Consider the following 72,089-nt stretch of genomic DNA (forward strand, 5'->3'; position numbering starts at 1 on the left):
ACTCCAACCGAAGTTTACCCAATCGGAAATGTGTGTTTGAGTTCATTTTAATAAGTTATTTTGATTTTCCCTCTAAAAGTAGGGAACATCTCTGTTTAATTTGTAGGCCAACCCCGGCTCCCTTATATACTTGATCTCCGCTCTCGGCTCCCAGAACTACCCTCCATTGCTTTGTTATTTTCACTGCGTAGTCCTTTGACCTTGGGTCTTAAAAATAATTCCCCAATGTCCTCAGAAACAATAACGTGCACAAGGATATAAAAGTATGAGTCAGGAGTATGTTCAGTTCTTCAATATCTGACACTGTCTACAGCTAGAATGAGTCCAGCACCGAAAATATGGCATTCATATTTACAATTCTATATGTAGTGCCGAATTTACGCGTCGGTGAATGCTTCATATGTAACACATATGTGTTACACAATCCTTAGTACAACCTTTGATTTTTTATCTTTGATTTTATTAGTTTCACAAGAGATAACTCACCCAGTGCTATAAGTAAGATATGGTAAAATTGAGCGCTCAAACTGCTATTTGTGGAGTGAGAAGTCAGGCATGAAATTTTTGAACGGTGACAATAAAAATTACTGGCACAGCGTCGGACCTTAGCATACCTCGTCCGCATGAATGATTCATTTCCTATATGCCCAATACAATCAGTTATAACGTATTAACTATGTAAACGTGTGGAACGAGGTTTTCACCAATGAAAGTTTATAAATTACATTGCTATCACCACAGCAGCACACCAGTTTGATTGCTCCTTTTCTCACATTTTTCCAACTTTTTCAATATTGTTTTCACTTTTGTTACTGAGATAAAATTTACAGAAATATGATAAAAATCATTTTTTAAATCTTAATTTGAAACCTTCACAAGTATTCTACACAGATTCAAATTAACTTTATACTCGTCTGTAACAGAATACTACACCGGATTCAACTAACAGAACAGCTAATTCTCCTCGATTGATGAATAATTCAGGGGAATATTTAGACCTGTTGTACAGCATAGCACAGGTGCAGCCGCCGCTAAACCGGATTATAATAATGGGTTCACGAGGGAACTCTCAAGTGCGGCTCTAATTTAGTCATGCACTGAACTTCATTACCTCAAGTTGGTGAATATCGGCGGTGATATTAATTGCTAAGAGAGAGAACTGTAACTAGGTTCACTAGTTACATTTTCTACTACTTTACTATCTTTAATTAAAAGCAAGGATTCTAAGATTTCTAAAAACTAAGATTCTGTTTTTATATATGCTACCTGCTTAACTCCGCCTCTTTAATAAAGGAATTTTTCATTAATTTCGTTTACTATATAAATAATTACATAACCAACACATTCCAAAATATTTTTGAAATCACATACAAATCAGTTTGGCTAATCTATTAAGGGCATTTTTTTAAATTACTTTAAGGACATTATTTATTTCTAGGTACTTAATAAATTGTATTATTAAGTGAAAGGAGCTACTCCACTTCTGACGCCAAAGGCATAAATTCGGAATTTGAACATTTTCAAAACGGAATGACTGAGGATACGCGTGATCTTAAAAACATCATATTGTAAAAATATATAAGTAGATAGCGTTACTTTAATTTTAATTATCCAAAATCGTACTCTAAAAGATCACAGTAATTTAATTTAATTAATTAATAAGCATGAACAAAGTGCAATACCTAGTAAATATTTATTTGATACTGACCTTTAAAAAATTTCCTCAAACAATATTTTTTAACGACTGTTATAAATTTACAGAAATAGAACACTTCATCCTATAATGAGGCCGCAGCACTTTTGCATGCATTGATTACTTTACAGATGTGTTTACCATTAGATGAAAATCTAACTATTTCCTTTCTGTTCCTCGAACTCCTCGAATCCCACAATCACGAATTTTTTCATAATACAGATACGTTTTTAATTAATTATCGTGTTTTTTTAATCATACAAAGACATGTTTTAATCATTTATATTTAAGTTATTAATAATCGAATAAAGATCAAAATTCGTTCGTAACTTCAGTTATTCCGTTTTTCATTGCGAGTTATTTGTTTTTGATATTTTTTCCAAAGTTATGCTTTGCCTATAAAACTCCAAATAAATCACTCGGGAACTATGTATACTACTAAATACTTGTAATCTGAACATTATTAAATTTTACCTTTGACTGTATTAGTTTACAGGAAATAAATCATTTCTGCGAAAATGGTGTGCTAAGGTCCGGGGGAGTTTTACTTAGTTTCTGAAGTCCGTCGCTGGGAGTGTGCCAAGTGACTTTGATTGTTACTGTTTTGATACCTGACCTCACTCCTCAGATAGCCGTCATAGCGCTCCTCTTGTCTTTCCTCAAATTTATAGCATTAGATGAGAATGTATCGTGTGCAACAATACAATTAAAGCGTTATAATTGATAAGCCCTTTAATTTCACTTTAAACTTATTTAATTACACTTCAATTTTTAAACTCTTTCATAATGCTGATGCTCAGGTTAGATGGTGTTGTTTGTAAATTATTTATTCTTCAAAGGTAAAACTAGAAGTATTAATAAATAATCTATGTTCAATACTAATAGATTCTTAATATTTATTATATATTTAAGTTTTCTTTTTGTTAAATTCTGTCCAAAAGCATCTAGCATCCTACATAAAAAGGTTAAAATATGCTGTAACGATCTGAGCCCAAAACTATACTGACGAATTATTACAAATCACATATCTAGTTTATGGGCACGCACTTATCATATCTCCCATAATTCTTGCTCTTATTTGTGATCGGGCAGCTTTGGGAGATGTCCCGTTTTTCAATATATAGTAAAATAGGCAAACAAAAGGTTATTACTTACTTATTATATTTGTTACATTTTCCGTTATTATGAAACAGTTTCTGTTTTTTTTTATACTAAATTTAAAAATGTGTATCATGTGACACACAAAAGAGTAAAGTGCGTTTGTATGCATTGCGTCTTCAAAATGAAACATCGCTTAAAATTCTACGTTTAAAAGTAGCGATGAAAATGGTGAGGTTTATTATAGTTCTTGTGGGGTATAACTCATAGTCGTTTCACCACAGCGACTTTTAAACTGTATATTGTTTATGTATATACCAAATAAATATTTTTTTTAACATGCCTTATATAGATGAGGCATATAATATTTCTAACAAGTTTAATCGGCTGTAAATTAAAAACATTTAATCAAAAGTGTAGATCTTCAAAATAGCGTCGAAGTAAGGCTACAAATCTAACCGAGAGGTCACGAATTCGATTGTTGTGGAAGTTAATAAAGAAGTTGTAAATTGAATTGATGACATTGACTCTGACTGATCGCGGAACCCGGTCCATTTGCTCAGTTGACACGATTTCCTAATCTCCTGATGGCATAGTTCACCTCAGAATCTGCAAAAGCGTTGATTTACTTCATTAGTTTTGCTGAAGTAAACTTCTGGATATTTCCTAGCGCTGAACTAAGATATTTTACTTCTGTCCTCTTTAATTTCTACAGTTCACCATTGTAACTGTTGTGTGAGTGATTAGTTGAAACTAAAATAAAATTTGTCAAGACAAAATTGGACATTATTTAAAATCTAGCGTAACTGATACCCTCATTGATGAATAGGCCTACAAAATGCATGCGTTTATGACCAAAAGCATGGGTAAAATTAATGAACTTTATGTGTACAATGATTGTTACAGTTTGGCAATATATCAGACAGGAGTGATTATTGTGGGTCTGTGAAAAGAAAAGAGAGCCTTGACAGTGTCAACATTTTATTTATGAGGTCTGAAATATGGTTTTATCTCACCGAAATATTTTAATTCCACCAAGATTCCAGAATTTAAAGTAAAGAATGCACCAGAACCATCTGTTGGAAATCTGACCCTCCTCTTCAGAGTCACGTTTTTAATTAGAACAGAACAAACTATAGGAGCCTTAGCACTTTCCGGACACGATCAATGTTTAGAACATTTCAAATTTGTTATATCGATAATAAATAAAAATATATTACATACTTTATTTACTATACGTTGTGAATAACATTCATAACTCGTAACAATCGTATATTATAAATAACGCTCACACATTATAATACAAAGACTTGGGAGCAAAATTTTTCAAGGTGACGTTTAAATAAGATGTGCAAAACTAAAGGCCGCCATACACGTACCGGCATGCCGGATAGTTCTGCCTGAACAGTCCGCCGGAGACCGGCGGACGGAGCGTGTATGGGCTCCGGCTGGCCTGTCAGTTTGGACTGTTCAGGCGGCCGGTGATCGAACGAAAAACTATTCGGCCATCCGGTCGGCCGGAAGACGATTCAGGCGAGCCGGTGCGTGTGTGCGGATTTTCGGCCGCCTGACTGCGAGCTAGCGTAGTTTACACAGTTCTTGTGGGTTGTTCAGACGTAGTCTCGAGGAATATTAGCGTTTATGGAAAATTAAATCATCGGAGTATCATGATAGGACGAAGAGAGAAGCGGCTTACGTACGGTGGAAACAGATAGATTTCAACTGTACAAAATCTACTGTTTGTAAAAAAATTAACAATTTGAGGAGCAGCTACAGAAAAGAACTAAAGAATGTGAGGGATTCTTCGAGGTCCGATTCTTCTTGAGACGATATAATGTACCAAGACAGCCACTGTTTACACCACAACTCGCGTTTTTTTGCGCCGCTTGCTATTACCATTTAAGACTACCAATAAGAGCCAAAATGGCATTTGCATCTTCATCACTGAAGGAAATTTCAATTACATAACACGCATTGCAAGTAATTCACTACACAAAAAACGCCGCTTGCCGGACTCGATTCAACTGAAGATGTATGGTACGATTAGTCCAACAGTCCGCCGGTCTCCGGTAAAGGTTAATCATAAAACAACGCAACGGTAGGACATCCCAGTAGTTTTTTATGCTCACAAAAGAAAATTAAATATGGATATTCCGTAATAAAAGTTAAAGTTCTATTTTTATAGATCGTATTCAAAAGACCAGTGCAGCCAGTTAATATATCTGAGGTATGCACTTTTTCCATAACCTGTCTATAGTTTTTTCTTACCTGGGGAAATCGTCTGAGAAACTGGATAACAAGCTGTATTTCCGTGTGCAATATTAGATATATAAATATATATATATATATATATTTATTTATTTATTTATTTATTTATGTATATGATATATATTTATATCAATATATCAACGAGGTACATCACTCCGTGTCCAAATGTTAAAACAATGAGTGTAGGTTTTATTTATTTTATATGTGATATCATATTATTTCATTTATTTTAAGTGAGATATTAAGCTAGTATTACCTTAGACAACAAAAATTGTACATTTGTAACTAATTATAGTTTTATAGTAATGTTCTGTTAATAGTTAATATAATCAATAAAATAGTAATAGGTAATACTTTTTTTAATATTGGTATTACCATTTTTAACATTTGTGGACAAATACGAGTTCAAATTCAATATTCACTTTCACTAAGAGACTTAAAATTATTAAATAACATTTTGACTAACTAAACAAATACTCCACTAATCGTCATCTGAGAAACTGCATAATAAGTTATCTTTCCGTGTGCAGTTCTAGAAATATATCTATTACTGTATCAGCGAGGTACATCACTCCGTGTCCAAAAGTTTAAAAATTGGGTGCACATTTTAAGTATTAAATAAATAGTGTCTACCCCAGTACTAGTTATTTGGTAGGACCGGGTCGTACATTTTAGAATATTAGTATTACCGCTAAAATATTTGTGGCAAAATACGACGTTCAAATGAATCATTATTCACTTTCACTAAGGGATTTAAAATTACAAATACATGTTTTTAATAATTGATTAGATAATCCATTGATCGTCGTCATCTATGTATCCGGTTCACACCGCTTTGCAACATTGCTTAGCAATCAAATTCTTGAAATACTCGAATTTCGGTCTTGGAGTGCAAAACCATCTTCAACCAGAAGAGTGGTTAACAATTACCACCTTATAGAGTTATACTATTCTGAAAACTTTTAGCATTGTCTTTATTAATTGATGTCAAAGTTAATAGTCATGTTGGATGATGACAGGCTGCCTCGCACGTCCCTTTAACTCAATGTTAATAATTATAGACGTCGGCAACGTCAATTTGCTTTCAGAATTGAGAGAGCACAATGGATCCAAGTGTGTATATAAAGGCCTCCCGTCAATAGAAACAATTACTTTTTTACACATGAGTTAGAACAGTCAATTAAAGGTACAGTATTAATAATAGTGTATTTACATTATCCTATTCATAGTATAAAGTAACTTACACTATTATGATGTAATAATAGGTTATATCAAAGTGAATATTGGTTAATACACATTCATATTTACATGCTTGAAAATATAAAAACAAATATTAAATTTATAAGGCGTGTGTGTTTACTTAAGAGACACAGTCTCCTTTTATATTAGCGGGGCTTATATATAGTTATCAACCGAGCGACGCTGATATAATGGTTTAGTTAGAGAAGTAAATGTTTTTAAATATAAATAAATATTCCAAATCTATAGGACGTGTGAGTTTACGTAGCAGACATAAAGTAAAAGTAAAAAGTAAGCTTTGTCTAGTTAATTACCAGAGCGACGCCGACGGTGAAATAGTGATTTAGTTAGAGAGGTATCAGATAGCAACATTTATTACAGATTACGTTACAAGGAGAGTTACAGGTCGTTCCTTCATCTGGCACTACACAAGTTTCCTTAACGTAAACTAATATTTTATTCAAACTAAATTTATTCATTTAAGAAACGTACTGAACATGTGTAGGATTACACATGTCGTAGTCATTTTTAAATATTAGCGATAGTAACTTCTCTAAATATTTTCTCATCTTACCTTGCCGTACCAGGCCTGAAAGTTTGGCTCGTAAACGGGAGGTAATTGGATGGGTATCCTAATCAGGATATCGTGTTTTTTACGCATGCCTCAAAAGGCATAACTAACCAGTACTTAATATTTATTGGCAGCTATAACCATATCTCAAGTCACGTAGCGTTTTTCTACTAGAATCTAAAACACAAAGTTTTATAAAGAATGTCATTTGCTCCTAAGTGCTTGAATTCCTGTTTGAGGTGTCAAAAATATTTGAGTAAAACCAGTTTGCATAATTTTATTTTGTTCAACCTTGTTGCAGTTACTAATACATTAAGTGTAATTACATAAAATTTCATTAAGAAAGACGGCTCTGGGTGCTCTTTATCTGAATAAAACAGTTGTCTATTTTTCGTTAAGTCAACGCTTACTTTCATGTTTTCGGGTATGCATATTTAAGAGTAATTCACGAATGTACTCAGGAGGCTTAATTGAGATTATATTTTAATTAACGTTTCAACGCATTAAGCGGTATTTCTAAACTAAGTCTATTAGTTTGGCGTGAGTCACCGCTAACATGTGGCTGACAAATAGTACTAATCTTGTTTATTTGTACTTGCTTCACCTTATTTAAATATTACATTTTTGACACCCAAAGAAGAAGATTGGTCCCAGACCTTGAACCGTAGTGTTCTATTAAAATAATCTCGTTAACATTACATTTTTACAACAAAAATATTTGGTGTAAATATTTTACCTCATTGAATTCGTACTTCAAATCTCTTAACATAATAATTCCCATCATAATACTATATGTTGTATATCCAAAGTAAAAAATCTATGTAACTAAGAGACTCTGCGCCCGCACTCCACCTTCCGTTATGGAGGGCGCCACCATGGAAAGGATCGTCACATCTCTGTTTCCGAACCACCCGCTACGCTCACAAGTCGCTTTTGGACGGGTAGAGGACTTTCCGCTCTTCAGCAATGAGGAGTTGGAAATGGCCGTTCGCTCCCTGAAGAGCACCAAAGCTCCCGGCCCCGATGTAATTCCTAGTGAGGCCCTCAAAAAGGTATTCCACATCAATCCCGGGCTCCTGCTAAATATGTATAACGCCTGTCTGACCAACGGGATTTTTCCTTCTCATTGGAAAATTGCCAGCCTAGTATTGATTAGCAAGGGGAAAGGTGATCCCTATACGCCGTCGTCCTACAGGCCTCTTTGTATGTTGGACACGGCAGGTAAACTTTTCGAGAAGTTGATTCGTGCCCGGCTGAGTTCCGCCGTGGAAGCTGCCGGTGACTTGTCCCCGCGTCAGTACGGCTTCAGGAAGGGACGATCAACAATCGACGTAATCGGAGAGGTGCAGCAAGCGGTGAACAGAGCCGAGAGCTGTAACAGTTTCTCTCGCAGAGTAGTGCTTCTTTTTACGCTTGATGTCAAGAACGCCTTTAACTCGGCAAGATGGGTTGATACGCTGGACGCGATGCATAACACCTTTCGCATCCCGGCATATCTGCGGAGGCTAATAGAAGACTACCTCCAATGCAGAACTCTCATTTACAAGACGAAAGACGGACCGCGAACGGTGGATGTCACTTCCGGTGCCGCACAAGGTTCCATCTTAGGCCCGGATCTCTGGAACGTCGCTTACGACAGCCTCCTTAGGTCCGTGATGCCGAAGGAAACGGTTTTAGATGGGTACGCCGACGACGTCGCAGCCCCAATTGCTGCACGCAACGTGGAAATAGCCCAGCTTAAACTGAACCAGGTCATGCGAGTCGTTAACAGATGGATGGAAAATCACGGCCTGTCGCTCGCTTTGAGCAAAACAGAGATCGTGATTTTGACTAAGAAATGAATCGACACCGTCGTCCCATTAAGAGTGGGAGATGTAATGGTCCAGATCACGCGAGCCGCAAAATACCTTGGCGCTTTGTTGGACAATAAGCTGACTTGGAGGGACCAGATTTTTCGTACAGTGGACTCAATGTACAGGCCTCTAAGATGGTAACTCATCTTAGCAGGCTCATGGCCAACGTCGGCGGTCCCAAGTACAGCAGTAGAAGACTGTTAATGTCTACAGTCCAGTCCGTGCTCCTTTACGGGGCTGAGGTGTGGGCAGACGCACTAAATATTGAATTTTATCGGATACGGATCGCCCGGGTACAGCGTCAAGCTTTAGGCAGGGGAGAGGAATGAAATTTATCAGCGAAAAGGCGAAATCTGCAAGGACACGGCAAGGACTGAGGAGCGCTCTCGTACGTACCAGCAATGGCAAAACAGCTGGCAACAAGACACCCGTGGGCGTTGGACTGCCAGACTTATCAAACAAGTCCAACCGTGGGTAGAACGGCGGCATGGCGAGGTGGATAACTACCTCACAATGTTTTTGAGTGGTCACCTGACACATAATGTTGAAGTAACAATATACACTATTGTGTGTTTGTCTCATCCCATTAGATCGCGATTGTGTCTTCTTGTTGCACGGATCGTGTGTATCCTCGTCTATAACAGCGGTTCTCAACCTTTCATGTATTGTTCCTACCTTAGTAAACTGACATTTTGTCACGCCTCCCCTCTACCATCATTATCTTACGTGATCAACACAAGTATTAAAATTTCAATTTGTAGGTTAACATATAAGTTGGATTTTTATGTTTCTAAATTAAACATCTTATATATATATATATAAAATATATATATATATATATATATATATATATTAATTACTGAACGATTCATATTACTTCAGGCACCTTTCTAAACATATAGGCTTTTTCTTACCGCCAATTAATTTCTGTAATAAACCAATGCACGTGAACATCAATAAATCACAGTATTATAATTGTTTTATTAAATCTACAAAAAGTTAGTTAATGACACTATGATATCAATCGTTTTGAAACTTGGTGACAATGTTTGAACTGTTTGTGTAGTAAAATTTGTTTTGTATTTTATTTTAACTGTGACAAAGCGCATCGCAGTTAACTTTCGATATTTTGAATTTAAATTATCAAATTTTGAAAATCCAAATTCACAGAGATATTTGTATGTGGATAAAAATCGCATTAAAATCTTTGCAGCTTTCAAAGCAACTTGCTGGTAAAAAAGAAGATAACTCAACCAAAAATCTTCAACATCTATGTTTTAAAATTCCTTCATGTTTAAGAATTACATTTTATGTCGATTGCCTATTTCTGAATTGTGGTCAGGAAGTACACCCAAATTTATTTAAAACGTATATCTCATCAACTTAAATTAACCACTTCTCTGTCCTAATTATGTCGAAAATACTAACCAATTTAATTTATAAGATACACCAAATGCCGTAATATAAGGTCTTGAATTACGTTAGTTAATTCCAGCAGCATATGTATCTTCAACACCATTCTCATTTGAAAACTTCCAGTAGAGTAGGGTCTCACACATCTAGGCCGCATGGCATATTTACTCTAAAACATCATTGAAAATAACGCACTGAGGTAAATAAAAACAGCTTATGTCAATGAAAATTAACCTATAATATGATCATCACTATACATTATTTTCTTTTACAGTGATTTGACCATTTATGAGCTACTACAACATTCAACTTAGATTGGTTCAACACACTGCAGCACACTACTAACAAATCATGCAAGCGTCAAGAATTACACAATAAACAATGATCCATAAGCATTAAGAGAACTGCTTGAAAGCCGTGTTCCAGATCACTTTCTGTTATTCTAATACACTGACGCCTCCCTTGAAAATCGTATACAACCCTGGCCTGTCTTACAGAGTTGTATAAAAAGCGTTGCAGATACTTTAGTCAATTACAGTTTACCTCAAGAGAATTGTATTGTTAAAAGCTCTTTCGCGTCCCAAGAATGCTTACAATTAAATATCATGCATATTTGATTTAAATCTACCAAAACTCTAATCTCTGTAAGTAATTTTAAAATATAAAAAAGCAAATCCAACTTTGTTAAAGATTTGGGTTAATTTGTCATAAATAATTTATTTAAATAACGAAGTAATGTTATTAACTTAAATGGCGAGACACTACTGAGTATTTTGTGAGTAAATTATGATCATTAGGTGTAATCTCTACCCTCACACTCCAACTGGCATCTCCACATTGACCAGAAAAATCAAAAATTCCACCAGAGTCTTCATCGGAAATTCTCAGTTGGACAAGATTTGTAATAAGCATCTTAGTGTAAATGGTATATGATACTCACTAAGCTAAGAGATGAGCTGTATTAATCTTTCTGTTAAGGCTGCAGATGGACTGGCTGGTAGTACTCTCTGAAACAACGGACGACTAGAGTCTAGAATAGGAGTTTTTTAACAATTTATTATTGCTATTTCCAAGAGATTAGCACAGTAAAAAGATCAGTAAGGTGGAGTAAATTTCAGTAGTTAATGAGCATTCAAGAACGAGGTCGTTAGTGTTCAAATGATCTGGAGTCAAAGATGAAAATCTTATATTATTGAACATATTAAATGGATATATTGGTAAACTTCAAGGCAGTTTAGTTTAGTACAACTCTTAAATTGTCTGTGAGTTGAACAAGTTTTAGATATCAATAGATGGTTACCTGCAGACTTCTATTTTTATAATGCAAAATGTTTTAAAGAAAATCAAAAGATACTCAAATGCAAAGTTACAAAACTAAACAAGAAACCAGCTCAAGTAATAATAATAAAAATATTATTTGCGTATAAATCGATAAGGAGATTTTTTGGTATGCGTATTTACTCATATAATTTACTCCTTATAATATTCCTAATAATAATAATAATAATAGTAATAATATATAACTGATTTAGAGCAGACTTACTTTGACAAGACATTGCCCACATTGAGAGCTACCGTTTATTCAATTTTTGTATTGTTGGTTATTCGCTGAGAACTTTTTGTATTCGCTGAGAAGCCTAAAGTAGAGTTTGGATGAATCTAACAGACAACAATTTCAACAGCTCAAAGATTTCATGTGGTTAGTAAAATATCACTTATAATTTGCTACTGTATACATAGGAATAAATTTAATTATCAATGAGACTCTTATGAACGAAAACGTATTTAATCAAATTTCATGATTCATCAGAAAAAATACATATATTGTTCTTCTCTTTACAATGTGCGACTATTGCTTCATTAAATTAATTGTGTAACTAATTTTTAACTAATGACTAACTTACTGGCAGAGAGAACACAAGAAAAGGTGGACAGGTGATTTCGTGGTCTCCGTGGTTTGTGGTTATATCACTGTTTTCATACTTGACGAATCTAAAACTATCTTAGATTACTAGTCTAGTTGTTTAATTATAATAAATGACAAGGAGAATTCAAATATGTAGATTACATTAAACTTCATTATGAATCATGCGTCAAATTTAAGTTCATAAGATTTTAAATCTCTTAGATGACATCGTAAAACAGGTTTACGGACATTTTCCACTGTTAATGTTACAAAAAACATAACAGTACGTCTCAAATATCGATCGTCGTTTACTATTAGTTTTTGGTCAGTTCTCTGTAGTTGGTGGTGAGCATACCTGTTGTAACCTGTATTCATTAGTTCAGTTTTAATAACTACTGTTTCGTTTTTATTAAGTGTGTATTTCAGTGAGTGTTTGGATGAAGTTGACACACGACATGGTCGTGATTCCTGACATGCGTGTCACAAACTCTGGTATAATTTGTTTATTTTAACAAATATTTTAGCTATATGTTAGGTTAGTTATTCACCTGAGCAATATATCAAATTGCAGATCTCGAGCGCAGTGTTAATGTTTTTTTGTAATACTGAACGATGGCAAAAATAAGAAAAGAATCCGGTTTCCTTTACAATCCTTTTATCGTCAAAAACAAACTTCAAGCAAAGAATGGTAAAAATTTTGTTCAACAAAAATGTCTTATGACACATAATTTTATTTACAAACTCGGCTTACCTTCGTTTATAACAGAATAGGAAAAAAACAACCACTGCAATCTCTTTGATGAAAAAAAACTGTTAAATAGTGAATAGTAGATATAATATTTAATATATTATATAGTAATAATTAATCTATTAATATATGTTATTAACTATTAATATAAGCAAAGTTTCCTTTTTTTCTTCCAGTAGGTATGAAATAAATTCATTCATAAACATCAGTTATTAACTTAGAGCAGATACATATACACTATATGTGTACCCCAAATTCTATGCCAACTGCTCTTTCAAAAGACGATAAAAATCGTCAAGTTTTCATAGTCTTTTCTTCGATTTTTAGGATCGGCTTAGCTCAGGGCCAGTTGAAATAAACAGTAAAAATAATCTAAGCTTGTAAAAGAATAAAAAGGTTATATCCAAATTTAGATTGTTAAATGTTTAAGTACCAATTAAATATCAATATAAACAACGTTTCAGGAATGAGTATCTGCTTTCTCGTCCAGGAAGTATTATAAAGTAAGATTAAACATAATGTAATTATAGAAGACAAGCGTAATAAAATAAAAGTAATGCACAGTTTCACTATTAATTTATTTATAGTATTATTCCCTTCGCGATTTATAGCACAAATGTCAAGAAAATATCAGGTAAAGGTTCACGAAACGTTGAAATGAGATTTTTCTCATAAATAACGGCAGCAAGTATCCACTGTCATTCCATCCTGTCTAACTATCGATAATCGATAACGAAACAAATTACTGATTAGTTTTTTTTATTACTAGATTAATATATTTGTTAGGATTGCTGGCCACTAAATGCAATAAAACATCGAGAAAGTTTGGAATTGTAATCTCTTGTAGCAACGTGATTACGGATATCTCTTAGTAATCCTGAAATTTTGATCGTGTCTGATCAAAGCCAGTATCAGCCAGATTGTAGCAGCATCACACCTGACACTGACATAGAGCTACCAATCTGTTAGAAACAACCACTTTTCTGTCACTGTTTTGTTCTGTTAGATACTTCTGTGCAGACTTAATTATGTGCCAAGTTGTATAATATTTGTTGAATATTCCTAAATTAACTTATATACATATTATTATTATTAGCGCTATATACAATATTATTTCCCATCATAAAACAGGACAATATTGAACTTCTTTTGTTTTACCCTATTCAGTTTTAAAAGTCTTTGCCATAAAAAAAATACTATACCTGAGTACAGGTATGTGGCTTGTATTTGGCGCAATTTGTAGGTTCGTTTTGCCAAAAAATATTTAAATTAGTTGTACTTTGCACATCAATAGTTATAAATATAGAAAATGCAATACATTTAACACGTTTACACTGGATACGAAGTACAATTCTTAATTGAATTAAAGCAATCAGTTATAAGTTATCCACTATTACTCGTTGAATACTTTTAACTTCGAAGGAGCGATCCGTTTTATCATATCCATCTCTTTAAGATAAAACCTAAAAACTCTAATACGTGTAAGAGTATTATTTTAAAAATGCCATTGGAACTAAGGCGCTTACTTTTCTCCTGAAAACTCAGCATATTACATTTCATATGATGTTCATATCAGGTTTTAAGCAATCTTTCCTACAGTTTTAACATTTTTCCTTCGTAAACATATGTTTTGTACATTGAACTCCATCTACAAACTATATTTATTTTGAGATTACGCTTCCTGCGTTCTAATAATACCCTCAAGATTATATTGGTACTTTTGTATAGAATAATATCGGGTAAATATAGCCAACTCATCCCAAGTCGTCTATAGTAGTTGTATAAAAACGGTTGTGGTTATGGGGACCTAAGTCTGATTAGTTTAACCAAACAGTCACATATAAATGGTTGATAATGTCCGTACAAAATAAAATATCCTACTGTTTACTTGTACAATGTTTTTGCTTCTCATATTCAGAATTAGCAGGGCGTAACTTTCTGCGTAATATGTGTGTGTTTATTTCATTACACAAACTATGCAATAGGCAAAGTGTAAGTGGGCGTTATGGTGATAATATGTAGATAAATTTTAATTTACGCCAATTAACTCCTCTCATAAATTGTTATTATTTAATCACTATCTTTGTTCTTACTTTTTGTTCTCTAAAGCATGATACTGAGAAATTGCACTTATGATATACGGAATAACAGGATATTATGGATGGGTAAGGTTTGGGGATAGGGGCCGGCTCCAGTTGAGAATGGATTTTGGGCATTGCTCTCAGTCATATCTCTATCCAAGAAGGGGGAGCCAACTTTGTAGCCTCTCCAGTCAAAACAGGCAGGGGATGGTACACCGTCTTGTCTAGTCTAATAACAGACCTTAAGGTTCAACTGGAAGATATAAACAAGCCAGAAATGAACTTCCTGGGATAATCTACATTTTAATCATACGCACAATGATAAATATAATTATATGCCGTTTATTTTACACCCGCTGTTCTGTCTTTTCCCTTTCTTACTACCCTTTGTCTATACTCATATCCTCTCAAATTGTTCTACTTTCCAACTTCTACTTGTTAGTCATGTTCACTTTATAGAGATGGCCGAAATATACAAAGTATACTCGTACATCCATAGTATGAAAATATTTATTCCAGACTTGTTTACAATTTCAATAAAATTGTTTTTTTAACTATCCAAAATAACTTTGGAGCCGAGTTAGGTACCAAGGCGAGGTACCAAGGTTAGGTTGCTGTTGGAATTGGACGTTACATAAAGTGCACAATACAAGGTGCACACAAATAGTTCGATCGACTTCATGCAGTTGCCCAGCTCTGACGTCAGTCAACCGTTCAACTTCGACCAAGTTCGACAATGCCTCCTCCAAGTTAGTGCTACCAAAGTGGCGATCGCCCTCTTTATAGCGTCACGTCAACTGATCAAAGCTAAGCAAAGCTGTCAACTCCCAACCCACGCCAAAGTGCTGGAGTTATTCGTCCAACTATAACTTCTCTCTTTAATGTGCCAACAGAGAAGCCCAATGATTAAAATGATCTTGTTGTCGTTGCTTCAACGGATTAGTATCACCTAATCCCAAAAAGTGGAATGTATACCGACCCTAGACTCTAGCAGATATTGTAATTGAATCGTGCAAAACCTATGTTATCGTGGACGAGTTGAAAGATAGCATTAATTAGGAATAGAATTAATTAGGATAGGAATAATTGGCTAATTTTAGCAAAACGGGAAAGTCAAACGAAGGATATTTCAGTTACTTTCTACACTGGTAACGTAATATACTGTACATAATGAATTAGACTGATATGATCTCAAAAAATTGTTAAAAGATACGAAGAGAGGCCTTTCACTGCTCAGAAGGGATGTTCACAAAGGTGCAAAATGAGAAATTCTTAGTTTATTCCTGGCACGAGCAAGTCACAAGCAGTTCTTGGTGCAAAGAGACGAAGTGACCTACTTGGCTCTATAGTAGACACGGTCATGACTTCCGCGTCTTCTTTTCTCTCTTAATTACATCTTAAGAGCAAGGATGTAGTTCATAAATTGGAGAATTAATAATCATATCATTTACTGATTTATATACTAAATTTGATTATTGATTGTATTCTGTACACAGATTTTTCTTTATTATAAATTAATTATTTTTTATCGTTTTAGTTTACTTTTTAGATAATGCCTTGGATTACCAAAACGTGAATGAATAAAAACCAATAATTTAATTCCTCAAAGTGAGGTATTATTTCTAACTATAGTACATTTCTAATTAGAAGAATTTTTTTAGAAATGTTAACATACAATTTTATAAACTCGTGTGAGAGAACTCTATGAGAAGTATGTATATAAAACTTTAGTTTATATAGTATTTATTAAATATTTTGGTTTTGGTTTCCCTATAGAGTGGTAGTATAGAATTTCTTATATTTCTTACTATGCGGTATTACATTTTAGTACGATATGTACCATTACAAGCCTTGCTTGTGGTGAGTAAACTGTCGTTTAATGCACGTAGTCCTCAGATTTATTATTTGAGTATGTAATGTTAGTTTCTTGCGAAAACACTAGTTAAGTGTTAAAATTTAATTTATATATATTTACACTATTAATTATAATACAGCCGATGGTCAAGCGTGCAATGATATTTTTCGTACTTTAGTAATAAAAAGTATTTTAGTTATTAATAGTGCAAAAGTACAAATCCAACATTCTAAAAAAAATCGTAAACAGATCCGTAACTGCCCGAAACAAGCCGCGACACCGCTCGCAATACGGATCTGTTTACAATAGACAGTTGTATTGACGGCACTGCTCTCCAATTCTTGTATATAACTGCCCGAAACAAGCCGCGACACCGCTCGCAATACGGATCTGTTTACAATAGACAGTTGTATTGACGGCACTGCTCCCCAATTCTTGTATATAACTGCCCGAAACAAGCCGCGACACCGCTCGCAATACGGATCTGTTTACAATAGACAGTTGTATTGACGGCACTGCTCCCCAATTCTTGTATATAACTGCCCGAAACAAGCCGCGACACCGCTCGCAATACGGATCTGTTTACAATAGACAGTTGTATTGACGGCACTGCTCTCCAATTCTTGTATATAACTGCCCGAAACAAGCCGCGACACCGCTCGCAATACGGATCTGTTTACAATAGACAGTTGTATTGACGGCACTGCTCCTCCAATTCTTGTATATAACTGCCCGAAACAAGCCGCGACACCGCTCGCAATACGGATCTGTTTACAATAGACAGTTGTATTGACGGCACTGCTCTCCAATTCTTGTATATAACTGCCCGAAACAAGCCGCGACACCGCTCGCAATACGGATCTGTTTACAATAGACAGTTGTATTGACGGCACTGCTCTCCAATTCTTGTATATAACTGCCCGAAACAAGCCGCGACACCGCTCGCAATGCGGATCTGTTTACAATAGACAGTTGTATTGACGGCACTGCTCTCCAATTCTTGTATATAACTGTCCAAAACAAGCCACGACGCCGCTCGAAATACGGATCTGTTTACAATAGACAGTTGTATTGACGGCACTGCTCTCCAATTCTTGTATATAACTGCCCGAAACAAGCCGCGACAAACCGCTCGCAATACGGATCTGTTTACAATAGACAGTTGTATTGACGGCACTGCTCTCCAATTCTTGTATATAACTGCCCAAAACAAGCCACGACGCCGCTCGAAATACGGATCTGTTTACAATAGACAGTTGTATTGACGGCACTGCTCTCCAATTCTTGTATATAATATCTGTTTACAATAGCCAGTTGGACGGCACTGCTCGCAATATTTATTATTCCACTGTATATATAACTGCCCGAAACAAGCCGCGACACCGCTCGCAATACGGATCTGTTTACAATAGACAGTTGTATTGACGGCACTGCTCTCCAATTCTTGTATATAACTGTCCGAAACAAGCCGCGACAACCGCTCGCAATACGGATCTGTTTACAATAGACAGTTGTATTGACGGCACTGCTCTCCAATTCTTGTATATAACTGTCCAAAACAAGCCGCGACACCGCTCGCAATACGGATCTGTTTACAATAGACAGTTGTATTGACGGCACTGAAGATACAAATTTATACCAGGTACAAATAAAACCATTCTCATAAAGCTGCAAATTTCAATTTATTCGTTTCAAGGAGTGCATACATGGCCGATGGTAAGGAAAATCTCCTTACCCTTCTATGTGAACTATTCAGGGCGAGCCTAGCCTGTGGGTACATACCACAAGTCTGGCGTCTCAACAGGGTGGTCTTCATCCCTAAAAAAAGGGGAGAGCGGACTACTCTGTCCCTAAATCTTTTCGTCCCATCAGTTTATCTTCGTTTCTACTGAAAACATTAGAAAGACTGGTGGAGAGGCACCTGAGAAAGGGAGTTCTCTCAGACACTCCCCTTCATCGCAACCAACATGCATACCAGCAAGGCAAATCCTGTGAATCAGCACTGCACCAACTAGTCAGTAGGATTGAGGATAGCCTGTCCTGCCAAGGAATTGGCATTGTGCACGTTCATAGACATTGAAAGAGCTTTCGACAATGCCAAATTCACTGCAATGGTAAGTGGAGCACAGCGACGTGGCCTCGAGCCAGCTCTGTGCCGGTGGCTTAGGGCCATGCTGTGCTCCAGACGCATCAGGGCCGATCTCAATGAAGTATCGCTTGTGATCGCACCCACAAGGGGATGTCCTCAAGGAGGCATCCTGTCACCTCTACTGTGGAATCTAGTAGTAGATGGTCTACTTGAGGACCTTACTAACAACGGAATCTATGTCCAAGGATATGCAGACGACATAGTCCTTATGGTACAGGGAAAAATATACAAATGTTGTTTGTTGATATCATGAATACCAACCTTCAACATGTACACAACTGGTGTCAGGGAGAGGGACTGAAAGTAAATCCCTCTAAGACAGTAGTTGTACCATTCACTAGAAAAAAGAACCTAGAGTCTCTTTCTAGGCTGAAACTCGCATCCACTCAGCTGGAGTGGTCAAAGACAGTCAAATATTTTAGGACTGACTCTAGACCATAAGCTTACGTGGAATGATCATCTTAATAATATCCTGCACAAAGCAAAGTGGGCGCTCATGACGTCCAGGAGACTTGCAGGAATCTCATGGGGCGTAAAACCCCATATAGCACTATGGCTTTACAAAGCAGTTGTAAGGCCTCAAATCACTTATGGTTCATTAGTCTGGTGGACAAAGGTGAATCAGGTAACTGCCTAAGCCAAGCTTGAAAGCTTACAAAGGCTTGGCACAATCTTTGTAACCGGAGCATTCAGGAGCAGTCCCTCAGCGACCCTCGAGGTGGCTTTAGGACTTCTACCTCTTGATGTCCATATAAAAGCTGAAGCGCGTAAGTCGGCTTATCGGCTGATGGTTGCTGGCTTGTGGAGGAATGGCGCGTCTAACGCGAGCCATGGCGCCATCACTGAAGCTGTAAACCCAAGCGCTATTCTCGAAATGGTCTCCGACACAATGAGAACGGAGTTCGTATTCAATAAGCCATTTTCTGTTGACTTCTACTCCAGAGATGAGTGGAAATCGCAAGATAACATCCCAACAATAAGAAAGAGCTTTGTCTGGTACACGGATGGCTCGCTTATTAAGGGTAGAACTGGATATGGAGTGTTTAGTCAATCCCCTAGAACTGCCCCTTAGCGGCAGTTTGGGTCTGAACTGCTCCATATTTCAAGCCGAAATCTATGGTATCCTAGCCTGTGCCAACCTAGGCCTCACCAGAAGGTACCAGGGAATGAACATCTGTATAATGTCAGACAATCAGGCAGCTCTTTAAAGCTCTTGACTCCAACAGCATTTCATCCAGGCTTGTGTGGGAGTGCTTTAACACTCTCTGCAAGCTTGGATCACGCAACTGTGTGCGTCTTGGTTGGGTACCGGGCCACACAGTCATAGGTGGCAACGAATGCGCCGACAGGCTTGCCAAAAGCGGAGCAAGCATGCCATACACCGGTCCAGAACCGAGTTGTGGTATAAGCAAGTCAGCCGCTTACCAAAGTATAAACAAATGGTCCAGGAAGACACACCGCTTGCGGTGGCAGAGTCACCAAGGACAAGCACTCGGCAAAAGACTGCTTGCCGATTCTAGCTCCGGATTCACCAGATGGCTGATGGGGCTGGGCAGGGATCGGGTTTAAGCAAGTGATTGCCTTGATCACTGGACACGGCCACTTCAGGAAACACCTAAACACTCTAGGTTTACGAAATGAGGACTCGGAGTGTAGACTCTGCAATAAGTCTGAAGAGACTGCAAAACACATAATACTGGACTGTGAGAGACTGGGAGCAAGGAGAAGGGCTCTTTTCGGTGATAAACAACCAGGCGACGAACCAGATGCTAGTATCGGGGAAAAGCTTCTTAGCCTAATTAAGGGCACAAAGATAGGCTTACCCCTCTAACATCAAAGGGGCACACAATAAGCTCAGGTTGACGTGTAAGGATCTATGAATCCACCCCAATATCCCAAAGGAAAAAAAAAATGGCCGATGGGAGTAATGAATTCAATTATATCTCGTTGATAATTTTCCTGTTTTTTACTGATATTTAAAACAATAAAAAAGATAATATTCTTAATTTCATAATAACACATTTTAGTGTATTAAATGTATGTTTGTTCTTGAGGTATTACTCCAGACTGATATTTATGGTGTTTTGTTACACACTAAAAACATTGTCTTTTCCCAATCATAATGTCTTAATTAGAATTTATCGCAAAATATTCATACGACAACATTCAATTTAATAGTGTTTTCTATAACTTCCGACGTATAGAGAAGGAAAATATGGCATCTGCTCGCTACATAATTACATAGCAAAATAATCATGCACTGTCCATTCCAATGCTTTAGGAGCCTAAAGTCACATTTTCGGGGTTCTCGAAAACGTTATAGTACCACGTTATCTATGCAGGAATTATCATACTGTATTATAATGTTTGAATATTCATCTGCGTAATACTGCTAGATCAAAATTAGCTTATTATAAGATATACAGGTTTGACACATATACACAACACAAATCAACTAAGTAATTAACACTACAGGGGTTACATTATATGGATATTAATCTTATCCTACAATCTGACAATGCTGTTGTAATTTACGTTATTAATTACATTTACATGGAGGAGGATATTAAATTGACAATAACCTTGTTTGTTTTTTGTTCTATAACATAACTACTAACATCAAAACACAAATTGCAATATTTTAGTAGAATAAACCAAGAGGTTTCAACTAATATTTGATTTTAAATAAATTATATTATTTAAAAGTATTGTTAAAATGTATGTGTAGTTAAGGACTATTAATATGAAATGTAAAGATTACAAATCGAGAAGAATAATCTATATTAAATTAAAACTTAAGGATTATTAAACATTCTTTTTCGACCATACTTCCGATTTCGCAAATAAAAGCTTGGTATTTTATACTATTATAAAAAAATACAGAAAATATTTTATAAAAACCTTTAAATATTACAATTTACTTAGCAAGTGCAAATCAAATATTTGTTGGAAAAGTTTCTGGTGTGTAGATATAAAGAAAAGGGTTTGCTTGGACTGATTATATATGCTTGAAGGCAAAAATATTGAACAAATATATAACGTAACGGTATTGCTTCACTTACAACAGCTGGCCCAATAAAATTGTGCCGATTTCTGACTGCATCATTGGTATTCTGCTCTTGTATTCCCTATTTCCAATTGCCTGATCAGAAGGGAAAAGCGCTTTGCTTTACGTGCGTATTGTACCCTTGAACCAAACTTCCCCAGTTATTCTCCAGATTGTTCATTAATAACTACTTGTTATGCATTTTAAATGTTTGGCATATTTAGCACTGATCGTAAATCTTCAGTATTTTACAGAAATGTTCCCTTCAAAAACGTTTAGTAACTTGCTCAGGCGATGTTGGGTAAAGTCCTGTTATCATAAGAATAGGCTAAGATTAACTCAGTCAAGGCTAAACAACGAAAGCATCACTTTTTAGAGCTAACAAGTTTTAAAATCTGTAAACAAAAAAACATTCAATTAAAAATCTAAATTATTGTTTTTTATTGTAGTTAAATCAATTTTTAATTGTCGAATCATTAGCATCCATTTAGACAAAATACTCAAATAAAAATAATTTTTCATACAGTTTCTAAAAATTAACTAACGTTATATTTTCTAACATTAAGATCTGATCAAAGTTGCTTAGAAATTTACACTACTGATAAATATGCTTTCAATAAGTTTATTTTTCCCAACTGAGAACAAGAAGCTAAACTTTTAACAAAATCTATAAAACAATATGAATCGAATTATTTTTATTACGACCAACAAGTTACAGTTGGCAATGAATGACAATAAAATGAGTAAGTACATAAAAAATATGTTTTGTAATAAAAGTAATATAGTAAAAGTATCATTGTTGATCAGCTGCTTTAAGGTTTGTACAAACATGTTTACAAACGTTGTAATGGATTTCGGGAGTACTACAAACCTTTCTATCCCAATTATAAGACTTCTGGGTTAGTGTAGTGATTTGTTTATGAATTACATTTTTATGGTACATTACAAGGTTGTCATATATATTTCACTAAATGTTATTGTAATTTCCCTAATTGTCATTTTTAATTACTAAGAACAATGCTTTAATCGTATTAAATGTTGGTTTTCTTCGAATAACTTATAAACAAAAAGAGATTTAGTTTAAATAAAGATTAAATTTAAAAAAATGTTTTTTGTTTAATAATCTTTAATTTGATGTGCTACATGACCTATGCTCGCATTTAAAACTTTGGGCATGGGGCTTCAAATTATTTTAAATTTTATAATGTTGGTATTAAAGACAAACTTGCATAAACGGTTTAACGATATACCGTTCGATAACATCTTGTGCTTTTTCCAACATAAAACATTTACACTGGCAAATTTAAATACAAAATTACCATAGTACAAAAGAAAAATCTCAATATTTAAAAAACCAAATCATTATCCCAACATGAGTGAATCTAGGTGCACAAAAATAGTCTACTGCAAAACTGTTTCATTCTAGACGGAAGGGATAAAACTGGTCAGAAAAGGATGTATTTTATCTGGACTGTTACGAGAGTAGGACAAGTTGAACTGAACAGGCCACTGGATGCCTCAAATAATTCACGTCTGTATGTATGTCGCTCACTTATAAATACTTATATAATAGTTTTCGACTATCTAGGTCAACAATTTACTTTACTAAATTTTGTCAATTGGAATGTTCTAAAATATATTAGAAGAGATTTCATTGATAGTGCTAGATCTCTACGGACAAATATTGAAAACTTATATAGTAAATTTATATTACAAAATTATTTTATTTTAATTTAATAAAAACTTAATTTCAGTATCAACAGCTTTTTTAAACTGACTTTGTTTACTAGTAAAATTAATTTCATCTGAAAACACGCTAAGAAAATATTCTGTTATTGCCTTGTAGATGTGATGTAGAACTAATTGTTATAAGCTATACATATATGGATACCCAACCAAGAATTATGCTTATTTATTTAATTTTGGTTTAATTACTAAAATGAGATTAGATTCTAAAGTGTTATATTTTAAACAAAATTAAAGAGTAGATATTTTAAATTAATTTCTATCCAGAATATCCGACCAAACTAAGGACGAAGTTCCAAAATTCTTTTGTTTCCCACGCATTCTCGTGCATTTACAAACACGTAAGCGGTATTTCATACCTAAATTCCTTTTAAAAAGGAATCTCAAGTATTCATGCCATAACTTATTGTCTTTAGGAGATATTTTTATTTCCAAGACCACTTATAGTGCACTAGACATACCTGACAGAAGTCATGACCTTTGGGAGATGTCCGTCTACCCAACGACTTTTATCATCCCAATTATTTCTGATAAAAGCCATGTCAGTTGGAGATCGCTGTCTCCAGTCTTTAGACGATATCCCTATCTCCAGAATTACTTATGGTGTCCAAGCATTTCTGACATAAGTGATGAAATTTGAAAGATATCCCTATCTCAAGAACCCTTATGGTAAACCAGACACTCTAGATATAAGTATTTCTTTAAGATGCACCATTGCAAGAACCATCTGCTTACCCGACGTTTCTGACTTTTGTTATGATATTCGTATCTTCAGATACACCAACTTATTGGTACTGGAACACAGATTTTGGACCCAGTTTTACTATTATTTTATTTCATATAAACTTATTTTTACATAAATAATGTTACATCAAATCACTCTTGAATTTAGGTTATAAAAATGTGATATAAATTGTACCAAGTCTGCTAATAAATGTGTTTACTTAAAGAGTAGACGATACCCAAGTGAGGTTCCATGTACCGGCACTGCTGGTTATCTGTCTAGACTCTGGGCAGACTGCGGTTAGCTGAGCACTGATGTAGAGGAGATAAATTGTTTGTGTTTCCCTAAGTGCAAAGTGCCTTCTTCCTCAACAATTTACTTTACGTGATTGTGTCACTGACAAGTATCTCTTCAGGCAATCTCAGCAGATAGCACGACTCCACTGACAAGCTTACTTTTTTTACTCCTTTTGTAAAAGGAGTATTATCATCATTATCATCGTTCTTTATATTCTTCTATATGGCTTGAGTTATTGACAATTTGGGACTTGTAATCTATATCTTGAGATTTTTTAACCGTCAGTGTATTTGAACCAAATTCATTTTATATGTCGTGCATTAGCTTCAAAATTTAAGTCACCAGATTACGAATGATATATCTATGTATAGTATTATTTATATTTCCTTGGAACCATTACAAATATCCGTCTATTGCGTATAGATAGCTTCCTGAAAATGATCTTTTTTATGTGGCATGTGGAATCAGGAATTAGTTCAACGTTAGGGTCAGGATTGTACTCGATGGAGAATTGAAATGGAATCTTAAGGAGAGAATTGGGGGATTCTGTCGCAGAATATCTTTAAAAACATAACCGACATGAAAAATTACTACCAAATTTGTTTATAATGTTTTTAACAATATTTCAACTTAGTATCCGTGTCCGTGTTCGTTTATTTGTCCGTGTTTGTGTGTTTAATTAATGACGACGCTCAGTGACGAAACATTTTAACGATTGTACTACTGATTTAACAATTATATTTTAATATCGAAACGCGCAAGAAAAATATAGTTTTTGAATTGCTGATAAAAGATATGTAAATACTATTTATTGCAACCTAGGGGCTAGAACATGAGTTTTGATCATGACTTATTAATGACTTAATGCTTCTCTTTTCCTTTTATACTTACATGATGGGTTTCAAACTAATGACACTGCTGTAGAACTACATTGAAAGATGTGATACTGAAACAGCTGTTAAAGGATTTGAGCTAAGCTTGGTTTATTTTACTCATGGCTTACACTAGTATTTCTTACTATGTAACCTAGATGTGCATTTACAAACCAAATTAACAAAAAAAGTAACGAAAAAAGTAAGAGAAGTTGGAGAGAATGATATTAAAAAGCTGTTAAAAGACCGGATATAACTTGGGTTCATTATTCCTCACTTACTCGTTTATTTCTTACTTTTTTACCTGCATGTGGAGCTTCGAACAAAAAAACATTGACAAAAACAGCTTTACAGTTCATAGGTGGGTAAAATTTTATTTTAAAAACTGCAAGTGAACAAGAGAAACTTATCTTGGTTAATTGTTACTATGAATTTTGTACACTTAATTATGTAAATTTTGAATGGTATAAATTTACATGTAATTTGTCATACAGCGCAACGATAGGAACATGAGAGGGTATTACCAGTGATGAGGAAGTGTATGTTACCAGTGATGAGGATGAGTATGTTACCAGTGATGAGGAAGAGTATGTTACCAGTGATAAGAGCGTATTGCAAGGTATTGAGGAAGAGTGTGTTACCAGTGATGTGGAAGTGTATGTTACCAGTGATGAGGATGAGTATGTTACCAGTGATGAGGAGGAAGAGTATGTTACCAGTGATAAGAGCGTATTACCAAGGTATTGAGGAAGAGTGTGTTACCAGTGATGTGGAAGAGTATGTTACCAGTGATGAGGATGAGTATGTTACCAGTGATGAGGAAGAGTATGTTACCAGTGATAAGAGCGTATTGCAAGGTATTGAGGAAGAGTGTGTTACCAGTGATGTGGAAGAGTATGTTATCAGTGATGAGGGAGGGTGAGTTACCATTGAAAGTAGTTCAATCTCAATGTCACTGTGAAACTATTGAAGTAGGTTCTAATGCTAAAATGAGGCTGCTCAAATAGTGTTCTTGGCAAAACTGGTGTCTACATAATTAAACTTTGATAACTTTGGCGAGAGTGTGATATAAATATGGGGATGGTGGGAATTTGAGGGAAAAGATATTAGGGAGTTACTGAAGAAATTTAATTTGGTAGTTAGTAGTAAAATCGCCCGTAATATATCTAAGTATACGTACATTTTAGTTCTTATTGAAAAATTTAAAATGTCTTTATTTGACGTGGAGGTAGGGTTGATTTGGCCCAATGTGAATGGGATAAATATTAAGTTATTTTGTAATATTCATTTTAATACTTATTTTTGATATCGTAGTGTCCTAAAAGTGTTTTATTGGCATATCCGCATGAATGTGTTTCGGTAGAAACCAAATAAACACTTAGAATGTATATAAAATTTGTGTATATTTAGTTAGTGAATGTCCAAATACAACTATCATAAAAGTAAACAAAAAATTGTATACGGAATTTTTACTTTCACAAAACGCTAATTTAGAAAAAGCAGTGTAACAATGGAGATCCAATCTACATATAATATTTGTATGTACATTTTAAATTGCAAAGAAAAGCTGAGTACCATCGCAATTGTAGCTCTAGTTAGTGCTTTGAGTGAGACGAAGAGATAATTTGTGTTCTGAGGAGTGTTTAACGCTGTCAAAGGAACAAAGTATAAGTTACAACTATTCCAGTCTAGTCCCGCTGAAACACATATTCTAATGTGTACGGTCGACAGCAACTTCATTTAAAAGGAATCTTTTCATGATATCGTGTGTAGCGTGTAATTAATGTAAACTCGTTTTAAAGTAAAAAGACATTACAATTTTATTTCTTAGTAAATAGTAAGAACAAATTGATTTTTATGTGTACAAATAAATTTTTGTACAATATTTTCTGATATCAGACTAAAAAGACTACATTTAAACCTATTTAAAATTGAAAATACGAGAAAAACATTATTTCAGTTATTAACGAAATTTTTACAAATAAGTTAACTATCTAAACTCTTCTAACCATTTGCAACGGTACCACGACTATCCTTTAAATATGACGGTTCACACCGTGTCAAACCTGACAAAAATTTAATATCTTGAAATACTTCATCCTCGGTGTGGTCTGTCAACAGATATATTAAGGCCACAACTGGCAGAGCCAGTAATGCATATCTACTTATACATATCTGTATATGTGGAGAGGCAAAGATGTATCATGGCGGGTTAAGGTTAAGCAATCATCGGTCAATATGACTTTTTTGTATATGTTATCCAGTAATTGTGTGAGGGAAATAACTTTTCATAGTTTTCAACGCCCCAACGCGGTCCAAAGTCAAAATCTCTAATGATAGTAAGAATTAGCCGGTGCGGAAAGTACGAGAAAGAAAACATGGATACTCGTATGCAGGTCTGCCAACCACGCACTCTGACAATGAAATAAATCTGTAATATAAAAATTAATTGTTATATCAGGGATTTAGTTATTTATCAACAGATGATTTTGATCACATGATTTATAGTTGTAGGCAAATATCAAAGTAAATAATAAAAAATTACTAGTAGATATATATATATATATATATATATATATATATATAAGTAGATATGAATGTGAGGGTTCTAGCTCACTTTTGGGACAGTCAGAAAATCAACGTAAAATACTGTTTAAAGGACAATAAACTAATCTGTAACTCACGAATGAAAAATTAACCGAATCTATAGCTGTTTTACTGTTCATTGTAGGCTTCTAATTTTAAGCTGTTTTAATGAAAAAATCCAGAAATCTTCGAAATCTTTATTCCACGAAGTTAATTGTAACACAGTCTTTATCTTTAATAGTCTTCTTTCCAGTAACAACCAAGTGTAATTTTTCATTTTTGTTCAATTCTTTAATCTTTTTTTCATCCAAAACAGTCAAAAATCTGTTTGGCAAGTGTTACTTTACAATCTTCCAACTCGGCAATTATTGTAAAACCCGAATTTATCTTTCATTTTCTCCAAATTCACAATTTTGTATTTCTTATTTTCTTCTAATTCTATTAATTTCTTGTATTCTTTGAATGTTAAATCACCAACCTTATTCAACTCTTGTAAACAGTGCCATTTACATAGAAAAAAATTAATACTTCTACACTTTTAAGGTGAAAAATCAACACTATACTTCCAAAATACACAAAAAACCGGGGTTTTGACCTAAAAACGTGTTTTTAGGGTCAAAACCACAGCTCTTAAGGTGCATATATACTAGAGTTTTTTTGAAAAAATCCTGAAAATCTACTGAATTTCTCTAATTATTGCGAATTTTTAGCTTTAAAGTTGATAATGTGAACGATATTTCTCGAAAAATCACTACAAAATTGAAATTTAATAAATCTCTAAATGAAATTTTTTCTATATAAATAGAAGAATCAAAGGCTGTTTAACCATAAATTGTGCTGATTTGTATCAAATTTTAGTAAAAATCTGTACTTTTTCAAAGTGTTAGTTAAACAAATTTTTCTTCTTTAAATAGAAGAATCAAAGGCTGTTCAACCATAAATTGTGCTGATTTTTATCAAATTTTGATAAAAAATCCTTAGAAATCTACTGAATTATTGCTATTTTTCAGCTTAATAAAAAGATATTTTACTAAAAAGTAAAACTTGGCAGATTCAAATTTTTCCCTATTTAAATGGAGAGGAAAAAGATATCCTGCCCGTACTGCAAAAAAGATGTTTTCGAACATCATTTTACCCGACATTATAAGTCGAAAAAATCATTTGAAGAACAAAGAAATTTATAATAAAGAACTAAATTATTTGAGGACTTGGGCTAAAGAGAATCAAATCGATGGTCACGAGAAGATGTACAATATAGAAAAATTGCGTGAACTAAAGAAAAATTTTTAAGGAAAGTAAAAAAGATCTCAATCTATTTAAAGATGAAAAATTTCAATCAATCGCTGAGAAATTGTCCATTGAAACAAACGATAAAACTAAGTCTGAAATGATCGAAGAAATTGACAAAACTCTTAATGAGAAACCTGAAAATATCATTGATGTAGAAGTTTTATCCTCAATACATGGTCTATTTAAGCAATACATTTTAACAAATTTGAACGACAATTTCATGTCAATTTACAAATATCTTTTCTATTTTGCGCCCAGAAATTAAAAGTTTAATCGAAAAATTTCAAGAAACTGTGAAAAATAGTAAAGGATATCTCCTTTTAGAATGCGAATACGAAACGAACTTTAGTGAACGGATGAAACACAAACTTGTCCAATGTACTTTACTATAAAAGCAGACGAGATCTTTGATGTAAACGACTTTATTACTAAGCAATTTAATAAATTAACACATCGAGAACAGACAAATCATCCAAATAAGGGTTCTGGATGGACATTTAAAAGCTGCAAACAACTAGTTTTGAGCCTTAATAAACACGAAATAATGAACGCAGGATCATATATCGATTTGCCAAAGAAAATCAAAGATAAGAAAGCTTGTGTAAATATCAAAAATAAAGATGATTTCTGTTTTGTTTATTCTATCCGATGCGCTATTGAAAAACCTGAAAAGAATGCTGACAGAGCAAAGCAATACGAGAAATTTGTAAATGACGAGATATTTTCAGGTTTCGAGTATCAATGTCCTTAAAAGATATACAATTATTTGAAAAACGAAGCAGTAAAGCAAAGTATAATTATCCGAAAATGTCTGTAAATGTCTATAGTTTTGATGAAAAACTCAATATTGTTCCGTTACAAATTTCAGAAATTTATGATGCCGAGTTAGAAAATCCGATTTATTGTATGTTAAACAAGATGACAAATCTCATTATGTTTTGATAACAGATTTAAATAAGCTCGTTTTCTCTCAGTTATCTAAGTGTAAAAATAAAAAATTTCTATGCAGAAGATGTTTAAGCCATTTCTACAATCTGGAGATTTAAACAGACCATTTAGAAATTTGTAAAAATCACGAAGTTTTGTAAGCCAATTATGCCGTTTCCAGGTCAAACAACAACATTTATTAATTATCAAAAGAAATTTCTCATCCTTACGTTAATTTATATGGATTTTGAAAGCATATTAGAGAAGATTCTCACATGCAAAAACAATCCGCAAAAGTCGACTACAACCAAGATTCAGAAGCACATTCCTTATGGTTTTACTCTATATTTAGTGTCAAATGTGACAAATCGCATGTACAAACCTATATGTTATAGAGCAAAAAATGAAGAAGATTTGCAAATGTTCCTGCAAAATTGTTTGAAGAGCTCAATAAAATATCAAAATACATAGCTAAAAAGTATAATTCTAAGAACAAAAAAACCTATGAAATTGACCGAAGAAGAAGAATTAGCGTACCAAAATTCTAGTCTTTGTCATATTTGTGAATGTGAGGGTTTTGATAATCAAACAAGAAAAAAAAGTACGAGATCATTGTCATTTAACAGGTAAATTTAGAGGTTCAGCTCATTTATCTTGTAACTTGAATCTCAAGTTTCCTCAAAATATTCCAGTTTTCTGTCACAATATGAGTAACTACGATACTCATTTGTACATAAAAGAATTGGCGAAACAATATGGAAACGTTGATTTGATTGCAAACACAGACGAAAAATATATAAATTATTCTGTAAATTCTGGATATGGGTATGAGTTTGAAGATGATAAACCAAGAAAGTTCATCAAGTTTTCTTTCGTAGATACGTTCAGATTTTATGGCATCGTCTATAGAAAAGTTAGCTAAAAATCTAAAGAGAGAAGACTTCAAACATACAAATCATTTTATACAAGATGGACTGAATGAGATAATAGAAAGACAGCCAAATGACGAAGAAGAAATCTTTTAAAATTCTATCTGGAAAAGGAATATTTCCCTATGAATTTATCGACAGTATTGAAAAACTTGATTACACAGAAGAATTGAGAATTCCAAGATTTCTATTCACTTTTGACAGATGAGAGCATATCTGAGAAAGATTTTCAACACCTACTTAAATGTTTGGAACAAATTAAAAGAGAAAAATCTAGGAAATTACTCTGATCTCTATAACATTCAAGATGTTCTATTGCTCGCTGATATCTTTGAAAATTTTAGGAATATTTGTTTGAATTGCTATAAACTCGATCCGGCACACTATCTAACAGCTCCCAGTCTCGCATGGGACGCAATGTTAAAATTAACGAAAATTGAGCTTCAGCTAATTAACGATTATAATATGTATTTGATGATTGAAAAAGGCATTCGCGGGGGCATTTCTCAGTGTATTAAACGATATGTGAAAGCAAATAACAAATATTTAAAAGATTTTGATAAGACAAAGCCCGAAAACTATCTGTTTGTACGTCGATGCAAACAACCTTTATGGGTATTGTCTTATGCAAAAACTGCCGTTTAGTGATATCAAGTGGATGGATCCTAAAACGTATACAAAAGAAGAGTGGCAAGAAACAATTTTAGAACTCACTGGCGACGAAGATTATGGCTATATTCTCGAAGTCGATCTTGGATATCCAACAAATTTACACGAACATCACAAGGATTTACCTCTTGCTCCAGAACATTTTAAAAACAAACTTTGCACAACTCTACTGGATAAAAACTGAATACGTTGTTCATTCGAGAAATTTGAAGTTCTATTTGGAACAAGGTATGATTTTGAAACATGTGAATAGAGTTATTGCATTCGATCAGAAGCCTTTTATGAAAAGAGTACATTGATTTTAATACTAATATGAGGACCAAAGCTACAAGTGACTTTGAGAAGGATTTTTATAAGCTGATGAACAACTCAGTTTTTGGAAAAAGTATGGAAAATGTGCGAAATAGATGCGATATTAGACTAGGAAATGAAGAAATTTTCAATGAAACAGGCCAAGAAAACGAACTTCAAAAGCTTCACTATCTTTGACGACAACTGTATAGCGAGTCACATGTATAAACAAAAGGTTAAATTTAACAAACCGATCTACATAGGATTTTCAGTTCTTGACCTATCAAAATTGCTAATGTACGAGTTTTATTACGATAAATTAAAGAGATTTGATCCAGATTTGACAGATTTGAATCTGTGTTACATGGATACAGACAGTTATTTCGTAGAATTGAAACGAGATCCTTTTAAAATTATTAAAGAAAATATAGATGACTTTGATACAAGTGATTATCCAAAAGATCACGAATGTTTCACTAATAAAAATAAGAAGGTAATAGGGAAATTCAAAAGATGAATTAAATAGCGAAGTTTTTTAGAAGAATTTTTGTGGTTTAAGATCGAAAATGTACTCGTACAAATATCTAGACAAAAATCCAGTTAGGTGTAAAGGAATTAAGAGAAGCGTTGTAAATAAAACAATAAATATCGAAAACTTGAAGAGATGTTTGTTCGAAGATAAAGAAGAATTTAGAGAGATGAACTGTAATAAAAAGCTACAAACATGAGTTGTACACCGTCACTATAAACAAGTTAGCACTGAACGCTAAAGATGATAAGAGAAATTGTCCTAGAAAAATAAGATCGATACAGTACCGTATGGCTATAAAAATGAAGCAAAATCTGATATATTAGACGAATTAAATAAACTTGGAAACTTTGATATGTAAATGGAAGATGATTTGATTCACTGCCACAAATGCAAGAAAAAAACGAAAAATATAGATTCTAAAATCGTTCAAACTCAAAACGGATTGTATAGAATTGCAGCAAAATGTTCAAAATGTAAGACAAATAAGAGTAAATTTATAAAGAATCCAAATGAAAAACAAGTAAAGAAAGAATCTAAGAATAAGGAAGAAATCGAGATTGAAGCTAGAGAAATTCATGCACCAGTACGAAAAAAGTTTTAAAAAGAGAAAAATTATAACTTTAGGAATTGACGATTTATGGGCAGCAGATTTAGTTATAATGTCTAACTATTCGGATCAAAATGATGGATTCAAGTATATGTTAAATGTTATTGATACTTTCTCAAAATATGCTTTGGTCAAGAGCTATCAAAAGAAAAAACGGCAAGGATGTTTCAAAAGCTTTCGAAGATATAGTAAAAGATGCCATAAGGATCAATCACAAACCTCCTAACCTACTTCATACAGATAAGGGTTTAGAGTTTAAAAATAAAGAATTTAACGATGTTTTGAGGAAATACAACATTAAGATTTATCATACTGAAAACGAAGAGAAATCAAAGTATTGTAGAGAGATATAACAGAACTCAAAATGAGAGAATGAAAAGTAATTTTTGAGATTAATAAAAACTTTAAATGGATCGATATTCTTCAAGAAATCGTAAAGAAATATAACGATACTGTTCACAGCACAATCAAAATGAAGCCTAAAGACGTAGATAATGATGCAGAAAAAGAGTTATTAGAGTCGGTTTTTTAAGTATGTTCCACCTGAAATTCACACGAAAACTAAATTTAAAGTCAATGATCATGTAAGAATTGTTAGTAAAAAACAAACATTTTCGAACAAATATAAGAACAATTGGTCAAGAGAAATCTTTGTGATTTATCAAATTAAAAACACAGATCCTGTAACTTATAGTATAAAAGATTTAAATAATGAAGAAATAACCGGAAAGTTTTATGAATATGAATTGAGAAAGTCAAAGATTTTTTTCTATATAAATGGAGGCTCAAAAGAAATGTTCAAGGTGCAAAGAATTTAAAGATTTTGAAGCTTTTCATAAAAATAAGAATACCAAAGATGGATTATACTATTATTGTAAGGATTGTCATAAAAATATGCAAGAGAATTATACGATAAATTAGAAAAATTAACGTTAGAAGAGAAAAAATGTTGCGTTTGTAAAGAAATTAAGGATATTTCCAAAATTTTACGATTGGCATTATAGTAAAGATAATAAGAAGGCTTTTTGTAGAGATTGTGCTAGAAGAATTAAACGAGAAAGTCAAAAGAAACCGACTCTTTGCGAGTGTGGACGAATCATTCAATGGTTACCTTATCTTCAAAAACATTTACAAACAAAATATCATAATTCGAGAGTTTAATAAAATTTATTAACATTTTCATCGTGTAATTTAGATATTCTATAAATCAGTCGAGATTCTGCCATATTTGTAGTAAAATGATTTCCGTTGTATAAAATATTTAAAGATTCTTTCATTTGGTTATACAGATTGATAGAATTTGGTTCGTCATCAATGAACAAAATCTCTAATTCAGGATAATTTATTTTTAGATGTTTTAATCGGTTTGGTATTTCTCGTTTCTGAGCTCTGATAACGTAATAAGGATATTCCCACATGTGATTCTTCTTAATTAACACAAAAACATGGTGTTTTTTCTTATCAAAATCTTTACATACCATATCTCTCTTCATTAATTCCATTCGCAATTCTTGATTCTCAATTTTCAAGGATTTCATTTGACCTGAAATTTGTAACTGTTTTATTTCATCTTTTAACTGCTTATTTTCGTTTTCAAGTTTGTACTCGCCATATTTTCTAATACTCGGTAAAACTTCTTCTAAAACCCAATTTTGAAACGTTTCTGCAATCTTCATTTTAGATTTCAGTATTAAAGAATATATGCCTGGTTCATTGATGAAAATAGTGTCTGGATGTAATTTTTGTAAGAGTCGCGATTCGATACCCTTGTCAGAATCTATGTTTTCAAAGCTTTTTTTGTATTTTTCTTTAACATGATCTATGATAGCTTGTCTCGTATTTTTTTAAAATTCCAATATTTCTGCAACATCTTTAGCCTTAAACCAAAATTCATTATTTTCGTCAACAATTGTAAAAGATATGTTTGCTTTTAAATCTAAGTTGATTTATTGAGTAGGTCTACAACTGACTCCATTTAGATAGAAAAGAAATTTAACTAGTAATTTTTATTTTGAGAATGAAGGCCAGATTCATTGATAAAAACAGTGTCAGGATGAAGATTGTTAAGGGGCCCATTCGAATAGCCCCTTGTTTTTTAAGTAAAAAATATTGAATTTTGTCATCATCATCAACTCATTTTTATTCCTTTTTCAATCTTAAATATATTGTTGTTTTACTCTCATTATTTAATAAATTTTCCCTCAGAGTCTTGAACAGTTAAGACGATTTTTTGAATTCTTTTAATATTTTTTCTAATTGGAAATATAATCGATTTCATTCGGTTTTTCACTGATTTTTGATCCATAAGCAACATTTGGGAAAAAATGTGTACAAAAATTTCAGATTCTTTGTGTAAATGTTCGGTATGATTTTCAAAACTAGGTTCAACGAGATTGCAGTGCACTTCAATTACATCGAACGGTCTAAATTTTGGCGTTTTATTTCCTAAATATACCTGATTTGGCTCAATAGTTTCTTGAACAAACCCTAACAAATCTACAATAATTGCTGAAAACATTATTCTTACTGGTGATTTTATTTGAATTTTATTATAAAGAAAATTTTTTTGCATTTCAAAACTTGTTTTCGTCAAAGTTTAAAGATTTATCTGATTGTTTGAATGTTTTCAGATAATTTTTAAGGGAATTTTTTATTTGATCGAAAGTATAATATCCTTTGTTTAAACCATAATATTTTGTTATGTTCTTCTCACTAAATCCTATACAATAAGGAGAACTTTCACTAATATTTATTACAAAATTGTCAGAATAAAAACCGCTTAAACCGATAAAATAATTTGATTCTTCCTCTAAGTGTATAGGATGTTCCAAGTTTAAAACTAATTTAGAGCTTTCTGAAGTCAACTTGAACAGCTTCATTTTCGCAAGCGTTGCTTCAAGATGAAAATCTTCTATTTAAATGGAGAAATTTTTAAAGCAAAAAGATCAGATAAAACTTCAAACGTATTGAGAAAAAAAGAAAGATCAACCAATCAGATTGTTAATTGTTGGTTCAAGTGGATGTGGAAAAACAACTTTATTATTGAATTTTATCTACAATAGGTTGATTCCTTATTCCAATTTGTATGTTTTTAGTAAATCTTTAGAACAAGACGCCTATAAAAAATTACAAGAAAGATTTGAAAATATTGAGAAAAAACTTAAGCAAAAAAGTATCACATTTTTTATAATGGCTTCTGAGGATATAGTTCCGTTAAGCGAATGTAAACCCAATTCGTTAAATCGTTTTTGATGATTGTATTTTGGAAAATCAGGACGTTATTAAGGAATATTTCGTAATGTCTCGTCACAAAAAACATATCTTGTATCTATTTTTCCCAATGCTTTTCAAAGGTTGATAAACAAGTTATTAGAAATAACCTGAATATGTTGTGTATTTTTAAGCAAGATGATCACTATTCGAGAAAAATTTACAACAATTATGTGGGATCTGATATGAGTTTTAACCACTTTATTGAGTTATGTGATAAAATTTGGAAGGAAGACTACGGATTTTTAACAATTAATCTAACTTTGAAGCCTAAAAATGGTAAATATCTGAATAAATTTTCTAATATAAATGCTGCTCAGTGGTCTCGATAAAAATATTTGTTTACAATTATTTTTACATTATCTTTACTTTTTATTTACATTATGAAAACAACTGAAAAACGGTAAATCTGTTCACGTTCCACGTTCACGTTCATGTTTCACGTTCATGTTTCACGTTCATGTTTCACGTTCATGTTTCACGTTCGTGTTTACGTTTCACGTTCATGTTTCACGTTCGTGTTTACGTTTCACGTTCATGTTTTACGTTCGTTTTTACGTTCGTGTTTCACGTTCACGTTTTTACGTTCCACGTTCACGTTTTACGTTCCACGTTCACGTTTTTTACGTTCCAACGTTCACGTTTTTACGTTCCACGTTCACGTTTTTTTTACGTTCCACGTTCACGTTTTTACGTTCCACGTTCACGTTTTTACGTTCCACGTTTCAAAATTTTCCTAAATAAATGGCGAACGTAACTTCTGAAGAAGCGAAAAAACTTGATCAAATCGAAAAAGAAATTAATCAAAGAATTTAAAGAACAGATTCGAATGGATGAAGAAGAACAAGAACTTATACAAAAAATTAATCAACCTGTAACTTCTGCAATAAAAAATGTTGAGGGCAAAATTGAAAATGTTTTAAGCGATAATCAAAATTTAATGAATTTGGTTCCAGTTGTTACGACAATTTGCTGATATTTCGATTCCAGAATCTGAAGTAGAAGAGTTTGAATTGCCAAAATTACCATCTTCAACACCATTTAGACCTCGAATCATTGAAGACTCTACCATAGTTGAACCAATAAGTCCTGGAACAACGGATATAATAATTGGTGAAATTGGTAAAAAATTTCTTCCTAGAGCAAAGGATGATAAATTTGGTTTGTATTGGGACAGAAAAAAGAAAAGTTTTATGATTGGAAATTTGCCCGTGAATTTTGAGCATAATGATATCATTATTAATGAAAAAAACATATGAAGGAACTCAAGGTTTATGGAGATTATTAACAGGCACTGATGTTCCAAAAGACGGTTTTATATTCTGAAGAAGACTTGAAAAAGTATACTGAAATTTTATGGAAATCTGATTCAATTTACAAAAATAATGATGATCCATCAACTAAGAAACCAAAGTCAAGTAAAAGGTAAAAAATATCTCAATTTGATTAAACCAATTTGGGAAAAACGAATCGAAGGATCAGGTGGTGAGGAAAATACAGTGATAATAAGATTGAGTACAGATATATCGACGATTTGACAAAACTCGATGGAATTATTAATTATATTTATGCTCAAGAGAAGGCTGGAAACAACAATTTTTTGAACGAAAAGAAAGCGATTAAAGATTTTATTTCGAACAAACTTGATGAAATGATTGAAAAACCTGATGGAATTAAATATTTAAAACGAGTTTTTTGCCGGCAATAAGTTCATCTATGATTGAGGGTAGTGGACTTTTGAATGATTTTATCAACAATTTACCTTTTGAATTACACGTACCAACTTATCAGTATCTGGGGCCTGGCACAAAAACTCGAAAAAAAAAAGACTAAAAAGAGGAGATCCTGGTATAAATAAATTAGATCAAGCTGCTATGGAACACGATATTTTTATGCAAAACATAGAGACACAAATTCAGACATATCGCAGATAAAGTTTTGCAAGATAAGGCAATGGATAGATTTTTATCAAAAGATGCTAGTTTAGGTGAAAGATTTGTTGCGCTTCCAACAGCTGGAGCAATGTTTTTGAAGAGAAAACTAGGAATGGGAATCGAAGAGAACTTGAAATTTTAACTATATAAATGGAGGTGAATGTAAATTTCAGCAAAAATCAGAAAGAAAAAATAAAATCCGCTTTTAAGAAGAAAATACCCGTTAGTATTCAATTTAAAATAGATCAACTAAAAAATGGAGAAGATAAGATATTTTTAACAAATAGACAATACAATAAACTCGAAAAACATAAGAAAAACAATAAAGGAAACCAGAATAGAATTTTCTTATAATCAGTTGAAAGAACTTAAAAATGGTGGACTTTTGAAAGATTTATTAGATTTTGGAGAAAATATTCCAGTTGTTAAAAATGTTGTTCCTTATGTTCGTAAAGCTGCTCCAATCGTTAAAAAGGATGTGATTCCTATTGTTCGAAACATTTTTAAATTGGTTAGATAAAGAGTTGGAAGATGTTACAGGATCTGGATTAGATGAAAAAAACTTTGAATTACGTGAAATCAAACATCGGAAAAAAAAATTTGAACCTTTAACATTCGGGGATATTGGAAAGAAATCTGCAAAAATATTAAACATTTTAGAGGAATCTTCATGAGAGATTACATTACCTGAAAAAGTTAAGAAATTTGAATGTGGAATTGTGAATTTAGACTCGATTATGGGAAGTGGAACGCATTGGATTTGTTATTATAAAAAATGATAAGAATGCATGTTATTTTGATTCGTATGGAAGAATTGAGGACAAACCACCTATAGAATTGATTAAATATTTGAAAAAATCAAGCGTCTACTACAATGATTCTCAGATTCAAGACTATAAAGATCCCCCAATTTGTGGTCATTTATGTGTTTTTGTTTTTGAATGAACTGAGTAATGGTAAAGATTTTAAAGAAGTTGTTAACAAATTATTGCTTAATAAATATGGATTCACAAAATATTTTTGACGTATTTGGAACACAAATTATTCAAAATGTAGATAATAGTTTGAATTTTGATAGTTTGAGAAATGAGTTTGATAACAAGTTAGAAAATTTATTACAAAACCTTCCAGATTCAGATATGTTTGCTGTCGAGATTGAAGATTTTAAAGCAGAATATGATAACAAACTTGCAAATTTCATGAGTTCAAATGAAGTTGCTGATAAAATAAAAACATTGGAAAAAGAAGTTGATGATGGTGTAAAAAAATTATTTACCAAATTTAATGTCTCACATCGAAAAAGCTGATGAAATTACTGAAGCGATCAAAGTTGAAAAGAATTATGTTAGTTTGGCTAATAAGAAAAGAATTGTCGGTGTTCGACCTGGTATTGACAAACATGATGTTGTTGTTAAAGAACAAATTTTAAAACCTCTAAAAATTATCAGAAAACATCGATATTGTTGATTTACATGATCCGAATGTTAAAAATGCCTTAGATTTTAAAGGAAAAAGAATTAGCGGTGTTAGTAAAGGAATTAATCCATTTGATGTTGTTGTAAATGATTCAATTAGAAGATCCTATTAAAATGTTTAATGAACTAAAAACAAAATTATGAGAATCATAAACAGCATGTTAAAGATTTTACAACAGAAGTCTATGAAAAACTTGATGAAAGAAGTAAAAGATCAGTAGACGATGTTGGGGAAATTAATGAAAAACTTACTAAATTTAAAGAGTCTTTGATAAGTTTAGTTTAGATGCTACGAAAACTTTTGAGAATATTGGTCATAAATTTGTTGAATACAATGATTCTTATGCTGTCAAATTTCAAAAATTAGAAGAAAACTTTTAATAAATTTAAAGAAGATGTTGTTATAAGTTTTAGAGCCATCGACATCAGATTTAATGGATTAGGCGGCTATGATGACAAAATTTCTCCTTTATAAATGGCGCTCATATATTGTGTGAGGTGTAAGGCAAAAACTGCAACAAATGATATAAAATACTATGCAAATATCAATGGAGTTAAAAGAATTTCTGGAAAATGTGCTGAATGTAACGCAAAAAAGAGCCAATTTATAAAAACTTGAAATTTTTTCTTAATAAATAGAGATGGCGGGGACATTACAGTGCATTTTCGATCTTTTTATCATGCAACACGAAAGAGATTTGAAAAAAGAACATTGGGATGACATTTCTCAAAAATATGAATTATCCGAAGATATGATGAGATTATACGTAAACAAATTGAATTGGTATAACATTTGCTAAATATCAAACTTTATCATCAGAGTTCATTCAAGAAATATACTTATCAATTAAAAGATAATATGTCTGTTCTTTGCCTCTATCAACACTTGAGTATAAAGTTTTTTGGATGAAAATAAAGATACAGTTGATTGGAACAATATTATAGATAGCGGTTACTATCCTGTGCAGATTTTATTGAAATATGTGACCGAGATCGCAAAATTCAAGGAAGAGAAATCCTGAATATGACGAAGTAGATCATTAAAATGACTCTAATCTTTTTAATTATTTTACTAAAATTTATATCTTTTCTTATAAAAACGTACATTAGATCGATGAAAAAATGATATCTTTCTTATACATGATGTTTAAAATTTCTAAATTTTCTCTTATTAAAATGGCGGACTACAGAAAATATGCTAGTGATATTGAAAGGGCGGAGTTTAAAAATTTTCTATCCAATTAGTAAACAACATTTTGAATGAACCGAATAAAAGAACTGAGTTTAATATATTGATTTTGGAGATAACTTTTGCTCGTCTAACTTCCAGTTTTATATTTCTGGAACTTTAACAAAACAAGATGGTCAAGCATATCTTGGAACTGATAATGTTTAGATTAATCGATAATTTTATACCGTTTTTATTTTCTAAGATTGAAGTAAGAAAACACAATAAATTGATAGAAGAAGTCGAAAACTGTGGCCAATTAAGCACAATTAAAGGAACTATTTCGTATTCAAAAAGTGATGTTATTTCTCAAACTTCTAATGGCTTTGAATCAGATTTTTAAATTTGGTGTTTTTGAAGCAGCTGGAAATTTATCTCATTTTGGATTAGGATTTTTTGAAAATGTTACTATTCCGATCTATAAAGGAGGATTTTATCTAAGTTTTATAAGAGCAGAAGACGATGATGTGATTCTGAAGACTGCAACTGGAAATGTTATGCCTGTTGATGGAAAAATAACAATTACAGATTTTTTTATTAGAGTTCCAATGATTGATTATAAAACCACGAGTAAAATTAGGTTGATTGATGAAATTACAAAAAGTCAAAACATTATGTTTTAATTTTTCTAGATTGGCAATGTATTGAACAAAAAGGTATTTCCGGAACAACTTATTCGTTCGATATCACAAATATTTATAGAAATATCTTCAATCCCAAGTTCGTTATTATAGGTTTTCAAACAGATAGACAGAATAATCAAGAAAAAAATTCCTTCAAAGTTCGATAGTTTGGATGTAAAAAAATATAAGAGTAAAATTGAACGGTTCTTATTATCCAGATGAATTACAAAAATTTAAACATTTCCGGTGGTCTTTTCAGAATCATGTATCAGATGTATCAAGATTTTAAGAAAGTTTACTACAAAAATATGGAAATGTATTACAACCCCAAAGAATTTATAGCAAATAGACCCATTTATGTCATTGATACAACAAAGAGTTTGACAAAATATTTCTAGTTCAAAGAAACGATATAATTATCAATATGGATTTTCAAAATGCTGTTACAAACGCGATTTGTTATGTGGTTGTGGTTTTCTGAGAAATTTTTAGCCTATGATGTGATTAAGAACGATATTAAAGAAATTCAGTAAAAATCGTCTTATTTTCTGTTGAGCGAATGTTAGCAAATTTCATTATTTCCGTTTATAGATTTTTCATTAAGAATTTCTGGATTTTTTCATTAAAACAGCTTAAGAAATTAGAAAGCCTACAATGAACAGTAAAACAGCTATAGATTCGGTTAATTTTTCATTCGTGAGTTACAGATTAGTTTATTGTCCTTTAAACAGTATTTTACGTTGAAATTTCTGACTGTCCCAAAAGTGAGCTAGAACCCTCACATTCATATCTACTTATATATATATATATATAAAACATAAAAAACGTAGGAGAACAGGTTACTAATTCAGTTTCGCTAGCAGTTCACCAGTACCATGCCTGGTAGATGTTAGAGTGGACTTCAGTTTGGGCACGGAATTTTTTTAGCATCAGCCTATATTTACCAACATTATTAATTGAACTTGGCCCGAAATTAATGTCTAAATAATATATTTTACAGTAAGCATACCTGAGTTAAGCATCGTATAGAAAAATGATTGTATAAGATGGGAAACAATTCTCAAGTTATTTCTTTTTGTTATCATTGGCTAAGCGTTAGTGAAGTATCATTCTAGGGAGATAAAAAATCATTTCTGTCTGTCTGCCCACTCGACATATCGGAAACAAATAACTTATATACATAAAACTTTTGCATGGAGGTTCATTTCTATATAACCAACATCCACTTTCATAAAGATACATGTCACTCCATGGGATTTGGCTGAACGTTAGTGAATATTTTTACATTGGTCTTATGGGTAACCATGATCGCAACGAAAAAACCAAAAAAGTTGCAGAATAAATAAATTTGTAAAAACATGGAGTACAATCATTATGCTGAGTATATGTAGCCAAACTATCACAATTATTAAATTAGCTATAGAACTGAAATGTTATATAAGGATCCCTGCATGGTTTCAAGCCTTATAAATTTGGGATATGAAACATGTCAACATTAAAAATTAACTCACCATCATCATAATCAAAACGATGAATTAATACATATACCAAGATTAAGACCCAATACAGACCAAAATTATTGTAAAAATCGCAACATTTAAAAATAACCACATATGTTTTTTATAATAATTTAAATAGGTCAAACATAGATTGGTCTCTTACAAATGTTGAAAGATAGTTGAAACAATAGGCTAACGGGACAGTATTAACGGTTTGCCACACCATTAACGCTAAGTAAATTAATCACCAAAACTACAATTATTTAGTAACCAATAATAATCTGATAGCATGTATACAGTAAAACTATTTCTTGTGGCACACTTAGGTTAGCTTAGTGAGAAACTCTGATATGCCCCTTGTGTAATATCAGGGGCAGTAGGGTAATATGTTGTTACTACTAAGTAACAACATACTTAGTAGCCAATGACCTAACTTCCTGTTACGTGGAGACATACGTTGACAGACTACCTTGCATAATGAACGCCTGAACTTTGCTAACTTGTTAGAGTACCTATAACCACGCATTTCGTCTATAACAATTCCTCTTCTCTTACGGTAACATCTAGTGTATGTGAAAACTGTTGTTTGGTATATCACTATTAGTATTCATCTTTAAAGTGAAATGCTACAGATGTATTGTGTAGATAAATAAGTTCTAGTTTTTTTTGATTTCGCACACTTTTTTCTCATCAGTAAAAATCTGCAAGAGTTGTTTTTGAAAAATACCTAGATTATTAAGTATTTGTAACGACAGTACGTCTATTTACCAGCAGAATAGGACAAAATAACGCTACAGCTTTCTCCATACAAATAGATTTTGCATTGAAAATATGTACTCGGGAACTCTAATACCCATATAATCTTGCAGTATTTCGTGACCATGCATAGCTTTATTAAAGTACAACAACGCCTATCCCATAAGAGATAAGCTGAAAGGGTAGGAAGTCTTAGTTTCTTTCACAAATCTACTATCACCTCCTCAATCCAACTTCCTGATCAAGCCAATTACTGTGAATCATACATCAATAAAATTATATGTTTTTCTCAACCCAAAATCACTCTTATTTTAGTATAATAAAAAAATCCGTTTCACGAGTTTTAAAACGGTGGATATCATTCCATATACAGTATCTTAAATTCCCAACAGAAATCTGAACGTTATCATTCACAGTAGAGGTTATTTTTGTAAAACAGAGACGAGATTAAAATTGTAATGCTTACAAGAAGAAAGAGAGCACAAATTGGAATCTTGAGATACTCCTAAATCAGCAACGAAACTCTCAGAATATACTTCGTAAAATCTACATTGAAATCTCCCTTCTCAAATTTTGGGTTTAATCCAAGTCAGAAATCCAGAATCTTCCTCAAAATAGGCGATATGCGAGCTTGTCTAATGCTTTTTGAAAGTCAAAGCATTAACACGACACGCGACGCTTGACCAATCAGCCACAGTTAATGGCAGTCAAACTGTCTCTTTACTTTTTGTCTAAAATACAATTTTACTCTTTACAAATTGTCTCAGAAATCCAGAATCTTCCTCAAAAGAGGCGATGTGCGAGCTTGTCAAACGCTTTTTGAAAGTCAACGCATTAACACGACGCTTGACCAATCAGCCAATGTTAATGGCAGTCAAATTGTCTCTTTACTTTTCCTCCATACATTACTTATATGACGTAAATATGTTTCCAAGCTTAATTATTGTAATATAGTTCAATTAAGATGAATTAACATGCTGCCAAAATAGATACCAAAAGTTACAGACTTTGTCCTGCTAGCTATTATATTCAGGTACGTTTTCATTCGCCATACATTTTTTATATGACAACATTACATGAACCATAAACTTTGTATAGGACAGACTGCAAGTTGACAGAGGACAACGCAGTAGTATATCAATAATGTAAGTTACAAACAGGATTACGCACGTCACAGCCCTCTCTTGCTCCTGTTTAGTGTCACGGGTTTTGTCACTCTCCATACATTCTTTATATGACAGCAAAACATGTATCAGCAACTACAAGTTTTATGTGACACGAGGTTTATAGAAGACAGACACGCTTGCCACTTAACACTTAATAGTGTGAATAATAAACTGCACATGTACATATGAAACGGAATACAATACCAATTTGTGCTCTATGTAACCTCAGAGAAGTATACTAATTAAACCGTTTCGGAAATTTTAAGAGCTTCACGCCGTTGGTATAAACATGTTTCGAATATCAATTAAATTTTTAATTGACTTAGTGAACAATTCAATCCGAACGTATATTCTATTTTCATACCATTAGCCTTGTGCATCTCGGCGAAATTTAAAACTAATATTTTACTGAAATAAGCATTGATTGTTATATTTTAGTAAAATACTGCTTTTGAAATAATATTAAATTATTTGTTGCTATAATTATCGTTTAGTTACTCCACGTGTCTATTAATTAAGAAACAAAACGATTGACGTATATGCACAGTGTTTGTTAAGGACTAGCATAGAATCTAAAATGTTTGAAACGAAATTCCACAAATAACAACCCTATCCTAATATCCTTTTCATTTTGCGTATTAACATTACTATCCTGTATAAATTCTATGGCACAAGTCACAGCACTAATAATTGTTGGTCTGTAAATCTAACAAGTAGTTCTTCTAATTTTGTTGAAAAGTTCTGTGCAGAAATTAATTCTAGTCTTCAAAACTGACTTAAGTCCCGACCGAGACCTGATTGCGCTACCAAATAAGTAGTTAAAAATCACCAGTGAGTGCTCATGAAAATATTTTTCAAACACACAATAGTTGATCCGTGATTATGAAATTTACGCTTCACTCTCACCGCTCAATATCAACTTCCACCTCCAAAAAGTTGAAGGTGTTATTAAATAATTCATGTACAGCGTTTTAGTGTATGCGAAGTTTCCAACAATATTAAATACAAGATACGAACTTTTGAAATTCAACTAACCCCCCCCCCACTCACCAACCTGGAATTTACAAACGTTATATTGAAATTTTTTATGATGATCTTCTAGTGAAACTTGGTAACAAAGAGTGTGTTTCACTCAAGTATTAAATTAAACTTTAATATATATTTTAATCAGTGTGTTATAGTATTCAATTAAGTTTTCTTCGAAATCTATCGAACACTGCTATATTTTGTCGAATTACTGTTTAAACCATAATAATATATGGCTGCATTACTATACATTTATTACTTCTATTATTATTATTATTTATTTATTGGAATCCAAAGTACATATTCCGACACAGAGTAACGAACTAATTCGAACTTGTATATGAGTATATTCATTCGTACACGGGTCCTCTTCACCCTATATTGTCAAGTTTTGTATGGAATATCAGTTCACATGCATTATTAATATTTTTCTCTTATATTTACACATGAATTAGAAGAATGTTTTGCATAAAATGTATAATTACAGTACAGTTAATATCTTATACCCAAACAACCTTCTAATTATTTTAAATGTTGAATAACATAATGAACAGCTAAATTCATTTTGTATTGATAGTTGAAATTAAGAGGTCTTAACCTATTTTATCGCATTTTCAGGAATGAAGTAGACGCTTTGTGAAGGGTGAGAGGGTTCCTTTCATACTACAGGGGTGTGGTTTCTTTAGTTAAACCGTTCAATGCTGCCTTTTATTCTTTATTTAATATTAATTTATAAATTAATTAACTTAATTCAATATAAAGTTCATCCTTGCAAACTCTTTTACTCATAATAACAAGTGCAAAACTCTACATAAAAGTATGATAGAAAACAATTATATAACGAGAGCCACATTTCTGATCTCTTCATTCTCTTGTATTACAAGTGCACGCTGGATTGGTTTCGTTTGACATAAAGATATGACATTACTGTTTATGTCCGGAATATGTCATCGTTACATTACTATTTCAGCTGTTTACATAGTTAACACATTCTAGAGGAGCATCGCAGCACATACAAATTTAATGGCGTAAAGACTAAAAGACCGAGTTTAGTTAAATTGTATATGGGCATTCTTAGAGTGCCTATAGGCATCTAACATATAGGTAAGAAACATATAGGCAAAATCTTATTTCGAAAAACACTCCGACCTTTGACCCACGGGTCTCTAAAGTTGCATTACAGCAAAAATATTATGATTTGAATGAATAAGAATCAACAGTTCTGTGTTACCAATGTTTTATGACAGAGCAACCATATGTTTCATTTATTTAACCACTATTGACAATTTGTTTACATTTATTGATTTCAACACAGAGTAAGCTTTATAGCAATAACATTTCTTATTTCAATCTTCACTGCTTTTGAGCTAACAGTAAGAAAATATCCAGATAAAAAAATTAAAAGTTTAAGTAAAAGTACTTTTAACTGTATATTTGAGCAAATATTACGTATTCAGTTCTTGGTTAGAATATCTGTGTGTGTATGTGTGTGTATACATATACAGGGTGAATATAAAGTCAGGACCCCCCCTCTACTTTTTTCTATAGGTAATATAAGGAGATATCCTTTGGGTAGTGGTGCAATATGGAAAGGAAGTTTTCATTTTTATGATATTGAAAATTTTTTGTGTCCCCCAAAAATGTGAAATTTTGGGGGCAACCCAAAAATTTCAAATGTAAACCCCTATCAAGTGACCCCTCATTTTAAAGAGCATGAAAAAAACTTAAATAGTGGTGAAAACCAGAGATTGCTATCTCTTTCCTAATCCGAAATAATAGCCAGTATTACCACAAAACAATTTTAATAACTCACCACGTCACGAAGTCAAATCAAATGTTCAAACTAAAGCCCTCCTACTATTTGGCAGTGAGACAAGCGTAGGGTGAACGCCTCTCTGACGTTTAGGAAAGTCTGAGGTGGTATTTTGTTTGCAAGAATCTATAATCCTGTTTCTTAAATCTTCAAGGTTTGCTACTTAAATTATGGATTTTATGTGACCCCATAGAAAAAAGTCCATGGGTGTAAGGTCCGGAGACCGCGCAGGCCATTTCTATTACACCACGGCTACCAATCCACTGACCACGTAGCTGATTTCCCAGAAATGTCGTACAGCACGATGATAACGTGGTGGGGCGCCATCTTGCTGGAAATGAATGGTTTCTTCATCAAATTCATGTTGATTCTCCCTAATAACAGTATTTAATTGAAGGAAAAATTGATTCTTGTAACATTTCCAAATACAGTTGGCCATTGAGATTCCCATTAATAAAAAATGGTCCTATAAAGTCATTCCCAAAAATCCCGGCCCACACAATAACTTTTTCTGGATACTGGTACATGCAGTTGTGTTTGTTTACATCTCCATTGACGAAACAAACTGCATTCATCACTAAACACAACGTTTCGACAAAACAATGGATGTGCAGAAATTAGTGCATTTCTTCACAAAATTGTAGACAACGGTCTGATCGTCCTTTGTTTAACTCATGGGTAAGCTTAATTTTATAAGCGTGAAATTTTTTTTCAGTACCTTTATCACAGACATTTGGGAAACATCACAAACATTTGCTACTAATCTGGCGGACTGCTGCGGACCTTCAACAAATTGTACAAACTGTTTGTCACCGCCTAAAGGAGGCCGACCTGAGCGTGGAGCATCTTTGATGGAACCAAATTCTCAGAACTTATTTACTAAAGGTCTTAAGTATTTCCTTGTCACAGGTCTATCAGTATGTGCCAAATTAAACCGCCTTGCCCATGATAATTTTATTCGAAGCCCCGAAAGTAAATATCATTTCCTACTTTATCTTCGAGACTACGTGCCATTTTTACTCGTAATCAGTATTAATTAGATAATATTATTTAAAAACTTACAATGCGAAAGTGCATCTAAATAAGTTATTGTAATAACACTAAAACACGTAAAAACTTCTCAAAATACTTCACGGAACAGTAACCACACAATACCACTGGATACTAATGATCCAATAAGATACTAACTACTGTCAAAGTATGACCTGTTCTCACAAGATTGAAACAAAGAATGGACTAGTTTTTACTAACTGTAATTTCGAACCGGGAAAGTCCAGTCACTCATTGACAATAAACTCCTTATCAGTTTACTTTATAACATTGGATTCTTTGTCCATTGCATGCCTCACTCATTGAGAACACAAACAACCAATAAACCTGTTTCCACGCAGACGGAAACTGTACCCAAACAAAAATAAATTTAGGTGTAAAGACTTAATTACAATTTTTATTGGCTATGTCGTTGGAAAAGAGAGCGATCTCTGGTTTTCACCACTATTTAAGATTTTTTATGCTCTTTAAAATGAGGGGTCACTTGATAGGGGGTTTACATTTGAAATTTTTGGGTTGCCCCCCAAAATTTCGCATTTTTGGGGGACAAAAAAATTTTCAATACCATAAAATGAAAACTTCCTTTCCATATTGCACCAATACCCAAAGGATATCTCCTTATATTAACTATAGAAAAAAGTAGAGGGGGGTCCTGACTTTATATTCACCCTGTATACATATATATATATATTGTTTATTTATGGTGTTTGAGTACTTTGTATTATCAGGAGGCTACTACTTTTGGACGAGTTTTTCTTATCGGGGACCTAATTATATTTCAGTATTAAAAAGAACAAAACTGTTTTCAACCTATTTTGAAATTTACAAGTTATTAGGCCAATCAATGAAAACAAAAACTAGAAGAACAACAATTTTTTATTCGAAAATGGTTCGTGCTTCTAGGCCTACTTGAAGGGTCACTCGTTTAGGCCTATTTGGATGCGATTTGGCGACAGGAAGTATAACTCAGCGCATATTTTCTATTCATTATGGAACAAGGAAAGTACTATGAACGTATAATGAAGTTTATTTTGGTGCCAGATAAGGAAAACTCGCCCAAAAATATTGCTGTTGATAATACAAAAGTAATGCGATGATACTGTCTCCTAGTCATGATGTAGCGGACGAGTATCGTGTTGCGTAACAGCCATTCTTGTTGTTTATGTGCCGATAACAAAGCATTTGAGTAAATATAAACTAAAATCGTTACTTACTTCTACAGTGTTTTTCCGTATTTCTTTAAAAAAATAATGTAATAATTTGAGTTGTGTCCAAGCAAAAAACGTGCGTTTTCAGTGTAAATATAATAGTGTTATTTTGGTTTTTACAAAGTTGCTGACACCCATACATAAGCAAGCTATTTGCCTCTACATTTACTAATCATATTTATAAATATAAATATAATAGATATATATAAATAGATATAAATATATTAGATAAAATATATATATATAAAATAAATATTATTTATTATATTAATATATATATATATATATAAAAATAAATATTATTTATTATATTAATATATATATATAAAAATAAATATTATTTATTATATTAATATATGTATATATATATATATATATATATATATATATATATATATATAAAGCAAGATTTGTTTGTAACGATATGCCACACATTCTACATTTAATTAGAAAAAACAAAAAAATTATGAAAATCTGTTGGATATTATTTTACAATAGCTTTTTCCCCCAAAGTTTACAAATATGCAAAAAAAAACAGCTCGGCACTTTATGCATATGACTTGGGAAAACACTAGCGGCGCTCAATGGGTTATTAAAACAATGTCAAAATAATTTATTCCTAAGCTCAGATAGATTGAATTAGATTTCCAAAAATAAGTAAATTTGTTGCCCACAGCTTTGCAAGCATGTCCCAATAATACAGGGGCATCATTGGTATTGCTCTTTTACATGGAATCTCAGACATTCACATCTCTGGAACAACTGCTGACTTTTTTAATGTATAGCTTCAAATAGATGAAACTCTGAGGCAACTGAGTCTTTGAAATAGGTCTTGGTATTTAATATATATGGTAAGACCCTAGTAAGTACTACTGAGGAATGTATGATGAAGCAAATTACGAGATTTTTCAGAATTTTTTAAGTTATATTCTACAACTTTTTTCTAGTTTTAAACGTCAGAGGAGCCCAATTCTGAAATCAGAGATCTGACCAGGGTATGGCTTGATCACTATGAGATTGCTGGAAAGTCTATACATCACAGTATCTATCAGATTTGATCTAGTATATTATTAGCTCAACAGTGTATTAGTGCCTTTATAAATTAATACCTCAACATTATAGCATTATCACATATCAACATTATGTCTACTATGACAACAAAGACATGTATGTTTAATAGCAAATTAGCAATACACTACTTCCCAATTTAAAATATTTTAGTAAATACTATACATCAGTTACAGTTATTGCCAATTATTTTCTATTGATAACTACAAAAGTTATTTAATAAAAATTGTATTAATTTCTCTTAGCAGCGATTATGTAAGTATAATTGCTTTTATGTAAATCAGAAAATAAACGAACAATAGCATTAACTTCAAGAGTAAAACCAAAGTGAATGTAAACAATAGTTCCGCAAAACAATGGCCTTGTTCCCTGATTGTTCCTGGTAATGGTAGATTCTCATATAAACCTAAGCCATTGGAATAACATACACACACTCGCACACGCGCACGAACGCACGAAAATAACTCTTATATTTAGTTTGAAATGTTATTTAGTTTTGTCTCCAAAACTAGGGAACATATCTGTCTAATTTGAAGGCCAACCCTGGCTCCCTTATGTACTTGGCCTCTACTTTCGGCTTCCAGAACTTCCCTCCTCTACGTTGTTCCTATAACGCTGTTCCTATAACGTTGATCCTCTAATTTCCTCAGAAATATTACCGTGCACACGGCAATACGCTTTCCTTAAAAGTATGACTCAGGAGTTCGTTCAGTTCTTCCATGTCTGAATTACTAACCACAGTGAGAATAAGTCCGTGTAACATGTAGTGCTGAATGTTATAAATCGGATACTGCTGCGTATACAGCACAAATGTGTTACAGAATCCTTGGTAGAACCTTTACCTGTATTAGACACACATGAGATAACTCATCCAATGCTATAAATGAGATAAGGTGCGTGCTAGTACTGCCATCTGTGGAGTGAGAGGTCAGGCATAAAATATTTAAACGGTGACAATAAAAACCACTAGAAAAGCGTCGGACCTCAGCGTACCTTGTCCGTATGAATTATTTATCTCGTATATAACTAGACACAAAGTTATAAAGTATTAACAGTAAGCTTAAGTGCTCAGTAATGTTGTAAGGCTATCACCAATAGAAATACGATTGAAACATACGATTGATTCGTTGATTGTAGAAGTGTATGAATTACGTTGCTAATGCCACACCGATATTACTGTTCAATCGCACCTTTTCTCTCTGTTTCCCTTTTATTTCATATGGTTTTCAATTTTGTTACTGTCAGATAAATAATTGACCAATATTTCATAAAAAAATTAAAACAATCTTCATTTAAAAACTAAACTCGTTAACGGCTTTGCTTCTAAAGTACCGTAATGAAAAGGCTGAAGAATCTCAAGATTTAAGTTAACTTGAGACTAATTTGTAACAGAATACTACAGCGGATTCAGCTAACAGAACAGCTCTCGTAGATTGATGAATAATTGACGGGAATACTTAGACCTGTTGTACAGCATAGCACAGGTGCAGCCGCCGCTAAACCGGATTATAATAATGGGTTCACGAGGGAACTCTCAAGTGCGGCTCTAATTTAGTCATGCACTGAACTTCATTACCTCAATTTGGTGAATATTGGCGGTGATATTAGTTGCTAAGAGAGAGAACTGTAACAAAGTTCACTAGTTATGTTTTCTACTACTTTACAATCTTCAATTGAAAGCTAGGATTCTACTATAATCTATTACCTGCCCTAACGACACCTCCTCAATAAAGGCTTTTTTAATTCATCTATTCATTAATTCATTGCTACATAAATAATTAATTAACATTCATATTTTTAATACAAAATACAAGTCAGTTGGGCTACTCTATTGAGCAAACTTTTCTTTGACTTTAAGGACAAATATGTATTCCCAAATATATCACAAAATCGTAGTATTAAGTGGATTTGGCTACCCCTCTTTCGAAACCAAAGGCATTTGGAACATTTTCCAAAACATTTATTTATTAAGTTGTACGCTGAAAATCACAGTAATATTAATTAACTGAGTTAATATTAATGAACTGTGTATATTACCATAAATATAATGTGCTGCTCCCATAGTAAAACAACGCCTCAATTCTTTGGGCTCCGTCAACTACCATTTGAATTTGGTACATGTATTATGATTTACTTATATCACATGATTCTTCCGTCTCACAATATTTAAGTTGGGACATTTTTGGATTTGGCCTACTGTATTTTTCGTTCATTTAAATACCCACCTTTTGTTTCTTTTTGTGTTATTGCTTGTTGAAAGAGCAATTTAATTTATATACAGGTTAATCCCTTCCCGTATAAAATATCGCGTCCCCGAATTAAAATATTTCAACGTATAATGAGGGCGCAGCACGTTTTTCGGAAACTCTGTTGCATTACTTCACAGATGTGTTTGCCGAAAGACTAAAATCTAGTTTGTGTGATTATGCCTCTTCTTTTCCTCGAACTCCCATAATACCACCATAAGAAATGTTTCGCACCATAAAAGTACAACATGTTTTTTCTGTATAAGAAGACATACTTGAATCCCTTATGTTCCGTTATTGCTAATCGAATTGTTAATCAGAATACATACGAGGTTAAAACAATTAGGAATAAAGTGATGCCCCTTATAAATTTATTTATTTTATTTATTCAATTACATTGTTTTACACAGTTTGGCCTCGCCAAGTTACATTAAAAACTTGTCGGCGAGGTCCAGCGATATTTCCTTACTTCTACTGTTCCACTTCTACTGGTAATAATGGCTTTAATAAGTTGTATCGTTTAAATCAATTTACTAAATTAAAATACTAATGACGATTTATTTGCGGTTTAGGGCAGGCATCATGTTTCTATTTATATTTGGCAATTGTATGAATACGGTTTGAACTTAATATAACAATAACAATAAAATAATATATCTAAATGACTAATAGGGATGCCGCTAGAGACTAATGACTTACTCATAAGACACACAGCACGTCCAGAGACTGGCGGTGGTCAAACCAATGCGACTGTCCCATCACGTTCAGCTCAATCCCGACCTTAGCCTCACAGAAAGGTGCACAGCACGTCCTGAGACTGGCAGCGGTTAAACAGACTGGCTGCCAGTCCCATCACGTCCAGTTTAACCGCGTCCTTAGCCCCACATTAAAACTACGAGTATAGTCCAATCACTCTAGAAATTTCATTCCTCAGAATCAATCAATCAACTGCCTCCTTAATTAAGAATTCAATTCAATTGATCCTGGAGATGCTTCGATTGCTAAAAGAATTATCCTCTGCTAATTGGAAAAGAAGTTCTCCGCTCTCTGAAATTAAATTCTTATTAAGTCCTTACACAGAAAACTGCTTTTATTAAACTTTGAAGAGTGAGATTCATTTTTTCCTATTCAAATAAGTACGTTTTTAAATTAAATACAACAAATATTGTACGTGTTGGCCAAATAAGACAAATATTGTACATGTGGGCCGAAAAAACAAACATTGTAAAATTTTGGCTAAATAAACCAAATATTTTTCATGTTTACCAAATAAGAAAGATATTGTACATGTTGGCCAAATAAGACATTCCGTCAATATTTTGCTTACCAGTGAAATACTTTTTGTTCCCAATTTCAATTTATAGTAATAAAACCAATTACAAATTGCAAAAAATATTTATTCTGCACACATCAAATTATACACCATTCGTACATTCAACCTTAATGTTATAAATTTCACAAATGGACTTTGTATAGTTACACCCTTTTTACTTGGTAAAAACAATAATTTTGGAATACGTAAGATTTAGTTATAAATTTGTAATCATTTTTATATAGTTAACATTATAGCGTTAACTTTGTGTTTGCCGTAATATTGCAAAAACCAATTTAGCATTATTTATTTAGGCCTTGAAAATAAATTCAACAATAATTGGTATTTTAAGGTAATATTTTAAAACAGGCGTTAATTGAAAAGTGTCAGCACCTTTAAGTACGTGCTTTCCAGACGAAAAAATCCAGCACAGCGATCACTTGTGGACAGCTAAGCGAACAGAGGTCTGCACATCACAGTTTGGCTTAATCTTAAGTTTTAATTAAATACAGGGGCGGTTTTAGCATAATGTATTGGGAGTGGTCAGTATGGGGGCTGGAGGATATTTCTATTCTTACTCCCCATAGAATGGGAGAATCTAGGATTCCTTCCTAGGATATCTTTAAAAATACTCATCTTAAAATCCATATTTACGCATTTTAACTCAAAAATTATACTTTTTTATGACTAAAACTAAAAACACGTATATTTTCAAAATATTTTAGCCTATCACTCCCACCTTAAATCCACTACTGATTAAATTGCTCCCTGATATTAAAATTAACATTCCTCCAATAATTGGATTTGGCTACTAATTAATTACTGATGAATAAACTTTTTTTAATTTACTTGAAATGGCACAACACGAGGTCGGATAACGATTGTTTCTACATGCGAATGTATATACAACGTGAATTGCAACATCAGCAAGTAATAATTTACAGGAAAAAGTGGATGATATTTATTAAGCGGACTTTCGCGTAAATATTTACTTTAATAATCCAGCCACAGACAGTGACATGTTACCATATTATGTTGTGTTGTATGAACATACGTTTATGATACAGCCCTCCAACATCGCACCGCCAAGTTTCTGCTGCTGACAGCTCGTTTTCTGCTCACTGCTCTCGTTATTTGGTGTAGGTGTCACAAACTCCTCTTTTATTTTTGACAAGAAATTAAACCGATAATTTCTTGCAACATCCCCATATCCTGAAAATACATAATATGTTACCTTACATAGAATAGTTTATTAAATTCGTTTTAATCCCAATTCACAATTGACATGACACTAAAATATCTAGGTCTTCAGCCGCTTTGCATTTGCGATAAAACACCCCATCGAGTGTAGAAGATAAAATTCTTTTAAGGGATTCCGAAAGCCGTAAGTTTAGTTCTATTTCTCCTCATTCTTCTTGTAGCGTCTGAAACCTTTCACAGACTTTACTCCTGAAATCTAGAATACACGTCCATCTGAAGAGATTTTAAAAATCGGCGATGAAGAAGCGAAGTTGATGCAACAAAAGAGATGCAAAGACGTTCATAAAGAACTCTTAGCATCGTTTTGACATAACAGACACTTCTACCACCAAATAGCTCTCTCTGGTTACCCAGTAGCCACAGTTTGTAATCTAGAGATCTTCTCATTGTCTCATCAGGTGCAATTGTAGGATATCAGACGGTTCAAGAAGAGGAAGAGAAAATGGAGTAGATATTATCATTTGCATTTAACCTAACCTTCCCACTATAACGACGCTAAGTTGTCCCCCTGAAAGAGAACACTTTTTATAGTTCCTGACTTTAAGAGCATACCTATACAGATGAGGCAAGCAGTATTTCTAACCATTTATTAAGCTGAAAGGCTCTCAAAGTAATATAGAGGTAAGGCTCTCTAACCGAGAGGTCACGAGTTCCATTTTCGTGGAGATCAATAATAATTTGTAAAATGATTTGGACTCTTTTCCTTAAAAACCGTTTAAAGCATCTAAATAAATGCCATTGGATTAGAAAGTATTCCCTAAAAATTATTTCCTTTAAGTTGCTAAAAAATTAGTTTTGAATGCCATTCGTCATCAAGTTAAAATAAATCTAATGAATGGCCACTATCTCAACTTTTATTGGATTCGACTCAAAATTAAAACTAAATTTTTTTAACGTTTGAAGAATATAAAAATACAGCTTTTGGTATTAGGATAAGCTTTTACTGGGCTATAAATAATACACATTTAGAGCTTATTGTAAAAAATACATGTATCACTGCGTAGAAAGAATTTTAAATAATTCTCAATAGTAAAGTGGTTATTCACTAACAATAATTTGCCTAATTTGGTCAATTTCTGTACATTGGTTTTGATTATGATATTTACACAAAGGTGCGTGGAACAAAATTTTTGATTTAGACTGTACTAAAGGAAAATATTTTACTAAAAATAAACAAATATATTTTCTTGTACAGCTTTCTTGCTATATACTATTATGTTAAAATTATACGAGTATCATAAAAGTATTCTGCTTAAAGGTTTTTTTTTTCATTTTAACATAACAAATGTTTAATTTATTTCTTTAATGTTTTCTCTACTAATGTTGTCCCAATCTGGAATATTAAAGGAATTGACGGTGATTGATGACACTGACTTTGACTAATCACTAAACCCAACCCTTGCGCTCAGCTGCCCTGATCTCCTGATCCTGGCAGCGTTCACATTTTTTTTGACATCGGTATTAATTTAACCGTTCTAAACATTTCTGGGAAAATAGGACGTTCAAATAAATTATTAATTGCTTTCAATAAGGCTTTTAAATTATTCAACTAACATGTTTTAAATAACTCAAAAGTTAATCTATTAAACGTCGTATTCGTTTCCTGTTTCCACCGCGTCGATACATTGCTTACGCAATTAGGCCTAATTTCTTGAAATACTCGTAGTGGAGAGCCATCTAACCAACGGCTGTTAAACCAAAACCGACAACAAAAATACTGCGCTTGAAAAAGGCTTTCTCTTCCTTTCTTTTGCTTTCTGTCCTTTTATTATCCTCTCAGATCACTTTTCGGGCGTTAGAGTTCGGATAAAGTTGATGCGCTATTTTTATTCTTTCCACATGCCTCTTACACTACTCACACATTATTCAACAAAATATTTTTAACATTTTTTTACAACTAATAATGAGTTTTTGTTAACTTATCTGTGTATTATAAATTGAAAGAAACCCAAGTAACCGGTTTAAATTTAATTATTTCTCAACTACACAAAATATTATATTACTTACTATTTATCTGCCAACCAATTTAATAATAATAATTTTAGACTATTTTAATGTACACATATGGTTTAATATATTTAAACAGTATTTCATTTAGTTATCAAGCGTTCTGTTGCCAAAATTAATTCTCTAAATGGTTTTGACTTTTTTAGATTTCACATTATTGAGCTCTGAAACACGAAAAAACCATGTTTATCAAGGTTAAAAGCATAGTTAGAAAGGACGTAAATATGGATTTGTATTTTTAGTTGAGGAGTTAAAGTTCAGTTACTATCCTCGTCGGATCAAACCCCAGTGGAGTTTAAAAAACTGCCATTCAGCCAGATACAATAATGTTTTCATTATTTCCGGACATGGAACAGGTCGTGTAAGTGCAAATGAGAGCTTGGCAATCCATCACGTCCACCTCAGTGTTATGTTTTTGTACAATAACAAGGTAAACTGCTTCTTTTATTTGGTAATTTTTATTAGTTTTTGTTGGAATTTAGTTTATTTTGGTGTTATTTTTACAAAATAAAGATACTTTTGCTCTGTGTCACATGGAAAACAAAATTTAAACTTGGATCTTTTATTCAATTTGTATTACCTAATAACTCGGTATTTCAATGGTAATACTCTAAAGTTTATATATCAAAAAACAGCTGTTTTGTTCCTTTACTGAAACAATAATAAAGTCTGAGGTTGGCACACTGAAGAAAAACTTGAATTGAGCGCCAGCTGATTTTTCATATATCTTTTATAAGAAAATTAATCACTTTAAGGATCAACTACAGTAATCAAACACAGTAACCAAATATCAAAAACAGCTGTTTTTACGGCGGTACGATAAAAAAGTATGTTTTAACTAGTCAATTAATATCCTTTGTAAATTTTTTAGCCGCCTTATAGTCCAGATTTAATCCTACACGTGGTTAGAGATGGTGTTTAAAACATTGTACCAGAGCGTTAGCGAAGGATTCTGACAAAATTTATATTCGGCCTGTATTTTGCAGGGTATCTTGAAAACAGAGATATAGATTTGAAATTTAGAATTAAACTTCATTCCTACATACACAAGATCCAATTCGATGACAGTACATGTCCTTACAAGGACTTTGGCAGTGTTAGTGAAGTATATCACTCAAGGAGGTCTGCAAAATGCCTCTTATATATGTTTGCAGTCTTGAGAACAAATTTAGCTGGACTTGAAAGTTTATATGCATTTCATTTATATATAAACACGAATTTTAATTGTTTTAGCGAAATATATCACTCAGATGGCCTGCAATATGTCTCCTCTGCCTCTATGTAGTATCGATAACAATTAAGCTAGACTTGAAATGTTGTGTGAAATTTCATTTCTATATAAACAAAACGAATTTATGATGGTGCATATTACTCTATGGAATTTGGTTGAGCATTAGCGATCATTTTTACATTGGTCTTATGGGTAACCATGATGTTAATGAAAAAATTTTTGATTAAATACATTTGTAAATTAAACAATTGCTATCAACGTCGAATTAAAAAGGCATGACTGAAGAAGATTAAGAGCTCTAACCAAAGAAACTGAGAAATTTGTACCTTTAAAATCTCCTAAAGCATCTGATTTTGTTAGTAGATTTATATTCATACTATCAACATGAAATAATTCCAACTATATATTTTCCCTTGCAAGAGGTTCATTTAAAAAATAAATTTCATTGTTTCAACTTTCCTTTCACTTTTTACAAAAACCATTTTGTCTAATAAAGACTGAGTTTTTTAAACTCATCACAAAAACAAGAACTGTTATGATATTTTGAAGGTTTTATTGAAAATATTAAAAGTTAAAACTCTTTAATGAAGATATGAGGCTATGCGATCACAGCTTTTTCTACATTTTTCATAGAATGAAACTTCTTCTTGTATTAACATTTAAATTCCAGTAGAATGCCGGCCCATTCACATACTTATAAACATTAGCAAACATTAGTTTAGTTAATTCTTCCATAAACACCGTAATTGCAATAAAATAAAATGAAAAGGCAGTAGTGGGACTGACCGACGAAATTTTAACGGGCTATGAATAAAATCAAACACAGACTAAATTATATGGTAATATACTCTGTTCAATAAATCTACGAACCACTAATATATTTATTAATGAACACAAACGTAATTTTATTACTTTACTACATCATTTAATAGCGGATTCTAAATTGAATTTCAGCACAGTTCATAGGTCTATTACATCCTATTCCAATTTCCCATTAGTTTTATCCTGACAAGATTTAAAAAAAAACTAAAAATAAATTGATTAGATATTTTATAGTTATTAGTTATTATAGTCATTAGTTTCTGTCAATTATAATTATAATCTTTACTCAATTAAATTGGCCCTTACCTTACAGTGACTTAAAAATTGATTACACAGAAAAAAATATTTTAAAACTTATTTTGCTGAAGAAACCTCAAAACCGTTAATTGACGTTTTAAAAGATAAGTTACATTAAATAATTTCAAACTATAAAAAGTACAGTGAGATATAGAACAACAGGATATTTAGCAATATTGTATTCAAGAATTCTTATTTCTTATGTACTTTCTTATTCTTATATTCTTATATATTCTTAAGATTATTGCGGCCCTCGGCGGCTACAGAGCGAACAAGCGTGACGTGACGTTATGTGACGCGAAACGAAGGTTTTTATTCACGTGCAAAACATACATCCATAACCCGCCAAATGAAGTAGTCACTTTAATAATTATATAACTTCGGGCTGCCCTCGTGTGATTATTCATAACTGGAGCCATTAGAGCGAAGAGGGTTGAGTAAGTAATAAATTATTGAGAGATCACTACATTCGCTGCAAACTATTGAGAGATGAATATTACGTAGTAATTGGCAGGTAATATCTTCTATTATAAACGATTCATAATATCTGTATTACTTCTAGCTAGACAAACTAAATTAATTTTACCAATTATAACCCGGATAAATGTAGCCTATACTGTTTTTAGAAAAATGTTCAGACACTTTTTGATGAGGTGTATACTTTATATAAAAACTAGTTATATATTAAAAATCATTAAATTTTTTGTAAATTATTTTGGCTAAACATAATATTTCTAGGAGCATTCACTTCGATATTAAGGTAGATTTCTGATAAAGTACATGATATATTCTTTACTTACAGGCTTTAACTGCATGTATTATAGATAGACAGCTGTTGTACGATAGTTTCTTTTACCTCAATAATTCTTCACCCTCTCGTTATCGATTGGATTTTTTTGGTCTCTCATCACCACTAGTCTCGGGACCGGAAGACTCAGCCTACGGAGTATTAGTAATTCCTTGTTACCTTTTAGTGTAAAATAAATCTGAAATCTACCAAACCCAAATATACATTTATTAACATATTTAATAACGTACAGCAACAAACTTTAGGTCAAATGCATCTGTCAACGCAATTAATAGTTTTGTATAACCTTTATAATCCACACTCACGACTTAAAATAGTATCACTTGACTTTCCAAGTCGTCATTAGTTAATTTTAAATCTACTCACATGGCGAGTTGGTCCATTAACATAAGTTTTTAAATCGCATTGCTTAATCGCCCGTGGTCAGCACTAGCTCACTGAGTGCGGCATAACCGTATCTCAGCGGCCGCGGCGAGGGCTGCATGTAAACAACCCTCACAGACTCGCTCGCATACTGATGACACGCATTTGCAAATTAATTCGGTTTCTTCCACAGTCAACAACGATTTAAATGCATTGTTTACGCAGGAGCTTGGAATAGGTTCAGCGTCGTAATCCAATTTTAAATCAGAGTGTACCAAAAAATCAACTAATTTAAATTTCAGACCGACACGCACTTTGTAGTAAATGTAAAACCAGGTCTGAGTAGATAATTTTCGCTGCAAAACTTCCATTAAGGGAAATAACAATGTCATAATGCGTATTATTTGATCATACTTAGACTACCCGAACTTTTAATTCAAAGTTTTATTACTGATTGTACAACTTATAATATTTTACTATATAAAACACTGCAATTAAAGTAAAGTTTGGCAAATAAATAATATTTTAATGTCGATTGATTATTACTGTGAATGGTGGCAGACAATTGAGTCTATTGGAATTAGGTAGTACATAACTAAATTTAGGGCGTCCAAAAGTATTTGAAAGATTTAAAAGAAAGTGAATGTTGAGTTTAGCACCATTTCACCTTCTGTTCAGTGAAGCGATTAAAATCTCAACATTCAGATTCATGTTAACAGCTATACTCAATATTCACGTTGAATCAACTCTTCTTACTGTAGCTGTTTAGTTAAAATCTGTTTTTACTGCTAGTATCCTAAATTATACATTTTATACCTCCTACTTTAATTTACGTCAACATATATCATTATTTTATATATGTAAAGTTAATATTTTTGAAATCTTTTATACGTGTGATCTTGAAAAAAAATCCACGCCTTTGATTAAATTTCAAAAATACTCCTTAAATTAAACATTTTATATCTCCTGCTCTATTCTGTCACATTCGTATTACCAGCTAAACACAACATTCACATTGAGTCAACTATTCAAACCGAATTGTTTACCTAAAGACTGTTTTTACTGCAAATTTCCTTAAATTAAACATTTTATACCACCTGCTCATATTGAATCCAATCTTCTCACCGTTTTTGTGTAACTAAAAGAAAGTTTTCATTGCAAATATTCTTAAACTAAACATTTTTATCTCGTGTTTCAATTTATGTCACATTATATTTTTGCTACATCATTAAATTATACATCTAAATGTTAATACTTTCGAGACCTTATACTCAATTATAAAGGTGTGACCTTGACAAAAAAACCCACGCCATTGATTACATTTTAAAACCCTTTTTCTTCTGAAATGAAGAAAAACCAAACACCTTATAGACTTGTACTATTCTGATAACTTTTAGCAGGATCTAGACTATTTGAAAAGTCAAAGTTGATTGCTTTATTGGATGATGACAGACCTGGCACATGTATGAGAAACGTTCGTTTAACTCAGTGTTAGTAATGATATGTGTCCCAATCTCACCTTATAGACTTGTACTATTCTGATAACTTTTAGCAGGATTTTGACTATTTGAAAATTCAAAGTTGATTGCTTTATTGGATGATGACAGACCTAGCACATGTATGAGAAACGTTCGTTTAACTCAATGTTAGTAATGATATGTGTCCCAATCTCACCTTGTAGACTTATACTATTCTGATAACTTTTAGCAGGATTTTGACTATTTGAAAATTCAAAGTTGATTGCTTTATTGGATGATGACAGACCTAGCACATGTATGAGAAACGTTCGTTTAACTCAATGTTAGTAATGATATGTGTCCCAATCTCACCTTGTAGACTTATACTATTCTGATAACTTTTAGCAGGATCTTGACTATTTGAAAAGTCAAAGTTGATTGCTTTATTGGATGATGACAGACCTGGCACATGTATGAGAAACGTTCGTTTAACTCAGTGTTAGTAATGATATGTGTCCCAATCTCACCTTATAGACTTGTACTATTCTGATAACTTTTAGCAGGATTTTGACTATTTGAAAATTCAAAGTTGATTGCTTTATTGGATGATGACAGACCTAGCACATGTATGAGAAACGTTCGTTTAACTCAATGTTAGTAATGATATGTGTCCCAATCTCACCTTATAGACTTATACTATTCTGAAAACCTTTAGCGTTGTCTTGATTAATTGATGTCAAAGTCATGTTGGATGATGACATGCTGCCTCACACGTCCCTTTAACTCAATGTTAATAATTATAGACCTCGGCAACGTCATTTTTTTCTTTAAAAACTGAGAGCGCACAATGGATCCAAGTGTGTATATAAAGACCTCCCATCGATAGAAAACAACTATGTGTAACACGTGAGTTAGAACAATGAATTATAAGTACCATAATAATAATGTATGTACTAACTAATACGCTATTCTATTCATAACAACTATTCGTAAATTACACTACTATGATAAAAAATAGGCAAAATCTATGTGTATATTGGTTAATACACAGTCATATTTACATGGTTATAAATATAAAAACAAATATTAAATTTACAAGACGTGTGTGTTTACTTAAGAGACAGTCTCCTTTTATACTAGCTGGGATTATATCTAGTTAATCAACAGAACGACGCAGATATAATGGTTTAGTTAGAGAAGCACCAGAGAGTGAAATTATTACAGATTACATTACGAGGAGAGTTACAGGTCATTCCTTCATCTGGCACTTCCCCATATTTACATCACTTATAAGTTTCAAAAAGTTTCTCTTTTTTTAGTAAGATTCCACTACGTATAATGTAATCAATATGTGTAGGATCACACATATCGTATTTATTGTTAAACATCAGTCTTGGTAACTTCTACAAATATGTTCCCATCTAATCTTGCCATACCAGACCTGGAAGTTTCGATCTTAAACGGGAGGTGATTAATCAGGATGCCGTGTTTTTCAAGTATGCCATGTAAAATGTCATGTAATGAATATTTATTGGCAGCTATAACCATTTCTCAACTTACTTAACCGCTTTATATTAGAATCAGAAACACAACGTTTCAAAGTGAATGCTATATGTTCTTGCTTGAATCGCTCGTTGAGAGGTCAAAAAGATTTGACTAAAACCTGTTTGCGTAATTTAGTGTAGTCGACACCTTGCTTCAGTTACTAAAACACTAATACATTAAGTGTGATTACATAAGCGTCCATTAAGAAAGACGGGCCTGAGTACTCGCATGCACTATGAATAATACAAATGTCCTTTCTTTATTACATCTACGCTTATGTTAATATTTGCGGGGTTTTACGATATTTAAGTTTTAAATAAACATACTCATGAGCTTGTTGTGCTTACTTCACCTTACTTAAGTATCAGGATTTTTGACACCTGACGGAGAAGATAGATTCCATTTCTCAAACCGTAGTGAGAATTCAAACCATCTCGTCAATAATAATTTTTTTATTAAAAAGTATGGTGTGTTAATATTTTAACCTTATTAAATTTGTATTCAATATTTTTTAACGTAATAATTACTATTATAACATATTTTATACATTCAAAGTACAAGTTTTACTACAATTTGAATACTTAACAAATATTAAATACAGGTCTTGCCATCTCAAGCTATGAATTCTTATTCAGTAATTGAATTCCTTTCTTCTGCTGTTTGATATGTAGGGGTGCATAAACATTTTCTAGTGAATCAACCGATTTAATAATTCAATACCTTACTATAAGTGTATTTAGTTATATAGTGTTTTATTTAACAGATTTCTTAAGCATACATATGCATTATAACTTTAAAAATATAAGGGGAGGGAGCAAAATACATAACTGGCAGGCAATCTTACTGTGTTCCTCTCATACAGGTAGATGAGGTGAAACCTGACCTAGAATGTTGAAGTTGCAATGTACACCATTGTGTTGTACACTATTGTGTTTTTGTCTCGTCCCATTGGATCGCTATTGTGTCTTTTTGTTACGAGGATCGTCTGTATCATCTATAATAGAGGTCTCTACCTTTCAGGCTTTGTGCCTCCCTTAGAATACTTTGGTCATCTTCCCTCTACTATCTCCTTATGTGATCAACACAAGTAGTAAAATTTTAATTTGTAGTTGATAGGATATAGGTTGCATGTTTCAAAATGAAATATTTGATACATACTTTACAAAACATCTGTACAAAACATATTTTTCAAGTACTCCGAATTCCTTTGTCGTTGCCTACACTTATTGACACTTACCACAATGAACATCAAAATTAATTGATCACATTACTAAAATATGTTTTTTTATTAAACATATTTTAAGTTAACAGCCCTATTATATTGGCAGTGTTGTTTTCTATAATGTTAGTAATTTATGGTATTAACTGTAACAAAGCGCATCGCAGGCAACATTTTAAGTCCTGTCCTGATCGATATTTTGACTATATATAAGCAAATCTTGAAAATCCAGATTCACAGAGATACTCATATCTGGATGAAAATTTTGCAACTTCCAAAGCAACTTCCATGTAAACAAGAAGATAACTTAACCAAATATCTTCAACAACCATGTTTTGAAATTCCTCAAATGCTTAAGAATCACGATTTCCTCTTCCCGAATGTGATCAGGAAGTACTCGAACATCGATTTCAAGTGGCTGACTTGTCAACTTTTATTACCAACTGTCTATCCTGATATCTCGAAAATACTGTCCAATTTAATTTTAAAGTTTCACCAGTTGCCGTGATAAAAAGTCTTTAATGCCACTGATTAATTGTAGTGGTAGAATTATCTTGTTTTCAATTCGAAAACTTCTATTATAGTACGGTTTAGGCCACATGTGGCCTTCTTTAAAACGTCTAGTCCACTTGGCATCACTACTCAAAACAGCACTTGTAACGCACTGGAATAAATAACAACAGCTTATTTAAATTAAAATAAATCCATATTTCGTATAATAATCATATACAGTATGTTTCCTATGATTTGGTCATTTTTACGCCTACTACAGCATCATGGAACTTGGACTGATACAACACACTGCAATACACTACTAACAAACCATGCAAGCGTCAAGAATAACTCAATAAACAAACTGACACGTAAGGGTTAATAGAATTACTTAAAAACCGTGTACCCCAACATTTTCCTATTATTATTATAATATAGTGACGCCTCCCTTGACAATCTTCTACAGCTCCACACGGGGGAGGGATGCTCACCTTGTTAGAAACCACTGTTATATAATACAAAGACGTATAAAAAGTGTTGCAGAAACTTTTATTCAGCTATAGTTTACCTCAAAGGTGTTTTATTCTGTTAAAAGCTCTCTCCCGTCTCGAGAATTCTTACAATTAAATATTTGATTTAAATTTACCAAAATTCTACTCTGTAAGTAGTTTTTACACATAAAAAAATAAATCGAACATTGATATATATTTGGGTTAGTTTGCCATAAATCATTTATTTTACAATAAACAACAAAGTAATGATTCTAAGTAACTACCAATGAAATTGACATCGAAATTGATTATTCTTTCTAATGCATGTTCATATTATGAGTTCCATCATCTTCATCTCTGAGGTAACCGATGATAGACATCCCTCTTTTAATACCAAGTATGATATTACTATTTTCAGTCAATTGTGATCATTAGAAGAAATCTCTACCCTCGCATTCCAACTGGCATCTCCACATTGATGCAAATAAATCAAGGATTCAAACAGAGTTTTCATCGGAACTCCTCAGTTGAGCAAGATTTATAATAAGCGTCTTGATGTAGATAATACTCGTATATGAGACTCACTAAGCTAAGAGATGATCCTGTTTTAATATTTCTGTTAAGGCTGCAGATGGACTGGCTGGTGTTACTCTCATAAAAAAACGGACGACTAGAAGCTAGAATAGGAGTTTTGTTTTGAACGTTTGTAAAGATTTTTAATCAATATTTCCAAGAGATTAGCACATAAAAAAGGTCAGTAAGGTTAAGTAAATGTCAGCAGTTAATTAACATTCAATACAATGGTCGCTAGTGTTCAGATGATCTTGAAAACAAAACAAAAATATATATATATATATATATATATATATATATATATATATATATATATATATATATTCAAAAAAATACACACAAATATATCGATACAAAATATACGATATACGATACAAAAATATCGAGTTCATTATGTTATATTTATGACTAAATTATATAATAAACTTCGCATTATTCTGTTCCTTATTTATGTAATACCAAGTCAAAGACATTTGACAACAAGATATAATAATAAATATAATTATTTTGTTAGTAATGCGTAATTTAAAAATAATATTAAAAAATGTTTAAATGGTGACTACTCACTTTTCAAAGATTTTTGTATATATAAGTGGAATTGTCGATAGGGAAGATTAATTATCATACTGAATATTTATCGATATTTTAATATTATTTTCTTTACAACTTTAATGCTTAATATTTGTATTTAACAAGTGAGTAGCGTAATATTACATTTTAAAACTTAGTTCTAAAGATATTCATTAAATATTTGCTATAATATTATGATCTGATGTTTACGACTACTTACTAAGTGGTTTTACACAAATTATTTTAATTAATCAAACCGATGACAAATGTAGCAGATATAAAACTATACTCGAATAAGTTCAGTTGAATCTTGGAAAGTAATTGTATAAGTGCTTTCAAGAGTTTAGACATTTACGTTTTAAATGTTAATGAAATAAGTAAGGTAAAGTACATTCATTGTTCTTATAAAAGTATCAGCTTGTTCATTTAAGGGCTGGAGAGTAAAATCCTATTCAGATATTAACCATCAATTACGGTACAGACCTGAGAATGTTCATTTAATTGAAGCTTAGGGCGAGGTAGTCCTCTCGGTGTTATTAGGCTAAGCGCTTAGTTTAAACTCAGATGAGAATGGTTCTCTGTCTGCATATTTTTCTAACTATTATAATACAATATATCATATCTATTTAAACAACTATATTGTCTGAAACCACTAATTAGTTTAATTTACTTATTGTCAGTTAAAATATGCCATAAATGATTATAATATTATAGAATAAGAATGAAATTGTCTATTACGATCAAACTTTCCGTGTGATTTGAAATAAATCCATTTTTATATTGTTAACTTGAATACCTATATCAAGAGTTTATACAAAACTATATTTTTTAAAAATGTAAGTAAATAAAAACATTATTAAACTATTCCTTCCAACCAGTTACATAACCTCAACTCTCCACAAGCGCAACAAGTACAACTAACCGTCATTCCAGCCAAGCCTGCAACATAGGGTACGTCCAAGATACACCCTGGTATTCTGAGTCAGACAGTCGGCACTGACTGTCGCCCAGTAGACGTGTATTATCTTCTGTTGTCACCGAGTAGACATGGTTATTATCTTCTGTATTTAAGGGGAACTGTCCATAATACATCTTCGCACAGACTTCCTGGATCCTGGCAATCTGACCCATATTTTTATCGTTCTCGTTTTAAACGACCTGCCTCTCTGACGGTTAAGTTTTTTGCGTGTAGTGACCGTTTTTGAGCTTTTTGTATCTTGAAGTTGTCCGTATTTGATTTACTGCACTTTGAGTGGTTTGTTCGTGAAGAATAGATATTTTTTTAAACAGTTCGTCGGCAATTAAGCTTGTCATAAGGCAAGTAATTGGGGTCTCCAAATGATCTTGTATGGATTTCATCTGAGCTAACTCCAATACAATATATGGTAGCCTTTTAATGTTTTTTTGATCCAAGACACTCTTTGATTCCAGATTCTACCTCACTTCTAGTTTCCAATCTACCACTATCGTTTAGGTGAATTGCATTTGTGTTTAGACGTGAAACTTGTTCCTGCTTTTGATTATTGTCTTAAAAAAGTATTTATATATTTAGAAATTCTAAGTTCTTTTATTTCTTTTTAAATTTGAGAATACGTACTGTAGGCTTTAAATCTCTTTTGAGCAACCATTGCGGGATCATGAGACGGTGTGTTTATTTTGGTCTCTGATAACCAATGTCACTGACCGTAATACGTAATGTAGGCTTTAACTTCCTTGTGAGCAACCAGCAATTTGCGGGGTCATGAGACGTTGTGGTTACTGTGGTCTCTAGTAACCACTGTCACTGACAGTAATATGTAACGTAGGCTTCAAGTCCCTTGTGAGCAACCAGCAATTTGCGGGGTCATGAGACGTTGTGGTTACTGTGGTCTCTGGTAACCAATGTCACTGACAGTAATATGTAACGTAGGCTTCAAGTCCCTTGTGAGCAACCAGCAATTTGCGGGTCATGAGACGTTGTGGTTACTGTGGTCTCTAGTAACCACTGTCACTGACAGTAATATGTAACGTAGGCTTCAAGTCCCTTGTGAGCAACCAGCAATTGCGGGGTCATGAGACGATACGGTTACTGTGGTCTCTATGTAACCAATTTCCTTGACAGTAATGCGTAACGTAAGCTTTAAGTCCCTTGTGAGCAACCAGCAATTGCGGGGTCATGAGACGTTGCGGTTACTGTGGTCTCTAGTAACCAATGTCACTGACAGTAATACGTAACGTAGGCTTTAAGTCCCTTGTGAGCGACCAGCAATTTGCGGGGTCATGAGACGTTGTGGTTACTGTGGTCTCTAGGTAACCAATGTCACTGACCGTAATACTTACTGTAGGCTTTAAATTCCTTGTGAGTAACCAGCAATTGTGCAATCATGAGACGATACGGTTACTGTGGTCTCTATGTAACCAATTTCCTTGACAGTAATGCGTAACGTAATCTTTAAGTCCCTTGTGAGCGACCAGCAATTTGCGGGGTCATGAGACGTTGTGGTTACTGTGGTCTCTATGTAACCAATGTCACTCAAAGTAATACTGGCGGTATGCTGTAACCCCCTTGTGACCGTGTCTCATGATTTTGGGATCATTTTATAATTTTTATAGTCTTAATTATTAATGCTTTCATTTTGAAACATGTAAATTTACCATAAATTCTAAAATGCTAGATATGTTTAACAACTTTATCTCTGAATTTTATTTTGTGTTTTCATTTTAATAGACATTAACCTAATCGCCAATAACGTTTAAACCTAGTACTACTTCACAGGGGACAGCCATTTTACGGCTAGATAATATTTTTATAGCATAGTGTTCTTTAATAAAATCACACTACTACTATTATGTGATCTTTTATAGATTTAGTATTTAATAAAACGCTGATCACAGGAACCGATATTATGTAGCCGATATTGTGTTCAAAACTTGGGATGAAGGTATAATCTTGTATGTAAACACCGTTTTTTATTTTATTAATATTCTACACCTTTGTTCAAATCTTAACATAAGGTTTCTTTATGTATCAATATTATAAAATGACGTCTTATAGTATTTTACTGTTAAACAGAAATACCTAATCCTCCACATCTGTACAAATAAACAGTAAACTGGTACATTAGTGACTGCCTTGAATTAGGTTAGGTGAGATATAAAAAATGCAAGCGAATACGAGGCGGACCGGCAACTGGGAAAGATACAATATTTACACAGTAAAGCTGTTTTAAGGATTGCAACATCTGTAACTATTTACTTGTTTTCGTTTTTAAGTTTGTAGTCTGATCATTAAGTTTTATATACCCTATCAAAAAACTAAATTTGTAATCAATCGAATCTCCAATTGAAATTTGATGACATGAATAGACCACAACTTTATCAAACCCTCTATTTTATGTAAGTGATTTATCTCCCACAACTGTTCTGTTGTAATCTCAGTAGTGGATCTTTAGTCACAAAAGTTGATTTATTTTTTACTTTGATCAGTGTCGTTTTTTTCACACACAGTATTTTTAAAATTGAAAAGAGGTGTTTAGTTTATATTTTACAGCAAAAGTGAATAAAATTGCCAAGATTTACAGGTTTCAGGATCATTCTTAAAACTTAAAAAGTTTTAAAGCCTTCGCTGCAATAACACTATTTTTTTATTTTCAACGTCTTAACTTATATTGCACCTGAACAACAGTTTAGACTCGAAACATTATTTGCGAAGATATTAGTCTTACATTTATTTTTATGCAGGTTTGAAGAACAGTTATTTAAGAATAAGAAGTAATTCACTGAAAATGTGTATTATGTATGTGAAACAGATTCGTGACTGATATTTAATACACGTTAAATTAATTAATTTATATCCATTTGAATACTGCAAATATTCATCCAAATCACGACAAACTGTCTTGTTCGTTACA

General features: G+C 32.7%; 1 protein-coding gene across 1 annotated transcript; it reads left to right on the forward strand.

Moving 5' to 3' along the window:
* Positions 1-8,746: 8,746 nt before the first annotated feature.
* LOC124358268 (histone-lysine N-methyltransferase SETD1B-like) lies at positions 8,747-56,207 on the forward strand. The gene is made up of 4 exons (XM_046810561.1): positions 8,747-8,859; positions 26,111-26,266; positions 26,325-26,477; positions 56,132-56,207. Exons 1-4 carry the CDS (start codon positions 8,747-8,749, stop codon positions 56,205-56,207), a joined length of 498 nt encoding a protein of 165 aa, XP_046666517.1.
* Positions 56,208-72,089: the final 15,882 nt, after the last annotated feature.

This window comes from Homalodisca vitripennis, chromosome 3 (genome assembly GCF_021130785.1).
Source record: "Homalodisca vitripennis isolate AUS2020 chromosome 3, UT_GWSS_2.1, whole genome shotgun sequence".
Classification (NCBI taxonomy): Eukaryota; Metazoa; Arthropoda; class Insecta; order Hemiptera; family Cicadellidae; genus Homalodisca; species Homalodisca vitripennis.

What these genes read in the sequence shown, in the direction of transcription:
- LOC124358268 (XM_046810561.1), top strand. Translation starts at nt 8,747, where the DNA reads ATGGTCCAGATCACGCGAGCCGCAAAATACCTTGGCGCTTTGTTGGAC. An exon ending in ATGTACAGGCCTCTAAGATG is followed by an intron (nt 8,860 to 26,110) that starts GTAACTCATCTT and finishes GTATGTTACCAG; the next exon opens with TGATGAGGATGAGTATGTTA. An exon ending in GTTATCAGTGATGAGGGAGG is followed by an intron (nt 26,478 to 56,131) that starts GTGAGTTACCAT and finishes TTTATGATACAG; the next exon opens with CCCTCCAACATCGCACCGCC.